This window comes from Nicotiana tabacum, chromosome 5 (genome assembly GCF_000715075.1).
Source record: "Nicotiana tabacum cultivar K326 chromosome 5, ASM71507v2, whole genome shotgun sequence".
Taxonomy (NCBI): domain Eukaryota; kingdom Viridiplantae; phylum Streptophyta; class Magnoliopsida; order Solanales; family Solanaceae; genus Nicotiana; species Nicotiana tabacum.
In genome coordinates, this window is record NC_134084.1 from 25,833,838 (window position 1) to 25,897,451 (window position 63,614).

The following is a 63,614-nucleotide window of genomic DNA, read 5'->3' on the forward strand; positions in this document are numbered from 1 at the left end:
TGCGTAACAGTTGGTATCAGAGCCTAGGCTCGACATCGGACGAGGGAACATTTGCCATCATCACCATTTCTGACCATGGTGAATCATGGGGAGCGTCTAGCATCCCTAGAAGAGACGGTTGACCGATTACGACCCATCGTAGAAACTGTGCCTGATCAAAGCAACAACCTAGTGCAAAGGTTGGACGACCTGGACCGCCGAATGCGGCAGGCCGAAAATGACATTGCAAACATCAGTCGTGACTCCGACGAGGACCGACAAACGGCAGCCATTGAAACTGCCAACATCCATGGCAAATTTGAGGACCTCCAACAGGAGCGTGCCGACGATTTATCCCATCAGCAACATGAGGCAGACAGACTAACTGCCATGCAGCAAACCATAAATGACTTGACTGACAAGCTCAACGTTGTCAATGCTGCCTTACAGAGCCTACTTCGAGAAGGCGACCATCACATCAGGGGTGCAGCAAACCTCACCCCCATTCCACAAAAGCTTAAGATACCGGAGCCAAAGCCATACGACGGATCCCGGGATGCTAAAGAAGTGGAAAACTTCATCTTCGACATCGAACAATACTTCGATGCCGTGGGCCATTTGGAGGAATCCAAAAAGGTAGCGACTGCTGCCATGTATCTTCAGGGCGATGCCAAACTTTGGTGGCGGGTCAAACACGAAGCCATCAAGGCCGGTGAAGATACTCTTCAGACATGGGACGAATTGAAGGTAGCCATACGCCTGCAGTTCTTTCCCGAAAATGTGGAATACAACGCAAGGAGAAAGCTACGGGACCTCCGCCACACCAGATCAGTGAGGGAGTACGTGCGCGAATTCTCCGCACTCATGCTAAACATACGCGACATGGGGGACAAAGACAAACTCTTCGCATTCATAGAAGGTTTGAAACCTCATGCCCGTATGGAACTACAGCGACAACGGGTAGACACCCTGCCCAAGGCCATTCAAGCTGCAGAATGCCTTGGCGACTATCATTTGGGAACTCAGAATGACAGGCCCCAGCCGTCTGTCCGAGGGGGATCCAACGGGCACCATCCCAGCAATGGTGGCCCAAGCAAAAGTGGGGAAGATCGGAGTGCATCCAAAACTAAGACTCCTCTCTCCAACAGCAATAGTGCTGCATCCATCGACAACAATCAGGGGAGAAAGCCTCCCTCAGAATGCCGTCATTGCGGCGGGGCACATTGGAACAATGAATGCCCAAACATCAAGGTCAATGCTCATCAGACAGTCGAGGGTGAGTTAGACACATCAGACTCATCAGACGACGACCAGGTAGGCGCCTTCAATGCAATTGTTGGCTCTATCCCTCATGCCTTAGCGGGGACCAGTGCATCTCCTCCTAAGAAAACATCAGTCCCGATCACCAGGAAAGGGAAAGAAAAGATGGACGAAGGACCTCCTAAACAAGCGAGGACCCTAATGTTCGTCGAATTGAAAGTGAACGGCAAGCCCCTTCACGCCTTGATAGACACGGGTGCCACCCACAACTACTTGTCATCAACACAAGTAGAGCGCCTAGGTCTTGTTGTACAAAAGAGCAAAGGCCGTGTCAAGGCTATAAACTCACCACCTCAGGCATTGGGTGGAACAGCTACAAATGTCCCAGTGAAACTTGGCCCATACAAAGGAAGCATCGACCTGCGCATCGCAATCATAGATGACTTCGACATCATAGTGGGTTTGGATTTCATGAGGCAAACCAACACCATTCCAGTACCATTTGCCAACATGCTCCTGATGATGGAAGAAAACGGGGCCAAGCCCTGCACCATACCATGCTTTCCCATAAAGATGGCCGCTGAAAACATCTCGGCCATGCAGTTGGAGAAGGTAGTCAACAAACATGAACCCCAGGTTCAGGCTACCCTTCGCAGCAACAATCAGTCATCATGTCATCGGCCTCAAAAGACCGGTGACGCTCATCATCGTGTGAAGACTTGTCAGCCATGCCACAAGGACAAGTCGGATCACTCATCACAGCCGGGACCCTCGCAGCCATTACATGTCCCTCAGAGACCATGGGAAAGTGTTTCCCTCAGATTCATCACGGGATTGCCCCAAGTTGGCAATCTTGCATCCATCATGGTTGTCATAGATCAGTTCTCAGACTATGCAACTTTCATAGCAGCCCCGCAAAACATCTCAGCAGAAGATACAGCTCGACTCTTCTTCTCGCACATTGTCAAACATTGGGGCCTGCCCAAAAACATTGTTAGTAGGCGCGACTCACGCTTTACTAGCAACTTCTGGACCCATCTCTTCAGGTGCTTTGGGTCAACATTGAGTCACAACACAGACATCCATCCACCATCGGATGGCCAGACAGACCGGTTCGATGATATGCTGGAGGAATATCTCCGCAACTTTGCAACCGGATCCCAGAAGCATTGGGTGAAGCTCCTGGATGCTGCTCAACTGTGTTTCAATTCTCAAAAGAGCCATCATACAAACAAGAGCCCTTTTGAAATTGTTACCGGACAGCAACCGCTTCTCCCGCAGACGGTGAATGCCTCAACCATGCCGAAATCTCCTCGAGCTGCCAACTTCTCGAGCGAATGGGAGCGCAACATGGAGATAGTGCGGAGCTATCTCATCAGGGCCCAAGAGCGGGCAAAAAGGTTCACCGAACAAAAGCGTTGTTTTTCCCAACATCAACCAGGGGATAAAGTAATGCTACGCATCCCAAAGCAGTACTTGTTTGCAGAAAGGACCCATGACCCTCGCCTGCAACAAAAATACATCGGGCCCCTGCCCATTGCAAAACGCATTGGGAAGTCCACATACTAGGTCAAAACTCCATCCTGGTGGAAGATCCATCCAGTCTTCCATGTCAGCCGCATGCAATCATTGCTTCGCTACAACAGCAAGCTCAAAGAACAGAGGGGCGCAGACCTCCCATCCAACAACCATCAGAATCATCATCATCATCATCATCACAAGGCTCCGAGGACGGCGCCAACTCAGGTGGGGGAGAATGTCATGGGCTGTTTTCCAGACATGCCCCATGACCCCTTGGCCGCGCCCCATGGCGGCCTAGCAAGCCTCACAATGCCTAGCGCCATGGTCGGCCCCGTGGTCTTGGCTGCGCCAAGTGACAAGCGCGCATGTGCCTCTGTCGCCCCACCGATGCCTCTCGCCAGCGCCCAAGGGCTGGCCAATGACAACAGCGCCGCGCGCCCTGACAATGCCGCGCGCGCAGATCCTGATGCCTCGCCAGCGCCCAGCTGCAGGCCCATTCCAGCAGCGCCTCGCGCACAGACCCTGATGCCAAGCACCAGTGCCCAGCCTCAGGCCAGCACATCAAGTGTCGCGCGCGCCCACAGCAATGCGCGCGCAGACCCGCAAGACAAAGATGCTGCCATCGGACTTAGTTTTTCCTTGTAATAATCTAAGTCCTTTTCATTGTAATCATAGACTAGTTTTCATCATTTTCATTTCAGTGTGCTTCTACAGCTTTATTAGGACTAGTCTTGTCATGTTGGTTTATTTTTTTTAAGCATTATTAAGGGGGACCAAACAATCAAACATTTCAATCAGCATTTTCTGGTGTCTCTCCCCCTCGACACCACATCATTGTAATCATCATTTTCAGTCATCAATAAAATCATCATCAGCATTCAAAACCCAATTCTCTCTCAAGCTTCCGCAATTGCCCACGACATTGGTTTTCCCGCACGGCACTGACAATCTAGTCTAGCGTGCGGCGAGGACCTCATTGGCGGACAGCAACCGCACTGACATCGGTTGCTTAGCCTTACGTTGCCCTTCCAAAGATCATCAGGAAGGCGTTGCGTAACACTAAGTGTCATTTGTGTATTTTCGTATTCCTTGTCTTCTGTTATTACTGGTTGTTGCTTTTGTTTCGGCTTTCCGATTGTAGTACCTAATATTAGTTTTGTATTTTTGCTTCATTTTTCTTATTCGCGTGCTTGTTGTTGTCCTTGAAAATCGAGAGTCTATTGAAAAAAACATCTGTGCCTCTTGAAGATAAGGATAAGGTCTGTGTACACACTACCTTCTGTATACGGTGAAAACCGGGTTCGTTCATTGTTTGACCAATCGAGGCTGAAACATGGCAGGACAAAAATCGAGCTTGGGTTATATCGAACCAAGGCGCAAAATTAGATCGTCGAGCTCGTGACCCAGGGAATGAGCAAGATCGAGATCGAGTAAGATCGAGGGAAACTTACCGAGCCAAATAACGAAAAGGCAAAGTATCTGCAATCGATCGAGGATCACGACAAAATTCTCGGCACGTATCAAGAAGAGGTCGATTAACTAGCAAATCATGAGATTTTTTACCTTGTATAGAATTATGCCAAAAGTAGAACACTCCCACTATATAAAGGGAGTTTTGATTATTTGTAAGACACATCGTAATACACAAAAAGAAAGCAATATGCTGATCATTTCTAGTTATTATCATATTGTTCAGTTCAAACACTAGTTGAGACACTTTAGGGTGATCAAACTCAGAAGCTAAGGTTGCTCAATTTTGTGGTTTGCATTTATTTTATTATCGTTAATTCCAATATTGATTCATCTTCTTAATTTGTATTAAGTTATATCACACCTTTCCTAAATCCGACTTATAAAATTATATTGGGTTTATTATTATTGTTGTTGAGGGACTCCAAATATCTTATAAAGGGTTATAAATTATTTAATTATGTTAATCTATGAGAAAACTTCGTGTGTATTCTGCACTTGCACATGGATTGTACTCCCTCTATCTGCGCTCCCTATAAAAAGGCTCTGTATCTGGAGAACTGAATTTGCTGGCGCTTTCACTTTGAAGGCGCACTCCCTCTCTCTATCCACAAAAAACAAAACACTAATATTTGGGAAGAAAAAGCAAAATGCCGAGAGGACAGAAAGTCGTGAAACCATCATGTTCATCCTCAATTACACCGCCATCGTCATCACCGCCGTGGGTGGAGCTTCCGATGGAAATCACGGCAAACATTCTGCAGCGGCTGGGAACGGTAGAGATACTGGAGAATGCAGAGAGAGTTTGTAGTACGTGGTGGAAGGTGTGCCATGACCCCGCTATGTGGCGTGTTATTGATTTGAAATATGACGATCCTAGTTTCAAGACGACTAGGGTTTTGGAGCAGATATGTCGGATTGCTGTGGAGCGTAGCCAGGGCCAGTTACTCAAAATTAACATCGACAATTTTGGTAGCAAAGATTTGCTCGACTACATTGCTCAGAGGTTCGTATTTGTTGGCCTAAAATTGTTTTTTAAACTGTTAAATGGGTTGATTGTCTTGGCTTCTCACCTCTGGGCAATTAATGTGATCAATTGATTACATTGAAAATTTAATTAACGATTTCTTAATCAATTGAACTAACGAGTAATTATCTTGATATATGTACACAAAAAGCACAATACTCCCATATAAAGGTACGTGGAGTTAGATATTTCTAAGTTACATTTGGTTTAAATACTATATTTCAAATTTGTCATATGTTTAATTTGGATATTATACTCCTCATTAGAATATTGTGGTATGTTTGGTTTGGATACTATATTCCAAATTAGAATATTGTAGTATGTTTAGTTTGAATATTGTTTTCTAAATTAGAATAATGTGGCATGTTCGATTTGGATTGTATTCCAAATTAGAATATTGTGCTATGTTTCAGAATATGTGAGAACAGAAGCAGATCCAGGATTTTAATTAAATGGGTATAGATTTTAAGATTTTTAGCATTGAACGCAATGTACTATTAAAATTATGGGTTCAAATCTAATACTTATTGTGATTTTAGTAGGTTTTTACATATAAATTCATACTGCATGTCGAAAGTTATGGATTCAGTTGAATCTGTAGCCGAAAGGCTACATTCGCACCTGTGTGGTAAGATTTGGAGGTATAGAGTGTAATACTTTTGAGATATTTAATGTAATTTCAAAACTTGAGTATATCATGAAAGTGAGTCCTCTAAATGGGTATGTTATGAAACTTACCTATATTTTTATATGATAATCCTTGTTAAACTATTTGATATTACCTAAGAATGTGCAAGTACCATGTTCCACTGTACTTATTGGCCACGATTAGTGCAAATGAAATCTGGTTTAGTTACTCCTATAAGATAATTTAGCCTACTAACCAGTCTCAGGTAACTAGCAAGATCTTCCAATGCTCTTCTCTATCCAAGAATGGTTTTGACATTTGGATTCATAGGACTGTTAATATAGTTGCAATTTAACATGCATGTTTCCTCTATTCTGTCCAAAAGTGTACTCTTTTTGTAAGATAGAAATGCCTGAATATCTGAATGAGAAATTCTTAAATCCAGGCCGATATTATAGTACTCCCTCCATTCTAATTTAGGTGTCTTACTTTCTTTTTTGTTCTGTTTCAAAGAGAATGCCTCTTTCTATGTTTAGTAACTCTTTCACTGCAACTTTTCACATGGCATATTTAAGATACAAGATTCAAGGACATTTTGGTACACTACACACATCTTTAGCTTAGGACCACAAGATTTAAAAGTCTCTTTTACTTTCTTAAACTCTGTGCCCAGTCAAACTAAGACACATAAATTGAAACGGAGGGAGTAATCAATTTTTTTTTTACCTTGTGGGTGTTTTTGTAATTGCTCATTTGTTTTTGTTGCCACCCTTGAAAAAGGAGTTCTCTTAATGTAATCAATTTGTTATTCTTTCTAACAGATCAAGTCAGCTCAGACATCTCCGACTTGTCAAGTGTTATAACTTAGCTGGAGGTTTGGCTGCAGTTGCCAAGAATTTCCCGTTGTTGGAGGAGTTGCACTTCCACTCCACCGTGATTACTCAAGATGATATAGAAAGTGTTGGTTGCTATTGCCCTCTGCTCAAGTCATTTATATTGAATGACAGTGTATCCGTTATATTTGGACTTCCATCATCTCACGGCGATTATCAAGCTCTAGCTATTGCCAGAAGTATGCCTAAATTGCAGCACCTTTCGCTTCTTGAGAATACCTTCACAAATGTAGGATTGCAGGCCATTCTTGATGGCTGTCCACACCTTGAATTGCTTGACTTGCGGCGCTGTTATAATCTAAATCTTGAAGCGGATTTAGGAAGAAGATGTAGGCAACAGATTGTAGATTTAAAACTCCCTCATGATTCCACTCATGATTATGAATTTGATTCTGGACTTGGGCATTACTGGGCTTTTGATGATGGCTACAAATCTGTGTTCGCCGATATTGCTTATGATTATAGTCACGTCCTTGGCCTCAGAGACTATCAAGAGTATGATTATGGTTACTTTGATGAAGAAGAAGATTACTTTAATTGATGACTCCAGTTACTTTTATTGATGTCATGTTCAAACCAAAAATTACTGATGGTAAGGACGAAATCTTTTAATACCTGCTTTCTTTCATCTTTCTTTTCTTTTGTTCTGCTCACCACAGGATATAGAAAGAGAAGTGGAGATCATAAAATGGCTATTTGATACAGAACATTGTTGGTGGTTGCATTTTGTATTTTGCAGGTTTTTGGTTGCTTTTGGGTTATATGCATGGCATCTTTTTGCAACAGTAACAGGTGATATGTTTAGTTTTATACATAGTTTGCTGCTTGATTGTAATTAGAATGACCAAACTAATCCTCTACCTTTTGCATTTGAGGTGGCCTAATAGATAACTTTTGCCCTTCTTTTGTTCCCCTTCTTATTCAAGTTTGCTGTGTATCTACTTTTTGGAGCTTGGGTATCGAAGCTACTTCTGCTGTACATGTTCAGAGTAATTTCGTTCTTGTCCGCCGGTTGAGCTTGCACATAATTATGTTTTTCAATGTTCCAATTAAGTACTGGCTAAGCAAATTACTGGCATTAGTTATTTCTTCCTAATCAAGGTTGAAACTGATTTCAAGTCTGTCGTGAACTCTTCCATTGCATTGGGTTCTTTTAGATGTCTAAAAATGGCATATTGTTTGCAAAGTTGAACGGATGGTCAAACAAAGAAAACGCTAAAAACTATGGAGATTGTAGTTTCTAGCTTGACAATGGAATGGAAATTACAATAAACACAGTTGATGAATCCCAACTCAAGTGTCACGTTTTGTTTGTAATGCTTGCATGGATATCCAATTACTTAGGTCCAAATTGCAACACACCAGGGTCACCAAGTGGTTATTCGTCAAGGGACAAACCTTAATTCCCTGGAACCGTCGAACCCCGGACCTTGAACCGCAGCTTTTGACCCTCCGACTCCGGACACTAACCCTCTACCAGCGACTCCAGACACCAATCCCTGAGATCCCCCTAACCTTGCACCCTATTAATTTATTCCCTTTGTCTTATGTTTTTGGTTTACACGTCCCTCAAGAAAATAATTATATTTTTGATTATTTTACCTTTATTTATGTCTTATTAATATTTGAACAATCTTTATATTACTCCATGAATTTTTATCTTTTTGGCGTGTGTAAGTCTATACATTTGATCTAGGGATGGCAATGGTGTGGATGCAGGGCGGGGCAGGTTTCAGCATTTGCGGGGGCGGGGGCGGTTCTAATATTTTTTTTTTTAAATGATGCGGGGTGGGTGTGGGTCGAAATTTTAATTTTTTGAATTAAAAGGTAAAACGCTCATAATAAAACCTAAAAGTCCAAACACAAAGTCGTTGCAATTCGCTGTGTTTGCAATTAGTACAATTGCAAACAATATTAATACATGTTTACAATTCGTTGCCTTGTTTTTTTTTAAGATTTTTGAATGGTTAGTTCACGTTTACATTGATGCAGTAATGGATTTTAATGGTTTTATTATGGGAAAAGAAAGGGTGGATGGTTTGTCAAAAGATGCAAGTTTCTCAAACACAACTTTATACATTACAATCCAAAACGAAGAATACTTGTACATTAATACCAACGAAAGAAGCAAAATAAAGAAAAAATTGTATAAAATTTCTCTAAAAAGAAGAATATATAAATTATAATGCATTGAAATATGGTGTCTTTTGATAATATTCTCAAATTATAAAATATTTTCTTTTAAAAAAAAAAACGTGGGGCGGGGCGGGTTTATGCGGGTTTGCCCCGCAACCGCACCGCCCGCACCATTTGCCAATCCGTAATTTGATCATGTGTGAAGCAAAATCCGTGGCTGGCGAATGACCCATTCCCCGCTCCATTTTTCTTTAAAATCTCCCAGAAATCCGTCTCCCTAATAATTCTCCTCCATTTATACTCCCATCAGTTATTCCTCTTTCAATTTTCAGATTCCAAAGTTTCTTCTAACCTCGACAGACCAGAATTATTTTGTTTTTACTTGATGAAAAAAAAAATTGTTTTTTACTCCATTCTTTTATACCAAATTCCTCACAATTCACCTCTCTTTTAATAATAAAGTTACCCGTCCATACACATGAGGATTCAAACTCAAACACACATATACAGCAGACGCCACGTGTACCCTTAAAATCCAAAGGTCTAAATTGTATCTCTCTTCTTTCTTGAATATTGTTGGTCAAATATCATTTATAGCTACTCGGGCCAAACCTATAATATCCGGTAGTCCAAAATTACAATACACATTTTATAACCCAAAAGTCTTTTTTGTCTAATTAGTCATTTATAGATACCATTTGCTATATTACGTGTTATAGATATCTTTTATGTTTTTATACAATGTATTTCATGTATTTAAACTGTTGTATTCATTAATACAACCAAAAATATAGGCATAAAATCTGGAATTCCAGCTAAGTTTGACATGTATTTAGCTGTATTCAAGCGACATTAACATTAAATACAGTGACGTATTTGCGCTAAAAACGGAAGGAAATAAAATCACATGATATTCTCCTAATTTAACTCAACGAACTAAAACGATCCCTCATTAATCTGTATTTGAAAGATACATAATAAGATTATAGCTGAATAAAGAGAAATACATATGAATAATACAGTTGAATACAACAAAATACACCTTAATTCATCTGAATAAAACACTTGATTACAACAAAAATACAACTGAATACAGCTGAATAAACTCTTGAATGCAACAAAATACAACTAACTTCTGCTGAATAAAATAGTTGAATATAACTAACTACAACTGAATACAGTTGTATAAAACACTTGAATACAACTAACTATTGCTGAATAAAATAGTTTAATACAACTGATTAAACCTGAATACAAGTGAATACAGTTGAAGAATACATTCGAATACAACTGAATACAAACAGGCGATTTGGGCGATCTAGAGAGAGAAACAGCCCTATGGCTTCGCCGACCGGCGGCCAGCCATTAATTCCGGCTGGTCAGCCCCCTAACACATCTACAAAAATTGAAAAGGTACGTGAAAAGGAATCTTTCCATGTTATCCTCTTGGCAAAGTCTTCGGGGATGTCTCCGAACAAGACGCATTTGCCGCCGTCCGTGAAGCCTTTCGCCTCGGAGTCAATTTCTTTGATACTTCCCCGTACTCAATCTCTCTCCTTCTCCTCCTTTTCTTTGATAACAGATGCAAAGAGATATGTCACACTCACTGCATTGGACTCTTCCACATATATGTAATTGATGATTCTGATAGTTTAAGGATTGAAAATTGAGAATTTGAGTGGGAGAAGAGTTAAGAAACTAGGGTTTGTGGGAGAAGAGCATCTGGTTATATGCAAATAGAGAGAGATTGTATTGGGGTTTGCAGATACGCGGTAATTATATGAGAGAAAATACAAAAAGGGAGAGAGAAAAATAATATTTAGCATATATGGTGCCTTAATTGTAGGATGTAACTATATTTAGATTTTTTGCTATAAAAGATAAAAGGTATTTATAGGATGTAATATTTTAAAATGGTATTTATTTAAAATAAGTATGGTACTAAGGTTTTCTATAGGGTGTAAAAATTCCAAATTACAATACACCTTTTATAGCCCAAAAGTAATTCTAGTGGCTAGTCCAAAAGTAATGCTTTATGCTTATTTCTCAGTTTCGCCGCTTACAACCTGTTAAAACCCCCTAATTTTTAGCTGTATATATTTGGTCTAATCTTTACTTTGGTTTTAACATAAATCCATACTTTATAATCACATGGTTGTTTTTCTGGAATTTTTAGTCATGCAGCATTGCGAAATGATATTGGAATCCATACTTTAGAGACATGTGCATTTTATTGATTTTCCTTTGGATTTTTTTTTACTTCTTTTGTTTTTTACGTTAGATTATGAAATCAATAATGGAACAGTTTTGATCTAATTACAAGAGATTTAGCAATTAATGCAATAAGCATAATATAACGATTTAACAGAGCAAGAGCAACTCCAAACCAAACTGAAGGAACAAATCAACTCATTTGTTATTAGTACGTATTTCCAGGAATTCAAGGGCCGTTGGTTTTGTTTTAAAAGTGGAAAAGGAAAATCATTGGCTAAAGAGAGAGGGGCAACCACCCTTTGAATAAAAATCCGAAGCTCTCTATTATTGCTTCATTTTTTTCTGGGCTAACTTTCTTTGCTAGGGAAATACTTTGGTTTTCACCAAATAAATTTCCATTTTCACATGTATGTTATTAGTTGATTTTGATGGGAATCATAAGTTCAGGCCCGCCATTAGTATATATTTATGTGGATATTTATGTATTTCTTTATGTGAAAATAGATTTGAATATTGATATATTACAAATTTATCACTAAAAATTATACAAAATAGACTGTCACTATACAAAATTTATACAATAGCCTGTCATTATACAAAAATAAACTGTCATTATACAAAAAATATACAAAATAGAATGTCACTATACAAAATAGACTGTCACTATACAAAAATATACTAAATAGACGTCACTATACAATTTATATACAATAGACTATCATTATATAAAATAGACTGTCACAATACAAAATAGACTATCAATATACAAAAAATATATAAAACAGACTGTTACTATACAAAAAATATACAAAATAGATATTTTGGGCTATTAGATGCAATAAATTTGGGTCGGAGGGCCATTTCGTGTGAGTTAAAAAAAATATGAGCTATTAAAATTTTGAGGGGCTATAGAGGATAGTTTTCTCAAAATTTTAATAACCAAAAAAAGGGAGAAATTAAAAAATAGCCAGATTTACAACTGGTCGTTCAAATATAGCCCTGTTTCAAAAGTAATCAAAATTTAGCCACTTTTCATATAAAGATAAATCTGAGCGAAACACTGTTCAAAATCCGGAAAATACGCTAGTATATTATGCTGGAGTTCCAGCATAAGTATACTTGAACTCCAGCATATTATACTGAAGTTCTAGGATAAGTATGCTGGAACTCCAGCATAATATGATGGAGTTCCAGCATAATATACTGGAGTTTGGAGCACCGGTGCTCCAGTATATTATACTGGAGCCAGCAAAGTATACCGATCCAGCATAATATGCTGGAGTTCATACACAGGTATACACAGGTGCACCGAACTCCAGTATATTATGCTGGATCGGTCTCTGTTACAGCAAAATAGTGGCTATTTTTTATTGACTTGGTAAATGCTGGCTATTTTTGAATGACCAGTCCGTAAACTGGCTATACCGTGCTATTTTTACAACAAAAAAAAAAAGATTCCTAAACCTAAAAGGAAGTATAAAGTGTTCGAAACTTTTCTAATGAGAATTTACAGTACTTTTTAAAGTTTGTATAATTATGAAATATCCCCTTTTGTAATCGTTCTTTTCTTTCTTTTTTCCTCGTTGTAATTTTCGTTCATTTATTTTCTTATCTTTGTAAAAAGAATTTGGTGAAATTTTTTTGTTAATTTTTGAGATTTGATTAAAGGTTGAAGCTTTATTATTTGGAACTAATTTTTATGATTTTATTTGACCCGTTAAGTACTGTTTGGTTAGATTTGAGACGTATGGAGGAGAATTATTTAAAGAAAAAGTGGCATTTGAGAATTTGGTGGACTTCAAATTTCAATTTCTTTCACTGTATCCTACTGCCTTGAAAGTTTTAAATTACAATAATTTTATTTATTAACCAAAAAAGGACCTCTAAACCTAAAAGGAGTTTGGAAACCTATAACGTGGATTTTCAAGGCACTTGCCTAAGCAATAATATTGTATATGGATTAAAATTCCTTAATTACCTCTCTTTTTTGTCCTTCAATTTTTCCTCTTGATTTTCAAAACCATATTGTTTAGTGGAATATTGTTTCACTACTAGGGAGGTTCCCGTTAGACATTGGCATTCGGGAGAAATTTAAAAATAGCCAGATTTATAACTGGTCATTCAAAAATAACTCAGTTTCAAAAATAATTGAAATTTAGCCACTTTTCATGTAAAGATAAATCTGAGCGAAAACACTGTTCAAAATCCGGAAAATACGCCCGTATATTATACTGGAGTTCCAGCATAAGTATGTTTGAACCCAGCATATTATACGGGAGTTTCAGGATAACTATGCTGGAACTCCAGCATAATATGTTGGAGTTCCCGCATAAGTACACTAGAACTCCAGCATAATATACTGGAGTTCCAGCAAGTATAAATGTCCAGTATAATATACTGGAGTTTGGAGCACCGGTGCTCCAGTCTCCCGTATATTATACAGGAGTCAGCAAAGTATACCGGTCCAACATAATATGTCGGAGTTCGTACACATATGCACCGAACTCTCGTATATTATGTGGGACCGATCTCTGTTGCAGCAAAATAGTGGCTATTTTTCATTGACTTCGTAAACGATGGCTATTTTTGAATGGCCAGTCCGAAAATTGGCTATACCGTGCTATTTTAACTTGGCATTCCTCTCCGTTTAGGAATATACCAACACCTAATGCCATATTTCTAAGCCACTAAACCCGTTCAAATATTCCTTTCAATTACCTAAGGGGTCGTTTGATTGGAAAAAATTTATCCCAAAATTAGTTATTTATGTATTAAGTAATTGTAGGGACATTGAGATCGATGAAGTCATGGAGGCAATGCGTAAGATGAGAAGGGGCAGAGCTACCGGGCCAGACGAAATTCCGGTTGAACTATGGAGGCGTGTGGGTAGAGCAAGCTTGGAATGGCTTACTGCATTGTTTAGTGTTATATTCAAGACTAATAGGATGCCTGAAGAGTGGAGGTGGAGTACAATGGTCCCATTGTATAAGAACAAAGGTGATGTCCAGAGTTGTAACAACTATAGGGGCATCAAATTACTAAGTCATACCATGAAAGTTTGGGAGAGAATGGTAGAAATGAGAGTGTGAAGGACGATGTTTATTTCAGACAACCAGTTCGGGTTCATGCTGGGGCGATCTACCACAGAAGCTATCCACCTTATTAGGAGGATGGTGGAACAGTACAGGGATAGGAAGAAGGATCTCCACATGGTGTTTATTGATCTGGAGAAAGCGTACGATAGGGTTCCAAGGGAGGTCTTATGGAGCTGCTTAAAGGATAAAGGGGTCCCGGTTGACTATATTAGGGTGATTAAGGACATGTATGATGGAGCTAAGACTCGGGTTAGTACAGTAGGAGGCGACTCTGAACACTTTTCAGTTATTATGGGGTTGCACCAAGGGTCTGCGCTCAGCCCATTCCTATTTACCCTGGTGATGGATGCACTGACTCATCATATTCAATGTGAGGTGCCATGGTGCATGCTATTCGCTGATGACATTATTCTAATTGACGAGACACGAGGCGGCGTCAACGAGAGGCTAGAGATTTGGAGACATGCTTTTGAGTCTAAAGGTTTCAAGTTGAGGAGGACGAAGACGGAATACCTCGAGTGCAAATTTGGAGTTGAGCCGACGGAAACGGGAGTTGAAGTGAGGCTTGACTCTCAAGTCATTCCCAAGAGGGGTAGTTTCAAGTACCTTGGATCGGTTATTCAGGGAATCGGGGTGATTGACGAGGATGTCACACACCGTATAGGGGTGGGGTGAATGAAGTGGAGGTGAGCGTCGGGAGTCTTGTGTGACAAGAAAGTGCCACCGTTACTAAAAGGTAAGTGTTATAGAGCAGTGGTTAGGCCTGCAATGTTATATGGAACTGAATGTTGGCCGGTAAAGAACTCACACATCCAGAAGATGAAAGTAGCAGAGATGAGGATGTTGAGGTGGATGTGCGGGCATACAAGGATGGATAAGATTAAGAATAAAAATATTCGAAAGAAGGTGGGCGTGGCCCCCATGGAGGACAAGATGCGGGAAGTAAGACTCAGATGGTTCGGGCACATTCAGAGGAGGAGCACTGATGCACCGGTGAGGAGATGTGAGCGACTGGTTGTAGTGGGCACGCGAGGAGGTAGAGGGCGACCTAAGAAGTATTGGGGAGAGGTGATCAGACAGGACATGACGCGACTTAGGATTACTGAGGACATGGCCCTTGACATGGAATTATGGAGGTCGAGCATTAAGGTTATAGGTTAGGGGAAAGTTGTAAATATTTCTACAACACAATAGGGTGAGACTAGCCAGTTAGGAGTTAGACTAAGAATGTCATTGGTCGTCTATTGATGCAGGGCTTTACCTGCTAGTTTTTACTATACCAGTCATCTATTTCGTATTTCGTATTCTGTATTTCATATCTCTTATATTGCTGTTATTTTATTATGCATTTTTATGGTACTAATATATCGGCTCCTGTTGTTTTTTTGAGCCGAGGGTCTCCTGGAAATTGCCTCTCTACCCATCGGGGTAGGGGTAAGGTCTGCGTACATATTACCCTCCCCAGACCCCACTTGTGGGATTATACTGGGTCGTTGTTGTTGTATTAATTATTTTACCTTTTTATGGGGATAAAAAATATTTTAATCTCGAAATAATTAATTCTGAAATTAATTAAATTGTAATTTTCTCTCAACTAAATATATAATAAATTCTTCTTAAATTTAATCTCGAAATTAATTACTTCTTATCCCTCGTATCGAATGAGCCTAGAGGTTTCTTTCAAAATATACTTTGTATTGTTCATACCACCGATAAAGTCCCTTGATCTTAATCATGAAACATGTGTTTTAGAAAAGTTGATGCAAATGATAATGGCGGTTACCAATTTCCAAGATGCTAAGTCTGTGAGGTAGAAAAGTTAGTAGAAATTTCAATGCTTAACGATTAAGTACTCAACATTCTAGAATCCACAGTTATTTATCCCTAGTGAAAAATAAGACGGGAAGGCAAGACTTAGATGATTCAGATATATAAAGAGCAGAGATATAAGTATACCGTAAGGAGGTACAGGAGTTTGGCCTTAAAGGACCTAAGAAAAAATAAAGACAGGCTGAAAAAGTATTAAAAAGAGGTATTAGGCAAGATATGGGCGTTGCTCCAACTTACTAAGGACATGATCATGGATAAGAAGGTATGAAAGTTGAGAATAAAGGTAAAAGGTTAGGCAGCTGAGCGTTGTCCTTATTTGTAACAGTAGCTTTAATTAGTACATGACTTAGTGTTATTTGTGTATTTTCGTATTCTTTGTCTTCTGTTATTACTTGTTGTTGCTTTCGTTTTGGCTTTCTGATTGCAGTACTTAGTGTTAGTTTTGTATTTTTACTTCAATTTTCTAATTGGTGTGCTTGTTGTTGTCCTTCCTTCTACCTTTTCTAAGTCGAGGGTCGACCGAAAAAAATATATTTGCCTCTTGAAGGTAGGAGTAAGATCTGTGTACTCATTATTTTTCTCAAATCCCTCTTATGGGATTACACTAAGTTTATTATTGTTATTGTTGCAAGACTCCAAATATCTTATAAACGGTGATAAATAATTTAATTATGTTAATCTATGAGAAAACTTCGTGTGTATTATGCACTTACATATAGATTGTACTCTATGTCTTAAATTATTTGTCGTATATTTCTTTTACATGTTTTAAAAAAAATACTAATATTAAGGTACGCGCTTTGCGTGTGTACTCATATTAATGAGTACATACGTTTAAAAAATTACTTAGATATTATCAAATAATGTGTTTGAGTTATAAATTTTAAAATTATAAGTTCCTAAAAATGATGAATGTGACTCCATTTAGCTATCAATAAAGGAAGTAATCATGTCCCACTAAAGTCTGCAAATGCCTTAGTGTGATTTTGAGGGCTTTTGCTGAAATATTTTATGAAAATTATTGATAATTTATTGGCCTAATACTTAAAATAAAAAACACAAAAATACTTTAATCAAGATTCTTCACAGATTTGAAAAATAATATAAATAAAAAAATTTAATGTTTTAATTTTTTAGAGATTTAGGAATGAGGGTTTAGCTTATATCTCTTAAAATTTTGATATGTGACAATCTAAATTCTAAAAATGACTAATTTTAGTTAATATATTACAATAAATAATTAATTATAAAATAAATATAGGGACTTGTTGGAACAAATGTGTTATGAGCCAAGTTACATATTAGTATCAATTTGATTCTTAATACAATATTATAATTGGATTTGCTTTATTTTTCTTGTTGCTTTTAGGACCAATGCTTTTTCTATAAAAGTAAATTTATGTACCCTAATTAAGAGTTTGTCAATTTGATTATTTTCCTTATATGATGAATTTAGAAAATAATGAAATATGATTCTTTTGCTAGTTACTTATATAATTTAGTCACTTAATTATTTATTATCAACATTAACAAAAATAATTTATTCTTTATTGATTCAAAATTCTTAAAGCTCGTCTCATGGTATAAACATTTATCTATAGTTATAATTTTATTCAATATGAATTCTATGTTCAAAGGGATAAAAAAAACTAACATAATCATATGTCACTTTTGAATCTTTGTATTTGCAGATAATTAGTAGTATTGCTTTTTGCCAACTACTTTTCTGATCTCTCTTTCTTCCCATCTCTTTGTATCTTTATAATTTACATACATTTGCTTGTTCTAATTGTTAATTGTAGTTTTCAAATATAATGTAAAAAATATTATTTAGGTGAAAAGTAGCCCAAATTTGTTATGCAAATGTATTATGGCTTGCTCTGCTTCTCACAATCAAAGCAATGGTTAAATAAACAAACTTTTAGTAGTTGACTTAGAAAAATGGATAACTTTTTAAAGTGTTTGCCATTATTCTACGTACAAAATTTGCACCATTTATACATGACACAAGTTTGCTTGACATTTTGTCCGTCGTTATTGATCCAACTTCCACAAAAGCTAAACATGGAACAATAATATTACTTATTTAAAGTTCTAATTATTAGGATTTCTTACCTAGTCCAAATAAGGAAAAGTTTAATAAATAAAATTTTATTTGATTCAGAAGTCCTAAATATTAGAAAAATAATTAAAATTAAAATTTTATCCAGTGTGAAATCTATTTTTAGAGGATAAAAAAAGCGAACAACATTTCGCTAAGGGCCTTCGTACTTTTAATATAGTATAGATAGATTAATTAAAAGGAATTTTTGGTTAGTTTACCCTTATTTATGTATTAAGATATAATCTCTCATAATTAAATATAATCTATTTATGTGTTATTTCCGTCTTCAAAAATATAAAATGCGAAAAAAAAAAATGAATTTTATCTTAAACAATTAATTTGAGGTAAGTATAACATCCTAGAAATTAGAAACCACATTACTTTACTACTATTAATAAGAGAGAATCTAGAGGAGCTTCCGGTCAAAGTGGATTGACAAAAAAAACGAATCATTTTAGTTTATTCTTTTAGTTGTCCTAATACAAATTGAGGTATATCCGGTTATATTTTGGATCAGAAGGGGTACTTTGGAAATATCAGTGCTTCTTGCTTCTGTAGCTGAAAAAGGACGACTGTAAACTGTTCATTCAAAAGTTTACCCTGATATGGTCCGTTATTACTTGGGTTGCCATTATACATTTTGGTAATTAAGGCAACTTTGCAGGCCCTTAAAAGTGTACAAAATGTCATCCATCACTTTTTGCTTTGCATGCGATGCAGGGCGGATGCACCTTTGGGCAAGTGGTGTCATCCAATACAGCTTCGCCGAAAAATCTAATTAAATATATATTTTATTAAATTTATAATATTATAAATAGCCGTTATAAAAATAAAACTGTTATAAATATATTATATTATGGATGTTCATTTAGTACTTCGTTGTAAATAAGCTTCCTCAAGAAGCTTATCCATATGGGACTCCACCGTAAATATGTTTATCTATTTAGTACTATATTGGAAATAAGCTTCAGCTTATCACTTCAGTACCCAGTTATGGATAAACATTACCTCCGGTAGAAGATTATCCATACCTGGTATAATAAGTTTATCCATTCAGTACTCCGTTATGGATAAATATTGCTCTCAGTAGAAGATTATCCATAGCTGGTACAGCATCAACTTACACAACAGCTTGTAGCAGCTTACACAGCAGCTTGTAGTAGCAGCTTATAGTAGCTTACACTGCAGCTTGTAGTAGCAGCTTACACAGCAGCTTGTAGTAGCAGCTTACACAACAGCTTCCTTTCTTCTATAAATAGAAGAGATTTCAGTTCATTATGTACATCAGTTTGAATTCGAATAATATATCAGTTTCTCTCTATACTTGTCTTTACTTTATAGTCTTTATTTCATAACACGTTATCAGCACGAAGCTCTACCATCTCGAGCAAATATTTTGAAAGTATCTGAGGTAAGAACTTTTTTTTCCTAAATAATGTCAAATCTTTCTAAACTTGAATTTGTAGCCCTGGATATATCGGGCAAAAGCTACATGTCTTGGGTGCTTGATGCTGAAATTCATCTTGATGTGATGGGTCTGGCAGACACCATCAAGGATAAAAATCAGGCATCAAACCAAGACCGTGCCAAAGCAATGATATTCCTACGCCATCACCTTGATGAGGGCCTGAAAATGGAATATCTCACTATTAAAGATCCAGTCATACTGTGGAATAATTTGAAAGATAGATATGACCACCTGAAGATGGTCGTTCTTCCACAGACACGTTATGATTGGACTCATCTAAGGCTACAAGATTTTAAATCTATCAGTGAGTATAATTCTGCTATGTTCAGAATTATTTCCCAATTAAAATTATGTGGTGATAATATTACTGATCATGATATGTTGGAGAAAACTTTCACCACTTTTCATGCCTCGAATATGCTCCTGCAGCAGCAATATCGAGAGATGGGATTTAAAAAGTATTCTGAACTTATCTCACATCTTCTTATAGCAGAGCAACATAATGAGCTATTAATGAAAAATCATGAAAGTCGACCTATTGGTTCTTGTCCATTCCCTGAAGTGAATGAGACGAACTTCCACCAAGCTAAACGTGGAAGAGGTCGTGGCCCCAGTCGTGGTCATGACCGTGGTCGGGGAAGAAACCCCAATCATGGTAATAATAATGCACCAAAGAAGCCTTCTCACCACCAGCAGTGGAAAAGGAAGGAACAAAAGCAATTTGGGCGCATGTGGTATAATCGCCTTAGTGAATATTTGCTGAAAGAAGGTTACATAAATGATGTTATTTGTCCATGTATTTTTATAAAGAAAATGGCATCAGAATTTGTTATACTTGTTGTTTATGTTGATGACATAAATCTTGTTGGAACTCCAGAAGAGCTCCAAAAGGCAATTGAATATCTTAAGAAAGAATTTGAGATGAAAGATCTTGGAAAGACAAAACTTTGTCTTGGTCTGCAAATTGAACATTTAGCAGACGAGATCTTTATCCATCAATCTGCCTATACAGAAAGGGTCTTAAAACGCTTTTACATGGACAAAGCGCACCCATTGATTACACCAATGGTTGTTCGATCACTTGAAGTGAATAAGGATTTGTTCCGACCTCCAGAAGAGGACGAGGAACTCCTTGGTCCCGAAGTACCCTATCTCAGTGCAATTGGTGCACTAATGTATCTTGCTAATGCTACAAGACCTGACATAGCATTTTATGTTAATTTACTAGCAAGATATAGTTCTTCTCCTACACAGAGACATTGGAACGGGATTAAGCATATATTGCGATATTTAAAGGGAGGATTTATAAAAGGAGATAGAACGAAGCACATTTCACCAAAATTATTCAACACACACGATCTTCAGAAAAGTGGTGACATTGATGTGCAACAAATCCGTTCAAGTAATAATCCAGCAGATTTATTCACTAAATCTTTGCCAACTTCAACTTTTGAGAAGATGGTATACAAGATTGGAATGCGGAGACTCAAATATTTGAAACAAGGTTTTCATCAGGGGAGTAAAATACGCGATGCACTCTTTTTCCCTTACTAAGGTTTTTCCCATGAGGTTTTCCTTATAAGGTTTTTAATGAGGCACCTAACAATGCGTCTTACTAAATATGTGTACTCTTTTTCCTTCACTGAGATTTTTTTTCCCACGTGGTTTTTCCTAGTAAGGTTTTAATGAGGCACATTATCTTTTAATGAACATCCAAGGGGGAGTGTTATAAATATATTATATTATGGATGTTCATTTAGTACTCCGTTGTAAATAAGCTTCCTGAAGAAGCTTATCCATATGGGACTCTACCGTAAATATGTTTATCTATTTAGTACTATATGGAAATAAGCTTCATGAAGAAGCTTATCACTCCAGTACCCAGTCATGGATAAACATTACCCCCGGTAGAAGATTATCCATACCGGGTATAATAAGCTTATCCATTCAATACTCCGTTATGGATAAATATTGCTCTCAGTAGAAGATTATCCATAGCTGGTACAACAACAGCTTACACAACAGCTTGTAGCAGCTTACACAACAGCTTGTAGTAGCAGCTTACACAGCAGCTTATAATAGCTTACACTGCAGCTTGTAGTAGCAGCTTACACAACAGCTTATAATAGCTTACACTGCAGCTTGTAGTAGCAGCTTACACAACAGCTTGTAGTAGCAGCTTACATAGCAGCTTCCTTTCTTCTATAAATAGAAGAGATTTCAGTTCATTATGTACATCAGTTTGAATTCGAATAATATATCAGTTTCTTTCTATACTTGTCTTTACTTTATAGTCTTTATTTCATAACAAAAACGAACATTATTGCAAAGGAAATGCATCTTGGTCCAGTGGCTAAGAAGCCAGTATGAACGGGGTAGGTAAGGGGTTCAAAGCTCAGGAGCTCCTATATGTGTATTGCTACATCTTTTTCTTTCTTTTTTCTTGAAGATAAAATCTTTTAACTTTCAAAATTAAGCAAGTTTATCATCTGGATTTTATTTAACTTGGAATAAAGAATCAATGAGGCGAATCATATCTACGCAATGAAAGAAATTTTAAGTTCTTTGAAATTTATTTAAATATGAGAGATTGTGTGATGCGATGCCTTATATATATATATATATATATAGACGCTTTATGAATAATTTTCAAAAAAAATAAAAACTCGTTGAGAAAAGTTATAATATTATAATATATTGCGTTTTATTGATATAAATTGAATCTTTTTTTTAAATATAACATCTATGTTATATTTGTTTATTTATTCACTTTTTAAAATTGTTGACACCGCTTACGAAAAATTTTGCGTACGCCCCTAGTAATGTTAAGTCAAAAATTACCACGTGGACTGCCAATATGTACACATGTTTTTCCTTTTGGCGACATTGCAACACACTTATATTTTAACCTTTCATTTTAATTGGAAACACAAAATAATGGGGTAATAATAATAGAGAATATAGTAAAATTTGTAAAATAGCATAGTACTGTAGTATTAGGAAAAAGAAAAAAAGAAAATCCTATGACGATAATTCATGTGAAAAAGGAAAATGAAAATTAGAATATTAGTAGTAAATTTATGTTTTTGGAATATATATATTATATAAGAAAAGAGTAATCTGATTAGAAAATAACATGGGTTCAAATTAGAACTCACGATATTACTATTCAAACTATAATAGCTTTACTATCTTCGTAATTATTTTGAAGGTCAAGTAAATATTTTAAGGTGCAATTGCTCAAATAATTATCTTCAATTCAAGCACTTAATAAGAAAAGTTTCTAAAAAGAAAGAGTAGAGCTGGTATTCTTTTAGAAATATTTGTTTCTATATTTCCAGGTCCACTTTTAATGTAAATTTTCCTTATGCTAGAAGAGGACATCTTATCTTATTTAAAACTATTAGCAAATGAATTATCAACGGAAAAAGTGCAAATTCTTTAGCTATTCACAAATTAATGAGGTTTAAATAAATTAGGTTTTTTTCCTCTCTTACATTTAACTCACTAAGAAATTATCAATATGTGTTGCCTATGAATTTTTTTGTGTTACCAACAAGCCTACTTATTATTTTGCAAAAAAAATTTATTGTAAATTTTAAATTAGAATATGAGGAAAAAACAAACATAAAAAACAAAAAAAGAAGCAAGCTAATGAAATATTGTAAACCTTTTTATTTTTTTTTGCTGATGTTTAATTCCAACAAAAATAAATTTAAAATTAGATGGTTAACTCGGAAAAACAATAAAGATCCATATAAATTTTTATCTTTAAATATATTATTTAAATTAATATAAGTAATCTTTACAAAATAACTAGAGAAATAAAATTAAATAAATTATTTTTGTAATTGGGCCATCCCTCCTCTAGTAAATATTACGTAGTACTAAATAAAAATAATCAAACCGCCACTCCCTATCAACCCCAAAAAGGCTGTGTGTCTGGAGAACTGAATTTATTGGCGCTTTCACTTCTTTCCTTTTGCTCTATCCAGAAAAATCAAAACTCTAATTTTCGCGAAGAAAAAGCAAAATGCCGAGAGGACAGAAAATCCTGAAACCATCATGTTCTTCCTCAATTGCACCACCGTCGTCATCACCGCCGTGGGTGGAGCTTCCACGGGAAATCACGGAAAACATTCTGCAGCGGCTGGGAACGATAGAGATAGTGGAGAGTGCAGAGAGAGTTTGCAGTACGTGGTGGAAGGTGTGCCATGACCCCGCTATGTGGCATGTTATTATTGACTTGAAATATGACGTTTTTAGTTTCAAGACGCCTAGGGTTTTGGAGCAGATATGTCGGATTGCTGTGGAGCGTAGCCAGGGCCAGTTACTCAAAATTAACATCGACAATTTTGGTAGCAAAGATTTGCTCGACTACATTGCTCAGAGGTTCGTTTTTGTTGGCCTAAAATTGCTTTTTAAACTGTTAAATGGGTTATGATATGGTCCAAATTTGATTGTCTTAGCTTCTCACCTCTGGGCGATTAATGTCATCAATTGATTACATTGAAAATTTAATCAATGATTTCTTAATCAATTGAACTAACAAGTAATTATCTTGAAATGTACACAAAAGCACAATACTCCCATATAAAGGTACGTGGAGTTAGATGATTCTAAGTTTAAGTTACATTTGGTTTGAATACTATATTCCAAACTAGAATATTATAATATGTTTGATTTGGATATTGTACTCTTTATTAGAATATTGTGATATGTTTGGTTTGGATACTACATTCCAAATTAGAATATTATAGTATGTTTAGTTTGAATATTGTATTCCAAATTAGAATATTGTGGTATGTTTGGCTTGATTATTGCACTCTTCATTAGAATATTGTGGTATATACATTCAATTTGGATTGCATTTCAAATTAAAATATTGTGGTATTCAGAATATCATGTGCGAACAAAGGCAAATCCAGAGTTTAAATTTAATGGGTTTAGCTTTTAAGATTTTTAACATTGAACACATTGTACTATCAAAATTATGGGTTCAAATTTAATGCTTATTGTGATTTTAGTATGTTTTTACATTTAAATTCATTGTCCATGTCGAAAGTTATGGGTTCAGTTGAACTCGTAACCAAAAAGGCTACATCCAAACATGTGTGAGAAGATTTGGAGGTATAGAGTTATAATACTTTTGAGATATTTAATGTAATTTCAAAATTTAAGTATATTATGAAAGTGAGTCTTGTAAATAGGTATATTGCGAAAATCCTTGGTGTGAAACTATTTGATATGCCTAAGAATGTGCAAGTACCATGTTCCACTGTACTGATTGGCCATGAGTAGTGCAAATGAAATCTGGTTTTAATTACTCATATAAGATAATCTAGCCTACTAACCAGTCTCAGGTAACTTCCAAGATCTTCCAGTGCTCTTCTCTATCCAAGAATGGTATATCTGGGCCCATGTTATAGTAATGGTTTAACAACATACTTCCTTAAAGTAATCGATTTGTTACCCTTGTGGGTGTTCTTGTAATTGCTCATTTGTTTTTGCTGCCACCCTTGAAATAGGACTTCTCTTAATGCATGTAATCAATTTGTTATTCTTTCTAACAGATCAAGTCAGCTCAGACATCTCCGACTTGTCAAGTGTTATTGTAACTTAGCTGGAGGTTTGGCTGCAATTGCCAAGAACCTTCCGTTGTTGGAGGAGTTGCACATTCATTTCACCGTGATCACTAAAGATGATATAGAAATTATTGGTCGTTCTTGCCCTCTGCTCAAGTCATTTATATTGAATGCCAGTGTATCTGTTACCTTTGGACTTCCATCATTTCAAGACGATGATCAAGCTCTAGCTATTGCCAGAAGTATGCCTAAATTGCAGCGCCTTTCGCTTCTTGAGAATACCTTGACAAATGTAGGGCTGCAAGCCATTCTTGATGGCTGTCCACATCTTGAATTGCTTGACTTGCGCTACTGTTATAATCTAAATCTTGAAGGGGATTTAGGAAGAAGATGTAGGCAACAGATTGTAGATTTAAAGCTCCCTCAGGATTCAACTTATGATTATGGTTTCTTTGACATTAATTATGGTTATGAAGATGATGTTTACTTTGACATTGATGATGGTTATGAAGATGATGTTTACTTTGACATTGATGACTGGAGTAACTTATATTGATGTCATTTTCAAACCAAAAATTATGATGGTAGGGACGAAATCTTTTAATACCTGCTTTCTTTCATCTTTCTTTTCTTTTGTTTTGTTTTGTTTTTGCTGATATAGAAAGAGAATTGAAGTGGAGATCACAAAATGGCTATTTGATAGAGACATTGTTGGTGGTTGCATTTTGTATTTTGCAGGTTTTTGGTTGCTTTTGGGTTATATGCATGGCATCTTTTTGCAACAGTAACAGGTGATGTATTTAGTTTTGTACATAGTTTGCTGCTGATTGTAATTAGAATGACCAAAGTAATCCTCTTCCCTTTGCGTTTGAGGTGATATGTAAATAACTTTTGCCCTTCTTTTGTTCCCCTTTCTTATTCAAGTTTGCTATGTATCTTATGTCTTACCTTTTTGAGCCTGTGTACGAAAGCTACTTCTGTTGTATTCAGAGCAGTGTCTTCTTCTTTTTAAGTGTCTCTTGAGAGAATGGAGCTTGGCCGCTGACTAATAGCCTGTTTGGCAAGCTTCCCCAAGCTGAAAAGCACTTTTTTCTTAAAAAAGTTTTTTTTTTTAAAGTTCAAGTGTATGGCCAAGCTTTTAGAAGAAAAAAAAAGTGTTTTTGCGTAGAAGCAGAAGCGGTTTTGGAGAAGCAAAGAAAAGTAACTTTTTTCCACAAGCACTTTTTTGAGAAATACATTTAAAAACATTTTTTAAAAGCTTAGTCAAACATTAATTGCCGCTTAAAAATACTTTTCAAATTAATTAGCCAAACACAAATTGGTTTTCACCAAAAAACACTTCTCAAAATAAGTTGATTTTTCCAGCTTAGCCAAACAAGCTATAAGTGTGCAACTAATTATTATTGTGGAAATGGGCCTTCGTAGCCATTTATAATGTGGAAATTAGCTAATCGCCGTCGAGCTTTTCATAAACAAAACCATTATTATTTCCAGTGTTCCAATTAACTAGCTAATCAAATGGCGTTACTTGGAATGGCGTTACTTGGTTCTTCCTAATCATTATATTGGACTTAAAATCTTTCCCTGAACTTGTTTATGGAAAGCGCGATCGCGGCGAGGATGGAATTTTTAAGGAATTTTTACCTCTTATAGCAAAACTTTATACCTTATTTATTATAAATAAAAACTCTTTTAAATTATTATTTTCTATAGCTACATTTTAGATTTTATAGCAAAATATGTATTTAAGGCCACTTCCTATTATTAATTCATTAAATACGGTGTCTAATATTTTTCTCTCATTCTTTCAGTTTATTCTCTCCTAAAATCACCACATAGTATCTTATTTCTCTCTCCACGATCTCTATATCCTCTCTCTATGCGACATGGAGACCTAGCAGCTGCCATGACCGTTTTCAATATTTTTTGCTCCAAATTTCTCTCCCCAGCTCTCTCCTTTATCAACGCCATTGTCTCCCTCAATTTTCAATTTTTTTGCTCCAAAAAGTTGTGGTAAGTGTTAAAGTTTTTGGGTTGAAGACCTACAAGGCCAAATTAGTCGTCATCCCAAGACACGCTCGCAAGGTCAAGGCGGGTGATTCTGCCCCCGAGGAATTGGCTACGACAACTCAAGTCCATGGTGCTTACATGCCTATTGCACGTGAGAAGCCATCAGTTCATCCTTACAAGGTTACTGAAGAGATGGAGTCGTTCAATGCCTAAACCCTGAATCTAGTGCTTGTATTCTGTTATATTTAGATGTATTTATATTTATTTGAGTTCATACAATTTTAGAATGTATTCATATGTTTATTAATTAATATAATTTATGTATTCAGATGTTGTAACGATCGGCCGATTGTTTTGAGAATTTAAGCTCCGTTCGGCGGCGTAAAGTCTTCAACAGCTTCATATTATGTGTATCGACTTGCGTGCATGGATGAATTCAGTTACCGGATGATTCAGAATCAAATTGGAAGAATGAGTCTAGTTTTGGAAGCTTAAGCGGTGAGAATTTGATCGGAATTTGACTTTTGGGTAAACGGCTCCGGAATGAGTTTTGGATGATGCCAGAATTGGACTTAGGCGCGCATGCAGAATCGGATTTAGGGGTCCATAGGGTGATTTGGAGCATTTCGGCGAAAGTTGGAAATGGAGAAGTTTGACCCATAGTTGACTTTTGTGATATCCGGGTCGGAATGTGATTCCAAGAGTTGGAACAGCTCAGTTATGTCATTTGGGACTTGTCCGCAAAATTTGGCGCCATTCCGGGTTAGTTTGATTGGTTTCGGCACGGGTTTTAGAAGTTGGAAGATTTGGACGTTGCTTGATGTGATTTGAGACCTCGAGTAAGTCCGTATTAGGTTATAGAACTTGTTTGTGTATTTAGACGGGGTCCCAGGGGCCTCGAGTGTGTTCAGAGTGGGTTACGGGCCATTTATCTCCTATTTTGAACTGTTGTTACTTGCCATCTGGTTTTCTTCTTCGCGTTCGTGTCTGCTCCTCCGCGTTCGCGAAGAGTAATTTTGGAGGAGGAATTAATTGTTCATCGCGTTCGCATGACCTCGTTCGCGATCGCGAAAGTCTGTTTACACCTTCTTTGCGTTCGTATCTTCTCTGTCCGCGTTCGTATAGTTCTTTCATTTGGGCAACAAATTATTCCTTAAATGCAATGCTTTGTGATCGCGAAGTGTGGCTTTGGGCAACTGATAATTCCTTCACTCCGCGATCGCATAAGCCCTTCTGCGATCCGTAGCACATTTCGGACAGTAGCCATTTTCCTTCTACGTGATCGCATCATTTCTTTCGTGACCGTGATGTATAAATACCTGGGCAGGTAAAATATATTTCCAAATCGAGGGTTAGACTATTTTTATCATATCTTGACTTGTAGAGCTCGATTTTGAGCGATTCTTTGTGGGTTTTTTAAGCAAATCGATTGGGTAAGTGTTCTTCATCTAGAATTTAATATATTTCATGATTTTATCTTTATTTTTATCATTTAATTTGTATTTTGAGTTGAGGAAAATATTGTATTTTGGAAGGAAGTTTTCAAAATGAAAAATCATGATTTGAAGGGTGAAATAGTATCGAAATTTAATAACTTTTGTATGGTTGAACTCGTATTGGAATGCATGTTCGAGTTTTATAAAATTTGTCGGGTTCCGAGGTGTGGGCATGGAGGTCGACTTTTGGATCATTTTTTGGATTTTGTTAAATATTGAGACTATGATTCAGAATAGTTTCTCATGAGTTTTATTTGTGTTTTGAAGTTATTTTGGTTAGATTTGAGCCATCCGGAGGTCTTTTCACCCGATAAGTTCATTGTAGAGTATCAATTTGTCTTCTTTGAGGTAAGTATCTTGCCTAACTTTGTGTGAGGGATTTCCCCTTAGGATTTGAGTCTTCTATGTTGATTGTAGTTCGTGTACGCGAGGTGACGAGTGCGTGCTTGGACTTATTTGTGGAAAGTTGGCCTTTAGGGTTCTTAGGTCCTTATATTCACTGAGTATGAAGTTGTTCTTGATACGACTGAGTTTCCTATTTACTAGTTTTACCTCTATATGCTTACTTGGAATTAATTGTTTTATGATTCACTCTTGCCTATTTGACTCTTATTTGACTTAACTGAAGATTTGTACATCTCCTATTGCCATGCTATCTATTCATAACTGCCTATCTTTATCTGAAATTATTATTATCTCATCTTATAATTTTTTTGTCTTAATTAAGGTTGCGATTATCTCTTTGCCGTTTATCCTTAATTGAATTGTTGAATAACCTTCGTAATTGCTCAACCTTAAAAGAAATTAGATATCCTATATTTCAGTTGACATAGCATTATTTCGAATTATTTGACTCGTATGTGTTTCCTTGTTGTTGAATTGTATATTGCGTGATCGTTGCTACATTTTAGTTTTCCCTTGTTAAGCTGTTCTCTTATACCTAACATTCGTTGCTACATCAAAGTTAGACATTCTCATTTGGATCATTAATATTGTGCGCATCACTGTTTGAAGCTCACATTTCTCTGAAGCGCATGACTTCACCAATTAAGCGAAAACCCCTCACTTCTCATAGCTTAATAGAATTAATTGACCTAGCGATTGACTATTAGCAGGACTACACTTCAAGCCGAAATAGTAACCCCCCCCCCCCCCTCCAACTGTTCCAATAGAAACTAGGTGCCATGTAAGCTGCATTTTAGTGCAGGTACCATGATGCAAAAGCATGCTCATGTAACCATGGGCTCTTTCTTGATGGGGACATCATGAAACAATAACATGAGAAGCTTACTTAATTGAGTTTTTTTAATTCTTGTGTCCATATAATTTGCTGTCTGTGTTTATAGTTATTTTTTCAGCATCACACATATTCCTCTTAATCTTTTGCTTCATTTGTGCCTTTTTTTGGTAACAACTGTGAAATTACTATTGATAACAAATAAGCTACAATTAGCAACACCTAAAGAGCACTCACTTCCACTGCCAATCCAATGTTTGCAGGGAGAGTTAGCCTCACAAAATCATCTAATTACAACTAAGTACAAAGTAAAGTGTGCAAAAAATCTCTGCTTCTTCTCGTTTTCTAGACATCCTAAGTATACCTATCCTCTCTTTAATCTCTTGTTTAATCTGTGCTATCTCAATCTTCATGTACATTTACTCCCATGAACATCTTCCAATTTCTGGCCTTCCAAGTATGATACACAACAGCCCCCCGGATTGCCACTACCACTTCCTTCTTCAGACTTGTCCATTGTTGCCTCTTTATTCTTTCCAAAGTTCGTTGAACCTCACCAAACTGTATATGGATACCAGCCCATTGCATGAGTGGTTCTCTTACTGCTGCTGTCCAATTACACTCTCCAAATGGGTGTTGGGATGTCTCTGTGATCTGATTATCATATAGGTGACATTGCATATCCTCCAGTTAAATATGCAACTTGAGCGGTCGATCTTTTGTTAACAATCTGTGTTGGTTAGCTAGCCATAGTATAAATCTATGCCTTGGCATTACCATTTTACTCCACAACAGTTCGGTTGTGTTTAATCTGCTCTTTGGTCCAAGTAGTGCAATGTAACTACTAGTGATTGAGTAGTCCCCTCCTTCTGTAAGAGTATATTTATCCTGATGATACCATGCATGCATCCCCTCCTTCATACCATTTAGTTTTCTCCAATACCAACTACTATCTTGAGGTGCTTTATGTGACCTTATATTAGTATCCCCTTTCATATAAATTCCATTTACCCATTTCACCCAAAGGGTGTGTTTATTTTCCACAAGTTGCCATAGCAATTTGCCCATTGAAGCAGTATTCCAGTTTCTGCATCCTTTGACGTTTAAGCCTCCTACTTTTTTAGGAAGACAAATCTTTTTTTTTTTTGATTTGCACCAGGTGTCCAAGTCTCTTCGAGCCCCGACTAATCCTGGGGGTGCACAGGCCCTCGGCAAGAAGTTTCCCGCAAGTGCACCACGGTTAATTCAGGTTTTACCCAGTCCGATGGCCCTCAGAAATTGTTTGCACCCAGTGGGTTTCGAACTTGAGACCTTGAAAGGGGGCAAAACCCCAAGGCTCAAGTCAATTGCCACCAGGCCAACCCCTGAGGGTTTTTAGGAAGACAAATCTTATCCCAAGCAACTAATGAAATCTTCCTCTTGCCTTCTGTGGATACCCATTAATACTTTTTGCATATCTTGTCCACTTCCTGTACGACACTCTGTGGTAAGATGAATACCGCTCCCCAGAAGCTATGTATGGAATACGGTACTGCATTCACAATTTGCAGTCTCGCTGCATATGAAAGTTGCCTTGAGTATGAGAACTTTATCCTGTAGGTTATCTTTTCAATCAACTGCTGGTAATCGTGTTTGTTCCACTTCTTAGGAGAGCCTAAGTACCTGATAGGGAAAGTACCTTCAGAGAACCCAGTCATTGCTAGTATTTGTTCCTTGACATGGCCATCAATGCCAACCAAGAATACACTAGATTTCTCCATATTTGCTACCAGACCTGAAGCATTAGTGAAATGAGCTAATGCTTCCATTACTCTAGAGATTGAATCTTGACCAGCTTTACAAAAAATCATCAGATCATCAGCAAAGATCAAATGAGTTAACTTCAGTTGTTTGCACGTTGGATAAAATCTGAAATATGGCAAGGAGATTACACACTTGAGCAATCTGGATAAATACTCCATTGCCAGAACAAACAATAGAGGAGAAATAGGGTCACCCTGTCTCAAACCCTTTTTTCCTGTAAAGTAGCCATAACTTTCACTATTTACATTTATGGAGAACTTTGGTGACTGACACACACCATTAGTAGCTGGATAAATTTGGTAGGAAATCCAAATCCCTTGAGTACTTCCAGAAAATCCCAGTTCACCATATCATATGCTTTCTTGAGGTCTATCTTCATGAGGCATCTAGGTGTGGTTCTTCTATTGTAATGTCTCAATATGTCATGACAAATGAGCACATTATGCATCATAGATCTCCCCTGAACAAAGGCTGATCGATTGTCAGCTACAATGTGTGTAATTGCATGCTTCAGTCTGCTGCATATCAGTTTGGATATACACTTGTAGATAACATTACAACATGAAATAGGTCTGAATTGATTAGCATATTCAGGTGCATCCACTTTTGGAATCAATGCAATGATGGTCGAATTAATCTGTCCGAGTAATTTGCCATTTTGGAAGAAGTCCAGCACATCCTCTCTCATATCCTGTCCAAGGCGAAGCAGCTTTGAAAAAACCACTCCCATATCCATCTGGACCTGGGCTCTTGTTACAATCAATTTGGAAGATTGCTTCTTTTACATCCTTGCTAGCAAATAGTTTCAGTAAGTCAACTTGTTGGTCCACGTTGAGGATAGGCCCTCTATTCAGCATACTCCTGAATGCATGTATTCTGGAAGTATTTGTATGACCCAGTAAGCCTTCATAATACTCTACAAACAATTGTGCTATCGTGTTTGGATTATGCTCTCATTCTCCTTGTGTTCCTTCTTCAGTTGAGTCACTGCCTGCTTGAGTTTCCTGTGCTTAATAACTGAGCGAAAGTAACTTGTGTTGTTATCACCAAGTTGAACCTAGGTTGCCTTACTCTTTTGTTGCAAATACATCTCAGCTAGGTAGGATGAATTCCTGAACTTTTGATATAGTGCCTTTTCTCCGAATTGAAGTTTTGAGTCCATAGGATTAACTTGTAGTATTTGTTGTACCTGCTGTAGTTCCATCCTATCTTCTTTGACTTCATCCTCAATAGTCTTGAAATGGTTTGTATTGAGAATCCTCAAGTTCTTCTTTAGTAGTTTTAATTTCTTCACAATTCGAAACATTTTTACAACCTTCTATTGGAATAGTCCATCCCTGTTGAACTAGCTCCATAAACTGAGGGTACTTGGTCCAAACATTACAAAATTTGAATGCTTTTCTGGTTCGTTGTCTCTCCTCTTCCATACTAATCTTCTGTGGACAATAGTCACTTATCCCTTTTGGCAGGAATTTGGCCTCACAATTAGGCATTAAGTCAAGCCATTCACTATTTATGAATGCCAGTCTATTTTGGAATAGATTCTCTGGTCACGATGCCTGTCATTCCATGTATACTTATTGCCTTGATGAGGAAATTCTATCAATCCACAATCCTCTACACATTGTTTGAAGTCCATTATTTCAGCCCATGACACCGGATTACCCCCAGCCTATATTCCACAGAGAAAATTGAGTTGAAGTCTCCTAGGACCATCCATGGTAGTATGCAATCATTGTTTTGATATGCTAGTTCTTGCCATAATGATCTCCTATCTTCTCTGGAGTTGAAAGCATACACTACTGATAGCTGAAACCTCAATTGTAATGGAATATAGATGACTTCAAAAGTAATCGCCTAAGCAGTAATTCTCATTGGAACTACAGTGTAGTAATCTGGCCTCCATGCAATCAATATTCTCCCATTGTGATGAGTTTCCAAATTAGTTAGATGACTCCAACCATTAAACAATTTGGTTGCAACTTGATCAAACTTTTCCTTCCTCACTTTATTTTCAAGCAAGCCTATCAGGCCCACTTCTTCATTATTGCAGAGGAGTTTAACCTCCTCCTGCTTATTGGGGCCATTCAGCCCTCTCACATTCCAAACAATTAAGTTAACCATCCCCAAGTGGAGGGGTAGGTCGACCTCCCACATTTGCCTCCACTTCCAGCACTGTTACACTTTTACCAGGTGCATTCAAGACTTGGAATGAGTTCTTGTTCATTACTTGTTGGTTTTGCTTCTGGCCGGCCTTTCCTGTTTTCATTGGAGTAATCCATCTTGATGTACTTGCTGTTTGTGCCTTCGATTTCTCAGTTCCTTCATCCTTCGGTAACTGTGTACTGGTATTTCAACACAAGGGGAATTTTGCTTTCCCATCTGTTCATGTTCCTCATTTGTGTTTTGAGTCTTCTCTTGTTCCTTTTGGACAGGTTTAGGAGGGTTCTTCTTTCTACAAATATCATCTGCATGACCATATTTCTTACAGTAGCCACACAGTGTTGGTTTCCAATCATACATCACCTTTTTCTCTATCTTAGTCCCTCTTTCATTCCTAAAGAAGACCACTTCTAGCAACGTTGCTCTCATGTCAACTTCCGCCAGAAGTCTTGCGAAGTTAAGTCCAATTTTCTTCTCAGTGTTGTGATCAGCCATTAGAGGCTTCCCCACAAGACTACCAATTTTACTTGGCCCCTTAGGACTCCAATATTTGAAGTCAAGCTCAGGGAATTTCACCCAAATTGGAACTAAGAGAAGTTCTTCTCTGTTAAATTCCATCTCTGGAGACCAGGCTTTGACAATAAAAGGCTTATTGTCGAATCGTACCAGGATTATGCTATTCTTTAACATTAAAATCTTATTCGGTCCGTGTTTAGCCCATAGTTTCTATATATTCCCTTTAATTACAACAAATAGAGGGTGGGCTCCTAGCACATAGTAGACCACCCGCAGACTTCCAATACTCAATTTTAGAGGCAAAATTATCCAATTCAATAGCAATAATTGAATCCTCACCTTGCTTTGTTGATGGAACATATTCCAATTTGAATCCTGCATTTGAAATTTTTGAGATATCAAAGCTATCCCATATGGTAGGTTTTACTCTCGATTTCTCTTCCTCCTCAACTTTATCTGCCCATGACTTTCTCCGGTTGCTTCCTTCATCAAATTGGACTGATGCACTCACAATTTCACTTCATTGTTTCTGTGCTAAGAGCTTTTGAGCTCGAGATTCTTCAATTTCATGAGTTACTGTTTCATTGGATCTCAAATTAGGTTGAGCCTCAACTGTTTCAATTTGGGAGCCTAATGTTATTTTTTGACCTTGTGGAGCTTGCGAGGATGTAACCTGTGCCATTAATGCCTTCTGTGAAGGTACGTGAGCTCTCTTCCCCACGATCGGCGCACGTTCATTTGTGCCTTTCTTTATTAAAGTCCGAGCTTTATTTGCTCTTTCCACTTAAAGCTCTAATAACCTTGGCACTTTTTTATTCGTCTTTTGTATTTGATAGTACTAAGCACATGATTCAAGATATCTACAATGAACATTGTAACAAACAACACCGATATAAAGGGCGGTATTTATTAGATTATTTCCATACTAATAGTTGTTGGATTTTAATTATGGGGAGTTGGCTGAAGCTTTAGGTAAATAATCTTGGAAAGACACCAAACAATCTCCGATAAGTTTCATCCCATTCCCATACTCGTGGAAAGAGATATTCCCTTCGAAAGCTCCATCTAATTACGACAATGCCACTGCTCCTTTGCCAAGTCAAGCCCATAGGTAACGATCTCGAAAAGACGCCAAATTTGGTAAGCATATTCTTCAACACCTTAGGAGATGTGCTCTCACCTGATATCCCAGGATTCCAATTATAGCTCGATAACATGTGGCACTGACACTCCTAGAACACACGGGACTGTCGACCACATGGTAGACCTTTGGGTGCCTCCCAAGTCCTTGCTTGATCCTTTGGCACTCTTAGGACATATAAGACATTGTCTCTTCATGGTTTCTCCTACCGAATTGGCCTTTACTAGATGCTCTTCTTCTTTTCAATTTTTTTCAGTTTGTATTTCTCTTCTTCTGTTTTTTTTTAATTTCTCTTTCTTCACTGTTCACTGCTCTCCTCTACTCTCTTCTTCTTTTCTATTTCTTCTCAGAACTTATCTCTCTATTGAGCCTTGTTTTCTACTTTATGCTTTTGCTCTGCTTTTTCTTAATTTATGTTATTTTCCACTTTTCACTGTTCTCTCTTCTGTTATTTGTCGTTATCTGTTATGTTTTCACTGGTCACCATTATATGTTCACTGTTTGACAGTTTTGTTTTATTTTGTTGTTTTTTTTTGGTTGTTGATTGTAATCTCATTTTTTGAGGATTATTGACTATCTAGTTTTAGTATCTATTATTTACTTCTTGATTTAAGAATTGAAATAATTGCTTAATATGTTATTTTTATTGACTTCTTGGTCATTTATCTATGCCTATTTAATTTTTTTTATTTATGTGTTAGACTGCGCTTCACATGAAAAAAGCGTGCGCTTCGCTTTGCGCTTCTCGATTCGGTGAAGCGAGACCTCCTCGCTTTTTTCCGCTTCTCGCTCTCCAAAACACTGCTCTATATCATTACTATTTTTATTTTTTAAATTATTAGGAACTAGAGTATGATTTTTACAACTCTAATTATGTTCCATAGTCATGTTATAGTAGTAATGCATCTCATGTCTTTTACTTTTCCAAGTAAGGAAAATAAAAATTTAATGTGTAAGCACATTTAGCATGTTTATACAGATATTTACATTTTCCTACTAATTTTATAATTTTCTTGATTTTTCTACAATTTTGTTTTAATTTTTTATTTTATTGTAATTTATATAATATTGAAGATTACATATTCATGGAGTTTATGCCCCGCACCTCACTACTTATGCCTCGCCTTATGTCCATGCCTTTTAAAACATTAATTGGGACAAAAAAAGAAGAGTATTTTCCTTTGATAAATGACCACAAAACGGAAACTCTTTTCTTACGAGAATGACCCAAAATGGTTGAGTCCCAGACTTAAATGAAGGTTCTTCCCGGCAGAACTTTTGCACTTGCGGTCACTGGCCCGCATTTGTATCAATTTGGGTTAAAAATCAACCCAACTTTAGATGGGTTAAGATGGGTTGGGTAAAGATGGGATGAGTTCAACAAAATGGGTAGGTCAGGTTAATGACCGGCCCAACCTTAGACGAATTGGACATTTTAAGTTGAACCCTTTAATTGGGATCATCAATCTCTCGATTGACCCAATTTCTTGTTAGCCAAGTTATCTTAGAATAAGTCCCTCTTTCTCAATTAAAGACTAAGTCAAATAGGTATGAACTAATGTTTGCAACCATTAATTCCACAAATTAATTCTGTAATAGCTCTCATCTCTGAGAAACCCTAGCCGCCGCTGCTTGGTTCTTCTCCGATTCCAACCTAGAGATAGAATCTACTTATGATATACTTACCTTATTAATCTTCTTTCATTATTGGTCGTTCGTTTGTGGTGTTACTTAGGTACTTGCCCACTGGCAGGCTCGCAAAATGGCAAATTCTGCTCACAGAGTTCGATATCATTTTTGTCACTCGCACCTTAATGAAAATGCTTGAATACCATTTACTTCGGTTACAAACAAGGTTGCTACTGAAGTATTCCAGATACAAAGTATGGAAAGGTGTGTCGGTGGTTCTCCTGGTATTTGGTCGACCTTGGAGTTGTAGGTCTCCACCTTTTGTCGTTAGCTTCGTGGACCCCGGAGTGCCAACAAGCCTTGGAGGAACTCAAGCGGTACCTCTCGATCCTGCCTTTGCTTCACACTCCGAAGGCAGACAAACGGTTGTAGCCAATGACCTCCGAATTCAATTTCGGGCATATGCCCAAGTCCCAAATCACGTACGGACCTACCGAGACTGTCAGAACGCTGATCCAAGTCCATTTGCTCAAAACGTTGACCACTTCTCGCAGAAATCAATTAGTATTACTATATATAAAATTAATATGCATATTCGGTGGCCACTTATTGCAGAAATCAATAATGATTGGGTCTAAGGGACCCAACGTGAAGGGGTAAGTGTAAACAATTAAGAAACTCTCCACGTAGGGTTTAGGGTTTAGGGGTATTATTAATTTATGCATTACTAATTCCTATATTATAATCCATGTAGGGGCGTACCGAACCATTTTCACTTGAATTTTTTTTTCACTTGAAATTTTTTATCACTTTTTGCCGAAATTTTACATTTTTTATGTCCAAACCCCACATAATATTAAGCAAGATTCTTACCCCAAAAGCCGTAAATCAACACTCTAAAATAACTTTTCCTTTACAATTCACCTCCGCTTGGCTCAAACTGTTATGCGACGCCTTCTTGATGTTCCTTGGAAGGGCAACGTAAAGCTAAACAACCGATGTCAGTGCCGTACGGGAAAACCAATGTCGTGAGCAATTGAGAGAACTGAAATGAGAAATTGTGAATGAAAGCTGATAATTGTATTGATGATTGAAAGCTATTACAAAATGATGCGGTGTGGTGTTGAGTAGTGCTGGCAAAAATGGCCCAAGCCCATTTAACCTGCCCAACCCGGCCAATATTTAACGGGTTGGGTGACACATATAATTCTGATGGGCCAATTTTGAGCCCAACCATTTTAACCCGTGCAAACACAATAGCCCAGTTCAGCCCGTGAAACTGCCCAAACTCAACCCGTCAAACTTCTCCAGCTTCAAGCCTTCAGCCCATTAACGCTTTAAATTGAGGAGTGAGGACATTCATTTGCGGCAGTAAAGAGGATATCACAAGGATTTGAAAATGGAAATAGTACTTGCCATTCAACTTTTGGTATATTCCCTTTTTAAATAAAATCTTCTATTTTAAGTTATATAAATTAAATATTTGTTCTTTTTTCATACTTTTCTTTCTATCTAGATTGACATCAGAGAGAGAAATTTACTTTTGCTCATGCACACAAGCATTTGACAGCACGTATATATTATTATTTATCTTTGGTGTAAAAAAAATAAAATATAAAGCTAACAATTAAAAATCAATTTGGCTGCAACAATATTATACCTGAATTCTTTAATCTGCAAAACTAGTATAATGAACATAATTACAAATCGGTATCAAATCTGAACGTCCCATTACTAGTGTTTAATTAAGTTAAATTACTATATCCCTATCAAAATGAATTTATATAACTATTAAAATAATTACTGGGACTAATAGTATAATGCATGAAATAATTTTATACAAAACATGTACAATAGTTATCAATCAAGTTTGATTTCCAATCGTTGTGCACATTATTGTGAAATGTGATTACTTGAACATCAAAGATAATTAATAATTCCATTAATGGGTCAAGCTGGGCGGGTTGGGCTATAGCCTATTGTTTAGCCCATCTTGACCTAACCCATTTCAGCCCAAGTAAAGTTTGGGTTGGGTTGGGTAATGACTCATTTATTGATTCAACCTATTTTGACCCATTTAAATTAAGCCCAATCCGCCCATTTGCCGCCCCTAGTGTTGAAGGGGAAAGACACCAGTACAGAGGAATGATTGCTTGAAAATGTTTGATTGCTTGATCCCCCTAATAATGCTTAAAAAAATAAACAAAAGTTACATGACTTGACCTAGCTAAGCTAGAGAAATATACCGAATGAAAATGAAATGAAACTACTCTATAATTACAAGGAAAAACTTAGTTTACTACAAGGTAGAAACAAGTCTGAGGGCAGCAACTTTGTCTTACAGGTCAGGGTCTGTGCGCGGTGTGCTGTTAGTGCGTGCGAGACTTGTTGTATTTGCCTGCGGCTGGGCGCTGGTGCTTGGTATCGGGGTCTGTGCGCGAGACGCTGTTGGAATGAGCCTGCAGCTGGGCGCTGGCGAGAGTTATCGGTGGGGTTACAGAGGCACATGCGCGCTTGTCACTTGGCGCTGCCGAGACCACGGGGCCGACTATGGCACTAGGCATTGGAAGGCTTGCTAGGACTCCATGAGGCGCGTCCAAGGGGTCATGGGGCGTGGCTGGAAAGCAGCCCATGGCATTCTCCCCCATCTGAGTTGGTGACGTCCTCGGAGCCTTACCTGCATGGTGATGATTGATCATGTTAATGTTGGCTTTGAGGTCTGTTCCCCTCTGTGTTTTGAGTTAGAAATGATGTAATGATTTCAGGCGGCTGACATGGATGACTGGATGGATCTTCTACCAGGATGGAGTCTTCACTTGGTATGTGGATTTCCCAATGCGTCTTTCGATGGACAATGTGTTTTTGCAGCAGGCGAGGGTCATGGGTCCTCTCTGCAAACAAGTACCTGTTTAGCATCACTTTGTCTCCTGCTTGATGTTCGACAAAGCAAAGATTTTGATCGGTGAATTTTTGCCTGCTCTTGGGCTTTGACGAGACCGCACTATCCCCATATTGTGCTCCCATTCCGTGGAGAAATTGGCAGTTCGAGGAGATTTCGACATGGTTGATGCATTCACCGTTTGCGGGAGAATCGGTTTTCCGGTAACAATTTCAAAAGTGCTTTTATTTGTATGATGGCTCTTTTGAGAATTGAAACCAAGTTGAGTAGCATCCAAAAGCTTCAGTGATCCGGTTACAAAGTAGCGGAGATATTCCTCCAACATGTCATTGAACCGATCCAACTGGCCATCCAATGGTGGATGGATGCTTGAGTTAAGATTCAATGTTGACCCGAAACACTTAACATGGAACAACTGGCACTAATCTTGGGAGGTGAAGTAGAAACACTACCTACCGTCTTATCTTGGCATGCCTTTGGGTGCCAAATCTAAATCCAAAGAGATATGGAACAATGTTATTGAAAAGTGTGAGAAGAAGCTCGCCAGATGGAAATCCCAGTACCTATTAATGGGAGGAAGATTTATCCTTATCAACTTAGTCTTAGATGCACTACCAACATATATAATGTCTCTTTTTGCTATTCCGACAGGAGTCATACAGAAATTGGACAAACTACGAAGGACCTTTTTGTGGCAAGGGAACGAAGAAAAAAGGGGTTTTCACTTGGTCAAGTGTAAATCTCTTATAGTTGGGAGAGCTCATGGTGGACTAGGCATTAGGAATTTGAAGGATCATAGCAAGGCTCTCAAGATGAAATGGTTATGGAGATATTCTCAAGAACCCCAAGCCATATGGGGTAATGTGATCAAAGCCAAATATGGCGAGGAAGACAAATGGATAACAAAGGATGTAAATACAACATTTGGAGTTAGCTTATGGAGATCCATCAGGTCACTCTGGCCTATTCTAAAGAACCACTCATCCATTAAAGTGCAAGATGGCAATAAAACCTCCTTCTGTAAAGATAACTGGAAGGGAATGGATGCTTAAAGGACCCCTTCCCCGATATATATGTTCTAGCACAACATCAACAAAACACAGTGGCTGAAATGTGGTCCCCTCAAGGATGGACACTTGTTTTCAGAAGAAGCTTGAATGATTGAGAGGTGGCCAGAATGATTGACTTCTACAAACATCTGGAAAGATTCATAGGTTTACAGAGTGGGGTGGGCACAATAAGGTGGTAGGGACATAACAATGGCACTTATAAGGTGAATGCAGCATACAAGATACTTAATCAAGCTAACATGCAGATTAACAGCTGGCCTTGGAAACATATATGGAAAACCAAGATTCCCTATAAGGTAGCGTGTTTTTCTTGGTTATTAGCACTCTTATAAAGAGAGGGATTCAATTGTTCTCGAAATGTCACTTATGTGGAGAAGATGTTGAGACAGTTAGCCATCTATTTTTACATTGTAAGATAACTGACCAGCTATGGAAGATCTTTATTAACCTCAGGGGAATAGCTTGGATAATGCCTAGTAAGATTGGAGAGCAATCCCAGCATGTATTCAAGATGTTTCGAGGAAGATCAAGCTTAATTGTGTTTAGCTTTTTTGCTTTTGGTGTAAACAAATCTACACATAAGATACAGTTTCAATCATGGATGTCCTAGAATCTTGTTAGGCATGAGGACCAATTTTTTTTTTTTTTTTGGCTATTAACTTGTAAATATGGTTTCACTACAACCTATGTACTGTTTTTATCATAATATACATATGTTACAATCTCAAAAAAAAAAAAAAAAAAAAAAACAAGAGATGGTAATATCTATAGTCTGAACTAGTTTGCTGCTATTGGTAACACGCGCCACACGCCTATCTATAATGAAAGTGAAGTGGTATGTCTCCTCTTTGTTCCCTTACACAAAGAACAAAGCAGAAAATAGTAAAATTTTGATTATCACTTTAGACAGGCAGAAGTAGGAATTGAATAATGTTGGATGAATTGCTAGCATGTAGTTGATGCTAAGAGATCAGATGAAGCAGCAACTTGTTTGCTCACAAATACAGATTTACTTGGAAGAAAGAAAGGAAAGAGAAGGGTGACCGTATTGAATGTGTGTTTAAAGCATGACTTTACATCTTGTGTTCATGTCAAAAGAACTTGTTTGTGGTTGCTTACCTTTTAGTCTTATTGTAATTTTTTCTCTTTACTTTTTGTTACCTCCACTTAAATAGAAGTTCTCTTAAAGTAATCAAATGTGGAACCCTTTTGAACAGATCAAATAAGCTCAGACATCTCAGACTTGTCACGTGTTATTATACAGAAGATGGATGTTTGGCTGCAGCTGCTAAGAACTTCCCTTTGTTGGAGGAGTTGCACATATACTTATCTGATATGAATAAAGATGATATAGAAGTTATTGGTCAATCTTGCCCTCTGCTGAACTCATTTACTTTGAATGCCTGCTGTTTTTGAGGATATCAATGCAATGATGTAGCTCTAGCTGTTGCTAGAAATATGCCTAAACTGAGGCACCTTTCCCTTCTTGGAAATGTCTTGACAAATGAAGGCCTGTATGCCATTCTTGATGGCTGTCTTCACCTTCAATCGCTCGACATACGCCACTGTTTTAATATCAATCTTGAAGGGGATTTAGGAGGAAGATGTAAACAACAGATTATAGATCTAAAGCTCCCTCATGATTCCACTTATGGTTATGAATTCGATGCTCAAGTTTGTGATTGTTCATCTCTTGATGAAAACTACCCATATCAAATTAGGGATTTTGCTGATGATGACTTCCATTGGTTATCTGATACCAGCCTTGGCCATCAGGACTATGATGATTATGATGGCTACTACGACTAAGTCCATTTAGCAGCAAGTATCTTGATGAAAATGTTTTCTTTTATGAAAGCCATATTCAAACCTTAAATTACTGATGGTAAGAACCAAATATTCTAGTACCAGTTTTGTTTCATCTTTCTTTTCTTTTGTTCTGTTCATCACGGTAAATAGAAAGGGAAGGGGAGAAGACAAAATGGCTATTTGATACAGAACATTCTCGGTGGTTGCATTTGGTATTTTGCAGGTTTTTGTGTTTGCGGCTGATTGTGATTAGAATGACCAAAGTAATCCTCTTCCTTTTGCATTTGAGGTGACTTCTTACATCTTGTTTGGATGATTGTTACCTATTGTATTGTATCATATTGTTACTTTAAATGCGATATTTGTTTTGATTGTTACTTAAATTTTATTGTATCGTATCGTTAAATCCGTTACGCAACGACGAAATGTGCCACTTTATGTAATGATCGATTTGGTGTGGTGTCGTCGTTACCTTGTCCTTTTTTCTCATCTCACCCTTCATCATTATTAAATAATCTTATTTCATCATTTACCTTATTTTTTATATAATAATTGTACCTTGTATCATAATATTTTTTTAATATAATATTGTAAATTTATTCTTCATATTGTCATATTACTGGTGCGTGATATCATAAAATAATGACAAATGATATAATTTATCTAAAATATTCATCAAACGATACAATACAATACGATATGTAACAGCCATCCAAACAAGTTTGTTAATAACTTTTGCCCTTGTTTTGTTCATGCCTCAAAGGTTCTCCGGACCGACCCCCCCCCCCCCCACCCCCGGAGGGGGGCTTGCCAAGACTTTTCTAATTTGCTATGTATCTTATATCAACTTTATTTGTAATGATGCATGGGATATCCAATTATTTATATCCAAACTGCAAGACACCATGTTAGTCAATTATATGGCAAACAAACAATACAAAGAGGATATGAGGGTAAAATTCAAGATAGTTGTTGACTTCTAAGTGATCCGATTTTAACTCACATTTGAACGAAGTACAACTCTTTCTAATAATGTACAACTCTTTCTAATAATGTACAACTAGTCTCTTTGGCAACTTCTGATTAAAAGATAACGTAAGATTGAAAAATGTAATGTTGTGACTTAACTTCTTTACCAAGCATAATGTCTATAGCAATCCTATTTTTACATACTATCTGTTGGGCTTCCCGGATCTTTCGGATCGATTAACCTATGTGCAAATGCAGTTTTGTTTTTACATACTAATGAGTGTTAGACACGTTGTCCTTTACACACATTATTTGTTGCTTAAGTCCTTTACACACATTATTTGTTGCTTAACTATGACTAATTAAAATGTAACTTTATCTAGATTTATTAGTATTTATGTTACGTTCTTAGTCTTTAACTAAGTATACATGCGACACTTGACAACTCGCTCACGATCTTACACAGCTTGCTCACGTTCTTGCTATGCCAAGTCGGCCTTACTACACTCAAGATCGCTAAGGAATGTTAGAACACATGAGAATTTCCAAAGGAAGCTTTTGTATTAGAGAGAACTTGATTGTTTTGTTTGATGAATGATGAATTACAAATGAATGCCCCCTATTTATACAAGCAAATTTTGCTTGGTTAATTACAAACGAATGCTCCCTATTTATACTACTCACCTAGGGGCTAGTGAATAAATAATAATTATATCACAAGTCCTTCCATATTTATAAATAAGTACACCTTCTAGAGTTTTCTATATGACTAGAACATTTTAAGGCTTTCCAAAAGAGTCTTTCTACCAAGTCCATAAATATCTAGAGCTTTCCCAAGAAAATTCTCCATAGTTCTAGAATATTCCAGCAAGAGCTAGTCCCTAACTTATGTAACCCTTCCATATGACAAAGTTTGCTTGGTGAATTACAAATGAATGCTCCCTATTTATACTAATCACATAGGGGCTAGTGTGTAAATAATAATTATTTCACAAGTCCTTCCATATTTACAAATAAGTACACCCTCTAGAATTTTCTACATGACCAAAAAATTCTAAGGCTTTCCAAAAGAGTCTTCCTACCAAGTCCATAAATCTCTAGAGCTTTCCCAAGTTCTAGAATATTCCAGCAAGAGCTAGTCCCTAACTTATGTAACCCTTCCATATGGCTAAAATATATGCCAAGTGGCACATACATGGCATGATAATGTGGCGGGTCGTGACATTAGCTATAATAAATCAAAGAGAATTTTCATAAAGCACTATTGTTTAGTGATTATTAGCTATCTATATATACCATTTACTATATTACTGCTTGTAGCTATGTTTTCTGTTGTTATAAGGTGTATTTGAAGTATTTAAGCTACTATATTCATGAATACAATAGCAAAACTCGGCGTGAATATGGGAAATTTCAGCTAATCAGTTGTTGTGTTCGACTGTATTCACGAGCTGTATTCGTGAATACAGTAACGTAAGTTGCGTAAAAAAGGACCTTTCAACTGTTTTAAAATGGAAAGGGAATCAATTAACCAAATAGTCTCCTAATATAACTCAACTAACACATTATATCACCCATAATCTGTATTTCACGCTTCCAGAAAGATCTCCCATCCGAAAAATAGCAAAACACAGAGCAATCTCTGGATTTTCTATTCTCCCTTTTTTCTGTTGTTCCAGTTCGTGGAAGTTCTGTTTTCAACCACTAAAAATCGAGATTCATACAATTGTATACAGAAATACGATATAATTCGACTTTACATATGGCAAGTTTAATCGTGCTATTGCATCATTATGGCAAGTGGATCAGTGAGAGTAACTACGTCGATTATCGATTGAGGGAATACTGATAAAGGAGTATGCGTCGTATAATGATTTGGTTGCTTCAATTTCGAATCAATTGGACATAGCTTTGAGCTCAAAGTCTATTAAAATTCAATATAAAGTAGAAGGAAATTGCACGCCATATGAAATGCACAATGACATGGGTTACATGGTGTATGTAGAGTTGAAAAAAGAGAACAGAGAATTCAGGATATATCCTTTATGCATAACAACAATTGACAACGAAGTTGCAGCTAGAGGTAGTGTAATTCAAGACGACATTGTGCAAATTGACGAAGCAATTCAAAGATATAATTTTGATATAGATGATACACTTGCTCTTGATGTTGTCAATTCAGGAAAACCAATTGGGGTGTTCGAACTGGATACGGATTTGATAATTTCAAAAACTAATCAAAGGGAGGTTATGGCTGGACAAGTATATAAGGATACGACTACATTGAAAGAGGTGATGGAATATTATGCTGTATTTGAAAGGTTTCAATTCCGGGTTGATAGGTCTAATGCTATCAGGTTTGAGTGTTCTTAATTATTTAGAATTTTTTGTACATGGCATTCATGGTAGGATTTGTAAATGGTATTAAGATGTATTTAGATATATTTAGGAATTTTTACATGACTTTCACTGTATTGCTTATGAATTTTTTTATGTATTTTAAATACATGTATTCTTCTGTATTTTATTGATAACTACTTATTATAGTATCTCTCACTATTTTTTTTAGATGTATTAGACGTATTTAAATGTATGCATATAACTAAAGGTGTATTCAGACGTATTTAAATGTATTTATATATATATATATATATATATATATATATATATATATATATATATATATATATATATATATATGTGTGTGTGTGTGTAATAATAAATTTAAATAGCTATATGAATGCATTTTTTGTATGCATTTATACTGATCATATATATAATGATAAATTATTTGCAGCTATATATTATTATGTATGTCAGAAGATTGTGAAGTGAGGTTTAAGGCTTCTAGCATTAACAAATCACAACTATTCAAAGTAAGAGAGTTCAATGATAAGCATACATGTCCGTTGAAGGACAAGGTGTATGGGCAACGTCAGACAAGTAGCAGCCTTATCGGTGGTATGATTAGGTCCAAGCTTACTAATCATAAGAGGAAATACACCTCAAAGGATATAATTGATGATGTGAAATCAGATTTAGGTGTAGATGTTAGCTACATGTTGGCGTGGCGCTAAAGAAAAGGCAATGAATTTTTTAGAGGTGAACCGATTGATTCATACAATAAATTACCAGGATACTCATATACAATGGATATGACATATCCCGGGTCTCACATTAGAATGCTAAAATCGCCAAAAAATGAGTTCATGTATGTGTATATATTTTTGTATGCCTTTATAAAGGAGTTAAATCATTGTAGACCCATTGAGGTTGTGGATGGAAGTTACCAAAAAATCTTATTATACCGGGACATTCGTCTCGGCCAACACGTTGTATGGTGCAGGTGAGTATGTAGATTATAATAAAATTTGTTAATATTAATATCTATGTCATATAAAATGAGTTCCATTTTAAAGATTAAAATACATATTTTAAACATATGTACGCAATTGTCTTTACAGGTCATATATTGCCATTAGCATATGGTGTTATAGATTCAGAGAATGATACTGCTTGGTCGTGGTTCTTTGAGCAATTCAAGGAAGCATATGATGAGAGGGAAACCATGTGCATCGTTTCAAATAGGAATGAGAGTATCATCAAATCTGTATCGAGAGTGTATCCAGAGGTACCACATTTTGCTAGTATATGACATCTATGGAACAACGTATATAAGGAATTCAAAAAGAGTCATGCAAAGTTGAGCGAGATATACTTCTCGATGGCAAAAGCATTCACAAGATGAATTTGACAGTCTAATGAAGAAGGTGGAGAAGGTAGATATTAGGGTGAAAGAATACTTGGAGTTAGCTGGATACGAAAAGTGGGCTAAGTTGTATGCACCTGTTAACAAGGGATGGACCATGACGTCAAATATTGCTGAGTCAATCAATGCCACACTTGTATCAGCAAGGGAATTGTCAATATACAACTTCCTCGAAGCAGTTAGGAAGATGTTTGGACGTTGGAATTGTAGCAACCAGAAAGAAGCTACACAGACATACACAACGCTTGGAAAAAAATACCAGGAGATGCTTACTTTGAATGAGGCAATGTCTACACGCATGACAATATGTTTTATTTTTATAAGTTACTGTATCATATATTTAGCCCTGGTACAAGGTATATTTATTTCTGACACAATTTAACTATTCGAAATACAGTCCATATGCTTAGTGTATCGTTAGTTGAATTTCATGTTTTTGTTTCTATCCATATGCATTTTATAAGTAGATATTTACTGTATATCAATGTATTCAAAAGGTAAGAAGTCATCATCTTTAATATTCTGTCAGTCTACATATAGGATATATTCCTGTGTATTCAAACAATTTCATTGTATTCATCTGTATGTCTTTGTATTTTATATACAAAAATATGTTTGTATTCAATATATATTTTTTTGAATTCAATATATATGATGATTCTTTGATAAATAAAAATTTACTGCTGTATATTTAAATTATATTTTAATTGTATATAACTATATTGTAATTAATACGTCTATTCTTTGGTATATAAATGAATTTTTTTGTTTATATGTGTTCCAAACTTATAGGTCTATGTTTAAATGTAGATGGTACCATCGACTAAATACTATACGGTGAACGATGAAGGAAGGCATTACAGCGTGTACCTCTTAGAGAGAAAATGCGTTCATGGGCAGCTCCAAGTTGACGAATGACTATGCCCATATGCTTGGGCTGTATAGAAGAGCAAGTTTCTAATACCAAAAGATTATTGCTCTAACTATTACAAACTAAATTCTGTAGTAATAATATACGAGGTGCTTGTGTATCCGCTGTCGGATCGAAATGAATGAAATATACCAACATATATATCATAGGAAGTTGTATTACCACTCAAATGGAAAAGACCTCCTGGAAGGCCAAAGAAGAAGCGCGATAAGTTGTTCAGTGAATTGCTGCAACAGAAAAATCAACATTCATGTAGCATATATGAGTAGAGAGGACATAATAAGCGAACGTGTAGAAATGCTCCACATAGGACTTAATTCACATTCTGACTTGTATTAGTGCTATAATGATGTGTCATAGATTCCGGTGACATTTTAAAATAATACATTTTGGATTTTTTGCGTGAATAGATTCTAGATATAGTTAGTTGGTATATTAAATTATTGTGTGAATACATAATTCAGGGTACACTCATATTCTACATTCGAATACATCTGACTACATACGAAAACAAACTGTTATAAAATTGAATATGAGTGTATTACAAAAAGATTTCATATGTCATTCAGCAATACATAAGTCATTCATTTTTTTGAATACATATAAATAAATCTAGATACAAAAAATGTTTGGATTTGAAATTGCATAATGTTTCTGAATATACAATTCAAACAAATACATCTGTATATATATGAATACATCCTGTTAAATACATATGAAAACTACCTGTTAAATAGATATAAATACAATCTGTTTAATACATACTTATATAATCTGTTATACACTGTGTCTGACTTGAATATACAAGTCAATCGAATACATCTGAATACATACGAATACAACATGTTGAATACATATGAATATAACCTGTTGGATAAATATAAATACAACAGGTTGAATACATACTTATACAACCTATAATATTCAGTTTCTGACTTGAATATACAATCCAAACGACTGAATCTGAATACATACGAATACACCCAGTTGAATACATATGAATATAATCTGTTGGATACATACGAATACAACCTGTAGATTAAGTATGAATACTGATGCACAAAACATTGAAACATCGATTGAATACTTAAAGTGATCATATATAAACATTGTGGATACAATGATTAAACTAAAAACATGATTTTTTTTAACTGAACACCATCTTTACCAAAATAATATTCAAAAAACAGTATTCACATAAACTACCTTCCAAAAGTACATTCACCTAAAACTACTCTAACACTATCTTCACCGACATATCTGAATCCGTGATTTGCCTAACAATCTTTGATGGTGCTTTGTTCTCACTTATGGAATCAGCGTCTATTTTCCGCATAGCATAGTCCCAAAGGAGAGCACCATATCTTTGACGGAGTAATTTGGCATCAAATGTTGTTTGTGGAACCAAACAAAGAATGCTGGAAACTCTGCGTATGCCGCAACATGCTGTCACACCTCCTTTTTCCGCCCCGCGAAGGGTGAAGGAGTTTTTTCCAATTAAAGGACAATCGAAACGGGATTTGTTTATTTATTTCAGAGTCGTCACTGGGGAGATTTATGGTGTCCCAAGTCACCGGTTGAATCCCGAATCGAGGAAAGAATGACTCTGTTTAACAGTCCGCGAATCAGAAATCCGGATAAGGAATTCTGTTAACCCGAGAGAAGGTGTTAGGTATTCCCGGATTCCGTGGTTCTAGCACGATCGCTCAAATATTATATTTGGCTTATTTATCTGATTTTTTTTAAAAAAAATTAAGATCTTATATGCAAATTTAACTTTGACCCGCTTTTTATCATTATTGTTATTATTATTATTTTATACAAGAATTGCAACATCGTGAAAACGCATCTCGAATCACGTCACAACCAGTGTACACATGATTTGTTGACGCATTTTGACTCCGCCAAGATTGGGATTTGGGTTACATAAATGCACACCAATGTTTAAGAAAATACCCTTATTAAATACGCGCCTAAAGACTACGCGTTGTTATACTTTTTGGTAGGACCGTGAAATTTACTAAACGATCCATCCCAGGAGGACCTGGCAAATTTTTTTTGTATTGTTTATATTATATTTTCTTAGCGAAATCCTCTCTTATTTTATGAATATCCTAAAATGACTACATTTTTTTTATTTTTTATTTTTTGTCTATAAATATAAAATCAATCTTTATATACTTAAAAATAGCATATTAAATACTAGTTTAAAACAAATATTAGTGGAAAGAAATATTACTAAAATTATAATTATAAATACAATATGGAATTGTCAAATAATTTTTTTAAAAGAAACTAATTATCGCATAATCGGATTAAAATCATATTGTTAGATGACTTGAGCTATTGAAATTAATTATTTACATCTACTGAAAATTAGAAACAATCTTGATTAATAATGCGTATTTCTAAAATTTAATTAATTTAACCTTAACTAACCTTGTTTTAATTCAAATCATGTCCTAATACTTGATTCGCAAAATTAATTTAAATTCATGTTTTAACTAAATTTAGCTACATGATTTCGATTAACTTAATGTTGGCGATACTGAAACCCTTATAAATAGTGAACTTAGTCAATTTTGCCAAAACTGATTTAATAAAGTCATTTTTTCGTTATTTTCTTCTTATTCTAATTATTAGACAGTTTAATCAGTAATGAACATGCTTAAATATATACTACCTAATAATCAGGTTAAAGCAAAACATTATTTAATACATCGCTACAATATGCCTAATTATTCAAAATGACGGCGATTTACAGAATGATAATACATGAAATAACCTAAATACAATTAATAAAAAGAAAAAGAAAAAGCTAAATTAAAAATTTAAAATTCCATTCTTCATTTCAGCTTACAAAATGCCAAAATTACAGTTGTGTACCTGGTATTGTCAATATAAGAAGAAGAATGTCAGCCACGTAGTACGTAACACAACAACAACAATAATAACTAGCAATCCAGTCAATAGAAATCCCAGTGACAGATTTGAAAATCAAAATAAAATCCAGAAACACCGACAACAAACAACGGACAGAAGCCAAGGGAATTTTTTTCAGATTTGAAAGACTAATTAAATTTTAACCATTAATTTCTAAACTCGTATATCAGAATATTTATCAGGTGTATACTACTCTCTCTTTTAATTTCCAGCTCCTTTTTTGTTTGTATTTTTTTTTCTTTTTCTTTTTTTTTGAAAGTTTTAATATTTTTCGGAATTTTTCTTTCTCTCTCTTCAATCGTCAGCCCCTTTTTTTCTCTCTGTCTCCCTTCTTTTTTAAATCTGTCCAAGTCCCCCTATTTATTACCATCTCTTCAGCATTTTTAAAAAATTAAAACCCACTATCTTCCCACTCATCCCCCTTTTAATCCCACTACTTAATGTTTTGTCCCCCACTACATTAAACAAATACCCCATTATATCTTGTCCCCCATATTTATATTAAACAATTGTATTATTCCCCACCATTATATCTTGTCCCCCCATTATTGATTATTTTAATATTATTTTAATCCTAATTGACAGAGCACTCAAAATAAATAATTGTTCAGAATTTTAATTCCAAAAATACCCCTCTGACCTTACTGAAATTAACATTTTACCCCTGAACGTACCGCAAATTACCAAACTACCCCCATCAGCTATAACCAATTCACCTAATCAATTTCAACCAAAATACAACAAATATGACCAATTTCTAAACAATTTTCAACAACAAATTCAAACTAAATGATGAACAACCAAGAAACAACTAAAATTATTTTGATTGAACAATATTTTTTAACAACAAACAAACCTACTTTCAGATTCAGCAACAACAACAACAAACAAGTATATTCAGATTTCTAAATTCAATAATCATTTGAACTTAAAATTAAATCTAACAACATTACAACCAACAATTTCTATATTAAACTAAACAAGATCATGAAACAAACTGAAAAAATAATCATAAATGATAAACAACGAACAAGAAAATCAAACTTATACTAATTTCGGATTCAAGAACAATCAAACAAAGTATGGACATAAATGAAAAGATTCAACAACAATAACAAGCAAGTTTTATTCAAGTTCGAATTAAACTCGAATTAAGCTTAAACAAAACAAATAAACATAATCAAATCACTAAACTTCAAATAATCAATTGATCTTTTTTAAATTAAATCCAACAAAATTATAACAACGATACATTGAATCAAAAAATTAAAAACCAAAACATAACTTCACATTAAATCACTGAATTAAAACGAACTTCAAACAAAATGAACACAAATTAAATCTATATTACACAACAAACAACGGATTCAAGCGATTTAAACTAACACTCTTTTATATTAAAATTAAATCCTTTTAAATTAATAAAACAAACTGAAAAAATAATTAATTGAATTTCAACTTAAATCTAAAAACATTATAATTAAACTAACAATTTCTATCTAAAAATAAATAAGAAAAATGAAACAAACTGAAGAAAAATAAAAAAAAAACGATAAACACGAATTGATTAAACCAACTAACCGGATCGGAACGACGATGAACTCGAGCCAAGTCTGCCAATGACCTAACGGATCTCGACTTCAACGAAACCCACCTTCCTTTTAAACTCGACGAACTCAAAACGACAAACGACGACCTCGATGGATTGAAACTGAAGAACGACGAGGCAGCAGCCATGAGAGCTCGAGCTCGAGCTCGAAGAAAGCTGACGACGATGAAGGGCGAAGCAGCAGCAGCAACGCTACTTCAGGTGGTCGTTTGGACGCAAGGGTGGGCGACGATGGAGGGTTGGCAGTAGTGGTCGAGGTTGGCAGCCGTGAAGTTGCTACGTCGACGGACTGACGTGAAAGTGAGGAAGAAGACGCAGCAGCGAGAGGGGGAGCCATGGCAGCTTGAGCTCGAGCTCGACGCAGCTGAGATGAAGAAGAAGAAAACACAGAGGTCGTTTGGGACGAAGACGAAGAAGAAGCAGCAGCCATGAACGACTGCTGCGTGAGGTCGTCCACTATGCATGTGTGTGAGTGTGACGGGGTGAGGGGGAAGGGCTGGAGGGGGAGGTCGTTGGGCGAGGGGGAAGGGCAGCCATGGGAGGGGACTTGGAAGTTTGAAGAAGAAGAAGGTAAGAGAGGGGGCGGATGGGATTTTTCAACAGCGAAATTTTTTTAGGGTTTTGTTTTTGAAATGAAAGATAGGGAAATAGGGGTGTTGGGTCTTTGGGGTTATGGAATGGGTCGACCAGGTTTGAAATGGATCGGGTCGTAGGGAAAGATTGGGTATATTTGGGCTTGTGGTTCAAAATTGAAGAAGAGGCCTAATTCCGATTTTCTTTATTTTTTTTCTTTTACTTCCTAATTAATAAAACTAAAATTCTAAATTAAATTATAAACTAAATTATCTTATTAAAAAAAATACTAATTAACTCTAAAAATAATTATCGCACATTTAAATAGCAATTAACGATAAAATCACACAATTTAGACGTTAAATGCTAAATCTGCAACGTACATTATTTTTTATGATTTTTTCATTTTGTAAAACAAATTTTATTAAATACAAAATGCAAACACGACATATTTTATATTTTTATTAATTTAAACAAATAAACATGCACAGACAAAAATACAAATAATTATACAAAAATACCACAAAAATACAAAAATTGCACACAAAGGAAAATTGTTTTATTTTGAATTTTTGGGAGTGATTCTCATATAGGGCAAAAAACACGTGTTCACAGCTTCCCCTCTTTGTCCGGAAACACGCAGGGTTTTCGTGCAAAGATAAAGTGAGCGGATACGAGTGATTTTTGCCTGTTGGAATTCTCCATGTGAAGCATTTTGTTTTGAAAAGATTTGACCGAACCTTTGCTTCAGAGGTTTCCTACATATCGTGGGCTAAACAGGAATCAGGTCAATGTAGTTCAGGAAGTTTTGGTAGCTGGGACTACCATGGGACTGCAATGTTACTGCTGTTGCATGCTGTTTTTACTGCTTGCTGACCTCCTTATTATATCATGCTGAAAGAAAACAAGAAGCTAGACTAAACTATAGTCTATGAATTACAAAATCTTATCTAGATCTTCCACTTGCTCTAGTTGCCTTGCTTTCTGGTCGGCTTGTGTTTCCCTCTGGTGCTTTTCTTTTCAAAAACTGCTAGGGATGACACTGGCCTCTTTTCTGAACACAAGTTTTATTATTCCGCCCTGTCTGCTGGGGACACTGCTTCCTATATTAAAGCTTGTTATGCTGAGGATTTTTGTTGTACCCCTCCTCATTGCTGACTTCTATTTGATCTTGAAATGTATTCCTCTATTCTGCAGGTGGGGACGCTCCTGACACCAACTTGATTTTTGAAAGGTGACGCAACCTCCATTCTCCAGGCGGGGTCCTGACTTCTTCAACTTAAAATATAACAACCTCCATTTTACAGGCGAGCTCCTGACTTCTCCAACTTAAAATAAATTCAACTTCCATTCTCCAGGCGGGCTCCTGACTTCAACAACAACTTAAAATAATTCAGCCTCCATTCTCCAGGCGGGCTCCTGACTTCAACAACAACTTAAAATAATTCAGCCTCCATTTTCCAGGCGGGCTCCTGACTTCTCCAACTTTGAAAAATAAATCATCCTCCATTCTCCAAGCGGGCTCCTGACTTCTTCCACTTAAAATTTAACATCCTCCATTCTACAGGCGGGCTCCTGACTTCAACAAAATTGTTTTTTCAAAATAATTCTGCCTCCATTCTCCAGGCGGGCTCCTGACTTCTTCAACTTAAAATAAACAACCTCCATTCTACAGGCGGGCTCCTGACTTCAACAAAATTGTTTTTTCAAAATAATTCTGCCTCCATTCTCCAGGCGGGCTCCTGACTTCTTCAACTTAAAATAAACAACCTCCATTCTACAGGCGGGCTCCTGACTTCAACAACTTTTCCCAAATAATTCTGCCTCCATTCTCTAGGCGGGCTCCTGACTTCAACAACAACTTAAATGTAACACCTCCATTCTCCAGGCGGGCTCCTGACTTCAGCAACTTTCTTAAAATAATTCAGCCTCCATTCTCCAGGCAGGCTCCTGACTTCTCCGACTTAAAGATATAACAACCTCCGTTCTACAGGCGGGCTCCTGACTTCTTCAACTTCCCAAAATAATCCAGCCTCCATTCTCCAGGCTGGCTCCTGACTTCAATAACTTCTTAAATTCTAACACCTCCATTCTCCAGGCGGGCTCCTGACTTTTTCAACTTTCTAAAATAATCCAGCCTCCATTCTCCAGGCGGGCTCCTAACTTCAATAACTTCTTAAATTCTAACACCTCCATTCTCCAGGCGGGCTCCTGACTTCTTCAACTTCCCAAAATAATCCAGCCTCCATTCTCCAGGCGGGCTCCTGACTTCAATGACTTCTTAAATTCTAACACCTCCATTCTCCAGGCGGGCTCTTGACTTCTTCAACTTTCTAAAATAATCCAGCCTCCATTCTTCAGGCGGGCTCCTGACTTTTTCAACTTCCCAAAATAATCCAGCCTCCATTCTCCAGGCGGGCTCCTGACTTCAATAACTTCTTAAATTCTAACACCTCCATTCTCCAGGCGGGCTCCTGACTTCTTCAACTTTTTAAAATAATCCAACCTCCATTCTCCAGGCGGGCTCCTGACTTCAATAACTTTCTTAAAATAATTCTAACACCTCCATTCTCCAGGCGGGCTCCTGACTTCTTCAACTTCCCAAAATAATCCAGCCTCCATTCTCCAGGCGGGCTCCTGACTTCAATGACTTCTTAAATTCTAACACCTCCATTCTCCAGGCGGGCTCCTGACTTCTTCAACTTTCTAAAATAATCTAGCCTCCATTCTCCAGGCGGGCTCCTGACTTCAATAACTTTCTCAAAATAATTCTAACACCTCCATTCTCCAGGCGGGCTCGTGACTTCTTCAACTTCCCAAAATAATCCAGCCTCCATTCTCCAGACGGGCTCCTGACTTCAATGACTTCTTAAATTCTAACACCTCCATTCTCCAGGCGGGCTCCTGACTTCAATAACTTCTTAAAATTGGTGTTTTATTCCTCTGAAAATTGCTGGGGATAACACCGATATTTTATTTCATCAATGTGTCATTTTCCTTCTTCAAAGACTATTTCCTTTAAAGCTGGCGCTTTTACTTCCCTGAAACCTGCCGGGAATAACACTGCTGGGGAATTATCTTTCTCCTTTTAACAATGGTGGGGATGATACTGATTATCTTGCTTCTTCCAAGATTGCTTTTCTCTTAAAACTTGTATCTTCCTTCTCGTATATTGCTGGGGATTTTTCTTCCTTCAACACTTGTGTTATCTTCTCTCTTTCCCAAATGACTGTCTGATTTTAAGAAAATTTTCGTAATGAGAGAAAATTTTCTGCCCCAGTATGATAATCTTCTTTGTGACCCTGTCTTCCTGCGGTCAATAATATTTCCTTTCCCTGTTTCAAATCAAAGAAAAATTTGTTAGTTTAAAATGGGGCGAGTGGTCGTGCCACTTCTGCTGGGGATGATTTTTCCCTTTTCTTTTCCTTGCTTTGCTATAAAACTTGCTGGGGAGAATATTGATTGTTGGGGCTGGTTTTTTTCTTTTCTCTTCCTTCCCCGCTCTGTGTTGTTCGACTATTGTGGAACCTGGTCGAGAATTTGTCGGAGTTGTTCCCATATCTCGCAAATCTGCTGGGGATCCTCTTGGAATTTGATCCATAACTTCCCATGGAAATTTGGGCCTCTTAGGATCTAGACCCATTCATCATTTGGTCATGCGACAAACTTCTTTTCGCTTTGTCGCCTTATCTTTGGCTTGTTCTTTTCGCATTTTGCCTTGCACCATTTTGGCAACTGGTAGTAGGCTCTGAAAATCCTTTTCAAAAATAAACTGTTGGGGAAATAAAATCTTTTAAACCAAGAAATGAAAGAGTGATAATTTTAAAGATAGAAAAAGAAGTCTTTCTGAACAAACGCTGGAAAAAAAAGAAAAGAAAAGAACTTATCTGAATGATATAACCAATCCCAACGATCATGTCGTGCATTCCGGATTGATCAACCCAGTCTATTTGTATCAATCAATCTTTTAGATGGCCTCATCTCGCTGGGGATAAATAAATACTCAACTTTTGCCAAAGGTGGACCTTTTCCGCCAATCCCGCCTTGTCGCCTCATAGTGCCCTTTGAGGGGTTTTCACTAATAAGACTCTCTCATTTCTCTCAACTCCCGTTGCTTCATGGTGCCTGTGAAGGTTTTTACCGATAAGACTCTCTCATTTTATTTTATTTTTCAGCTGGGGATTGGAGTGTTGTCGATATGACGCTCTTTGTTGGGGACTCTTTCGGCTATCAATTCATTTCCAGTTTATGATCCTCTTCTCTGCTGGGGATCAGAGTGTTGTTCCCGGCTTCCACGTGCATGAACTTGACACTTCTCAAATACTGATCGGGAGGTCTTTTTTGGACATCAGTATGGTTTTTTGTGTATGGTTAAAAGGAAAAAGGGTATCAAAAGTTTAAAATAATTTGGAGGGGTGAAACAGTACAACTCTTGGAATCAAACTTTCTTTTCACAACTTCTGCCCCAGTTCTTCTTACTGGGGGATTTTTATTTTTTGGTTACACTATGACCGAGCCGTGAGGCGCCTACGTATCCTTCTTTGAGGAATCAGGTCAAACGTAGTTCCCACTTTCTTTGTTTTTCTTGTGACTTTTCTTTTGTCTTTATTATTGTTTTTCTCTCTTTTTATCTTTTATTTTAATTACTGATTCCAAAAGAGGGATATGAAAGAATAAATAAGGCTCAAAAGGGTAAGCAAAGGTTAAAGTGTTTTGATATAGGAAAGAATTGCCTCCGTCATTTCATTCTCCGATAAATGCCAACCACAAACAAATGACAATTACAATCAAAAGAGATCATACATAATATCTCTTAACTGCGTCGGAATTGATAGCCATGTCGACGCATTTTCCTTCGATATCTGTTAAACATAAAGCGCCATTGGACAATACTCTGGTTACAATGAATGGTCCTTGCCAATTCGGGGCGAACTTGCCCTTTACTTCTGCTTGGCGTGGCAGGATTAGTTTCAACAGGATATGGAGTGACCCGAATAACCTTAGCATTCAGCTATTTGGTTACTTCTTCCTTAATCTTCACACTCATGTCACTTCCTCAATTTTGCTTGACGGGAGGAAATGCCGGGTCAGTGGGCAATTTGTGAACCACTAGATTGGTGCTTAAACCCGGCATGTCGTCGTATGACCATGCAAAACGTTTTTGAATTCAATAAGTGCTTTGATTAGTTCTTCCCTGATGTTTGGTTCAATGTGGACGCTTATCTTAGCTTCCCTGATATCATCCGCATCCCCTAGATTGACGACTTTCGTGTTATTTGAGTTGGTTTTTTTGGCTCAACTCTCTGTTAATTTCTTCGAAGGCTTCATCCTCATCGTATTCCGACTCATCATCACAATCTTGTACTATAAGTTCGAAATCAGATTGATTTTTTTAGACTAGGTTGAAGATCCGTCGTGCATGCCATGTCATTAGAACCAGTATAAAGAGAACTGTTCAGAAGAGAAAAAGAAGAAGAAAAATTAAAACAAAATAAGGAATGAAGAAATAAAAAAAACTTTCACTTTATTAAAATACGGGATAGCAAGGTTTCACACTTTGGCGAGCACAAAAAGAAATCTGGAATACAACCTTGGAATAATCCAAACAACAAGAAAGAAAATCAGAGCCCTCTACTAAGACTCCCTTCGGATAGGAAGAGGAGTAGCCATTCCGTTGTTAATTTTTGCTTTCAGCCCCACAAACTGTACATCTGCCCCAATGGACCCTTTTCCCAATACCATAACTGGCTTGTCATCTACCTTTTCCAACTATGCGACCGCTTTTCCACTGGTCGACTTTTTTTTGAACTGGCACGGATCATCATCACTGTTTGTGAGGGTTTCTTTATCTCCCCTCCTTCGTGCACTAGTTCGATCATATGGGCTTCATGGTGCACCGGTAACGGATTTTCATTGATGTTGGGTGCCTCTGGTGCCTGAACCTCGATCCTATTTGTGTCAATAAGATCTTGTATGGCCGTCTTCAACTTCCAACATTTCTCAGTATCATGCCCAGGAGCACCCGAACAATATTCGCAGCTTACTGAATGGTCCAGATTTCTGGGAAGGGGATTTGGCAATTTGGTTTCAACAGGACTTAGTAGGCCTATCTGCTTCAACTTGTGAAACAGAGTAGTATAGGTTTCTCCCAACGGAGTGAATGTTCTTGGCTTCTGCATCATTTCGTTCCTGAAAGCCTGATTTCTGCGGAAGCTTGGCCCTGAAGGATTCCTGTAGGCCCTCGATGGTGGATATGTGTTTTGTAGAGGTGGATATGTGTTTTGTGGAGGTAGACATGTATGTTGGGGAGCCGCTGCACGCCATTGCGGACGAGCCGGAGGCTGGGTGTATGTTTGGGCATGATTGACGGAAAAATGTTGTTCTTGTGGTGGGTAGTAGGGTTGTGGAGGGTAATTTGGAATGTGTGGGTAGTTTAGATGATGGGGTCTGGGTTGGTAATGAGGGGAAGGACCTCTAGATCTGGACCAATTGTCTACCTCTATTGTCGTGACCTCCTCTCTCCTTTTCTTTCCGAGCGCACCTCCCGTGCCGCCCTGAATGACCTGAGTTGTTGCTTTAATGGCCGAGTAACTCAGGATCTTATTGGACTTAAGTCCTTCCTCTATCATACCTCCCATTTTCACCACTTCATTGAAGGATTTGCCAACTGACGTTACCAAGTGACCGAAGTAAGTCGGCTCTAGAGTTTGTAGAAAGTAATCTACCATTTCTCCCTCTCTCATTGGAGGATCAACTCTGGCTGCCTGTTCTCTCCATCGGAACCCAAATTCCCGGAAGTTCACTCCGGGTTTCTTTTCAAGATTTAGCAATGTGAGACGGTCTGGGACTATCTCAAGGTTGTATTGGAAGTGTCCTGCGAAAGCCTGTGCCAGATCATCCCAGGTGTACCACCTGCTCGGATCTTGTCTTGTATACCACTCTAGTGCCGACCCACTCAAACTCTGGCCAAAGTAAGCTATCAATAGCTCATCTTTGCCCCTCGCTCCCCTCATTTTGCTACAAAAGCCCCGTAGATGTGCCATAGGATCGCCATGCCCTTCGTATAAATCGAATTTGGGCATCTTGAACCCTGCTGGTAATTGGACGTCAGGGAAAGGGCATAGATCCTTGTAAGCCATGCTGACCTAGTTGCCTAACCCGTGCATGTTCCTGAAGGACTGCTCCAGGCTTTTAAATTTCCGCATCACCTCGTCCTGCTCTGGGCTCTTAGCCGGCTTTTCAATCTTCGCCGGGACCGCAAAGTGAGGATTATAGGTATGTGGCTCGGGTGCTTTGAATGTGAGTTCAGGGGGTAATATTGTGTGTCGTGAGCCTGAAATAACGGCTCACTAGATGATCTGTGCAATAGGGCTGGGGGAGGCGCCACAAAGACGGGAACATTTGGTGGAGGAGGGTTTTGACTGGTGGTGGAGCTTGGGGATCATAGGCCTCTCTTCCCTGATAGTAGTGATGGCTTGGGAAACTCGTTGAAGGGCCGGTGGAGGGGTATTCCGGTGTGTGTCCTGGTTGGAGAGTAGGAGTAATGGGTAGTTCATGCCCCTTCTGGGCTCTAGCTAAGGCTATCTGCATTTCATTCATTTCCAGCCTCATTTTTTCCATTTTCTCGAGGGCTTCCTTTTACATCTGATTTGTCGTCTTTTCCGACTCAACGCTGTTGTCTGATCCAGTCATGCTTTCTGGTATAGGACCTTTCGATCTTGTTTGATAATGGTATGGTGCCAGTACGCTCTAACAACTAACTGGTATTGAATTGAAAAAACAACAAACTTGTCAGTGTTAGAGTCTTAACAGATATTGTAATTGCACATTAGGGGGATGCAATGCTTCTTAGGCAAGTAACCATTTCTAGTATGCTTTTGCTCTAATTGCAGGCATCATCCCGGCTTATTTTATTTGTGCCTCTTTCGAGTGTTTTAGAAACCCCTCTTTTTTTTTCAATTACGATCGAATTCTATGGAGATTGCCTACGTATCGTGATCCCGCACAAATCAGACCAGGCGTAGTTCGTGAAGAAATATTTTCAATTTTTCATTACTTAAAACAAACTATTACAAACTAAAATCCTTTTTGCAGAAAGAAAATAACAAACGCAAACTAAGGTCAGATACAAGTTCCAATACTACGGAAATACTTTGGTGCGAAAAGACAATGGACAGACAAACCACAGGCTAAAAAAAATATATAGAGAAATACAAACACGAACTACGCATACTCTAAAGCTTCAAATATGGGTGCCCGCGGGGCATCGTTCGGCCTCGCCGCGGGCCTAGGTTCCAAATCCCTTTTGAGTTGCTCTAATTCATTCATGGTCCGTTTCACATAGATTAGCACTGCTGAGACAAAAGTAGCATGGGTCATGTCTTCACAAGCGCGACATCTTCTAAAAATGGCACGGGCAATGGCTCTAATCCTGTCCCTTGCTTGCTTCTTTTCTATAAGCAGGCGTTTTATATGATCACTGCATGTTTTTAACGCCTGAGAATCCTACATATGCTGATTCTTCAGTTGCTGCACTTCTACCTCCATTTGGGCCAACAAGTCGTAACAGTGTCTGCTCTCAATTTGGAAATCCTCAGCCTGCTTAACTGCTTTACCCTCAAGTGTAGCTACCTTTCTCTTCATATTGGCAACAGTTTTCTCGTGGTCGCGTTTCAATTGATTCGAATATCGGCGACGCTTATCTGCTCTTGTACCCCACTGTGCTTTGAGCTCTGTCATGACGTTCTTAGACTTTTCTAAACCATCCCGCCATTCTCTGACTTCATTTTTCAACCCTTTTATCAACTGCTCATCTGATCGACTCCTTGGTTGTTTATCAGGAGCCATTCTCAATTTCTAGATTTGGGCCCTAAGTTCTTCATTTTCTTGGGCCAATCTATTCTTTTTGCCTCGATCCGCAGCAACTTGCATACTATTATCGAATTTCAGACTTTCAACCTGTTGCTTCAACTCACCGATCTCCGCCCGATAACCCCTTTCCTTTGCTAACCAGTTCCATTGCTCCTGGGATGACTCAGCGAAATCTTTGAGATGAGGTCTTTTGGCTGGTCTCCCGCAGGACATGTCACCTCTGAACCAAGCGTGATACCCCAGGGAAACTTCTCCTTTAGCCATATCCAACACACAAGTATTTGCCGTCAAATGTTGACACTCACTCCAGATCTGGCGAACTTCTTCTTCGGGGAACCGACCGTCAGGACTGATTTCAACCACTTGGGTACTCAAGTCTTCATCTTTCGGCACTACTTGATACCTCCCAAGTTGCCTCAAAACCCGATACGGTGCATAGGGTTGGATGCTTTTAAGTCCCATCAACAGAAAGTGGGGCCTGGTTGCCAGCATGTATATGATTTCCTCAACAGGCAACCATCCGAGCGTCCACTGGATTTGGCTGGCAGTGAGAGTTCGGAAGAATGACGTCCAAGCTGTGACTCCCTCGGGTAGACTAACCCCTTTGATTCTTGTGTAAAATTCTCCAATACAAGTCTTCTCGGGCGAACCGTAACCCAAGAGCTGGGAGCGGTGACATAAATGATCGGTCATCCACATTTGCAATAATAGGTTACATCCCTCAAAAAAGTCACCCCCGGCTCGGCAAGCAGTGAGAGCCCGGAAGATGTCAGCCATAATTATAGGCGCCTGTCACACCTCCTTTTTCCATACCCGCGTGGGTACAAGGGAGTTTTTTCCAATTAAAGGACAATCGAAACGGAATTTGTTTATTTATTTCAGAGTCGCCACTTGGGAGATTTAGGGTGTCCCAAGTCACCAATTTTAATCCCGAATCGAGGAAAAGAATGACTCCATATTACAGTC

The 63,614-nt window shown here is 37.3% G+C and overlaps 3 protein-coding genes across 4 annotated transcripts; all 3 read left to right on the forward strand.

Annotated features, from left to right (window-relative positions):
* Positions 1–4,729: 4,729 nt before the first annotated feature.
* LOC107792910 (putative F-box/LRR-repeat protein 9) lies at positions 4,730–7,680 on the forward strand. The gene is made up of 3 exons (XM_016615170.2): positions 4,730–5,236; positions 6,707–7,370; positions 7,518–7,680. Exons 1-2 carry the CDS (start codon positions 4,881–4,883, stop codon positions 7,317–7,319), a joined length of 969 nt encoding a protein of 322 aa, XP_016470656.1. The 5' UTR covers positions 4,730–4,880; the 3' UTR covers positions 7,320–7,370; positions 7,518–7,680.
* A 15,862-nt stretch (positions 7,681–23,542) lies between these two features.
* On the forward strand, positions 23,543–28,814 carry LOC107794321 (putative F-box/LRR-repeat protein 9). Of its 2 annotated transcripts, XR_001649910.2 has the most exons (4): positions 23,543–24,017; positions 25,199–25,794; positions 25,949–26,001; positions 27,550–28,814. XR_001649910.2 is itself a non-coding variant. In XM_016616804.2 (3 exons), exons 1-2 carry the CDS (start codon positions 23,659–23,661, stop codon positions 25,764–25,766), a joined length of 927 nt encoding a protein of 308 aa, XP_016472290.1. In that variant the 5' UTR covers positions 23,543–23,658; the 3' UTR covers positions 25,767–25,794; positions 25,949–27,544. The 2 variants fall into 2 exon arrangements, 1 of the variants encoding a protein (XP_016472290.1); XM_016616804.2 differs by lacking the exon at positions 27,550–28,814 and having other exon boundaries at positions 25,949–27,544.
* A 12,549-nt stretch (positions 28,815–41,363) lies between these two features.
* Positions 41,364–42,983, forward strand: LOC142180725 (F-box protein SKIP19-like). The gene is made up of 4 exons (XM_075252789.1): positions 41,364–41,377; positions 41,420–41,470; positions 42,392–42,537; positions 42,613–42,983. Exons 1-4 carry the CDS (start codon positions 41,364–41,366, stop codon positions 42,981–42,983), a joined length of 582 nt encoding a protein of 193 aa, XP_075108890.1.
* Positions 42,984–63,614: the final 20,631 nt, after the last annotated feature.

Bases quoted from the DNA above. Each gene is read 5' to 3' on its own strand.
- LOC107792910 (XM_016615170.2), top strand. From the start codon at position 4,881: ATGCCGAGAGGACAGAAAGTCGTGAAACCATCATGTTCATCCTCAATT. The intron at 5,237-6,706 runs GTTCGTATTTGT...TCTTTCTAACAG, and splicing joins CTCGACTACATTGCTCAGAG to ATCAAGTCAGCTCAGACATC.
- LOC107794321 (XM_016616804.2), top strand. From the start codon at position 23,659: ATGCCGAGAGGACAGAAAATCCTGAAACCATCATGTTCTTCCTCAATT. The intron at 24,018-25,198 runs GTTCGTTTTTGT...TCTTTCTAACAG, and splicing joins CTCGACTACATTGCTCAGAG to ATCAAGTCAGCTCAGACATC.
- LOC142180725 (XM_075252789.1), top strand. The intron at 41,471-42,391 runs GTAGCGTGTTTT...CCTTTTGAACAG, and splicing joins AAACCAAGATTCCCTATAAG to ATCAAATAAGCTCAGACATC. The intron at 42,538-42,612 runs GTCAATCTTGCC...GCAATGATGTAG, and splicing joins AGATGATATAGAAGTTATTG to CTCTAGCTGTTGCTAGAAAT.